The 70933-nt window shown below is 41.3% G+C and overlaps 2 protein-coding genes across 2 annotated transcripts; both read left to right on the forward strand.

The window, feature by feature from the left end:
- The first annotated feature begins 506 nt into the window (after window positions 1-506).
- Window positions 507-52073, forward strand: LOC104037878 (collagen alpha-4(VI) chain-like). The gene is given in 42 exon segments (XM_075705005.1): window positions 507-530; window positions 533-632; window positions 1260-1262; window positions 2603-3190; window positions 4436-4495; window positions 4498-5025; window positions 5708-6311; window positions 6653-6762; window positions 6765-6956; window positions 6959-7174; window positions 7626-7794; window positions 7796-8187; window positions 11947-12296; window positions 16457-16535; window positions 17129-17274; window positions 17368-17460; window positions 18919-18972; window positions 20868-20939; window positions 21416-21442; window positions 23869-23913; window positions 24144-24197; window positions 24443-24505; window positions 25531-25596; window positions 26732-26785; window positions 27722-27757; window positions 30709-30771; window positions 31088-31150; window positions 33311-33373; window positions 34981-35043; window positions 35489-35539; window positions 37579-37614; window positions 37740-37802; window positions 38121-38183; window positions 40405-40440; window positions 41320-41356; window positions 41925-41936; window positions 42049-42536; window positions 45217-45307; window positions 46410-47081; window positions 47970-48063; window positions 48266-48537; window positions 51901-52073. Coding segments are annotated over 42 exon segments (6465 nt in total).
- LOC142592938 (collagen alpha-1(XII) chain-like) lies at window positions 1558-2242 on the forward strand. Its single transcript, XM_075705633.1, is given in 2 exon segments — window positions 1558-1815; window positions 1817-2242. Coding segments are annotated over 2 exon segments (684 nt in total).
- Window positions 52074-70933: the final 18860 nt, after the last annotated feature.

Consider the following 70933-nt stretch of genomic DNA (forward strand, 5'->3'; position numbering starts at 1 on the left):
TACTTTTATATGGCAAGTGTTTTCATTACTGGCCAACTGGCATATTTAATTTGTAAATGAATGCTTGTTCTTATCTATGTCTATTGTATATAGATATCACCACCAAATTTTTCTTTTAAATAGATGTGTGGGTGAGGAATTTCAGGGCTAGAGAGGAATCTTAGAAGCATAACTGAATCTTAGAAGCATAATTCATATTAATCTTACATTGTGAATAACTTGCTTTTAGTTGAATTTTGGATCGTGGTAAATATAGCTGTGTGAATCAGAACAAAGCATGATTGTGTGAGAGCAGAGGAGTGAACAGTTCATTTCAGTTATGTGCTGTACATCAGTGTCAAACTCTAACAGCTCTGTGTTCAAAGCCTGTATGTTAAAAGCTGAGGGAAGAAAATATGAATTTAAAGTGCTGCTTTAAATTGCATACAGCTAGAAAGCCTCCATGTTGTTAATAAAATGCACTTACCGATTTCTCACACAATTAAAAATCTTTTTCTGAGGAAATTATGCTCTGTATTTCTTACTGTCTTTCTTTGTTTTTTCTAGGGAGGTTTTCAAAATGGATGACTGGAAACCACTTCTTGTTCTTCTCTTTGTTTCCAGCTTCTGCTCTATAGATGCACAGCAGACCGGTAATACACTAAAGAAATGACTCTTCTTCAAGTTGATAGCAAAATTAATTTTTTTCCATTTATACCCAATGCAAGAGAGAGATGAAAAATTGATTGCAGTTTATTCTTTGTATAACTAGGGATAACATGGTATGTTTTTATGAAAGATATAGTTAAACTAGGATAAGATAGTGTCCTAAAAATGCAAAATTAAAGGTAACAGCTCATTAAAATCTGGTTTTGTTCATGTGTGCTGAGGTTCTGTATTTTCAAAAGCAATGAAAAACTTACAATTATAAGACCACCAAGAACAAGATAAGTGATGGGATTTAGCATTTTTATTTTGGTAGTCAGGTCTTCTGGAAGGTCAGCTTGAGAAAGTGTTCTGTCCAGTTACAGAACATTTTCTGCATGACTGTTGGTTTAAGGAAATAATAACTGTTTCATCCATGCCCTACTAGTACCATATGCTTCTGAAAGGTCTGGAAACATGTGAGTTTAGTATTTACTACAAGTAAATGTGGTTAGTCCTGTTTAAGTTGCTGTGAATTTATTTTTTCCCTTCAGATAATAAATATTTAGTAATGTATGCTTGCAGAATGGAGCTCGAAGTGCATGAGTAACTTTTCCTTTGGGCTCACTTGACAGCAGGTCAATGCATTCTTATGGTTGTGGTTCACATACAGAAGTGTGTACAGCAATTACCATATGCATTTACTATATACGAGTTCTGAGCACGCTGTGTATGGAAATTGTGTTGGGAATTTCAGTATCTTTCCTTTGCCTAAGAATGGTGTTGCAGAAGGATGTTGCTTCTGACTGCCTGTATGATGAACAGGGGAAAAGAAGGAACTAGTGGGTGCTGAGGATTTACCAGGATAGATGGAAGTATTTTTCTGCAAAAGGCCAATAGGTCTTGGATTCTGAAAAGCGATCAGGAGGCAAAATGACTCTTCCATTAGATTACACATCCTGTAGGAAAACAGGAAAGTTACAAAATGTTTCTTCAGTCTGCAGGAAAGCTTCTATAGCAGACATTGTCTTCCTGGTAGATGGACCCTGGAGTATAGGGACAAAGAACTTCAAGGTCATGCAAGACTTCTTGTACACGATGGTCAATGGCTTTGATATTGGGCAAGACAAAATCTGTGTTAGCATGATTCAGTACAGTGATGTGCCATACACTGAGTTCTTGTTGAACACTTAACTATAACAAGAACGATATCTTACAGAAGATACAGAAATTACATTACAAAGGAGGAGGCACCAAAACTAGGCAGAGCCTCCAGTTGATGCTAGAGTATCACTTCATAGCAAGTGCTGGTAGCCAAAAGGAAGAAGGGGTTCCTCAAATCACTGTGGTGATAACAAATGGACAGGCTGAAGATAATGTTCAAAACCCAGCCACAGCAATCAAGGGTGCTGGCATCACATTGTACGCCATAGGTGTTAAAGGTTCTCCTTTGTCTAAGCTTCAAGAAATAGCTAGTGAGCTAGCTGATAAGCATGTCTATGAAGTAGAAGATTTTGCTTCTCTGCAGGGACTCTCTCACAGTATTCTACAGATGCTTTGTACTACGCTAGAGGAGATAGCTGGGCCAGTCACCCAGGTTGCCTATGGTATGTCCTGAAAGAGCTGTTTTCTTCCCAGCTTTATTTTTTTCTATGTATAGATGAAGTACATGGAATTGCATTGTGTTGCCAAAATACAGGTTTTAACTTCTTGCATCTTCCATATATTGCTAACGGGCTTTCAATAATATCAACTCATAACTGCGATAAATTTTGAGTACCTGTCTGCCTTTAAATTATTCAAAATAATGGTGGGAGAGGGGGAAGGTGAAGGGAGGAAGGGGACGGCAGAAGCACACAACACAGTTGTAATGTATTTCATGAATGATAAAATGTACAGTCAGTTCTTCCTTGCTCGTGAACAAAGCTAGAGAAGAAACTGCAGTAATTCATTCTTCTATGTGATCTTCCCTGGGCAGCTTGCAGAAAAGCCACATTGGCAGATCTTGTCTTTTTAGTGGATACTTCAACAAGTATTGTCCAGGAGAACTTCCAGAACGTGAAGAACTTCCTCTCCACCTTGGTTTTGTGTCTTGATGTTGGCCTTGATGCGATCCGAGTTGGGCTGGCACAATACAGTGATGAGATTTACCAAGAATTCTTGCTGAATCAGTATTTATTGAAAAGTGATGTTTTGGAGCAGATTGAGAATTTGCCATATAGGAGTGGAGAAGCTTACACAGGGAGAGCTCTGGATTTTGTCAGCAGAGTGTATTTCACTGAACCTGCTGGTAGCAAAGCTGAGGGCTATGTCCCGCAGGTAGCCATTCTAATCATGGGTGGAGAATCCAGTGATAAAGTTGAATTGCCTGCCAGGAAGCTGAGGAACAGAGGAATCTCCCCCTATGTTGTTGGAATTGGTGTCCAGAATACAGCGGAGCTTCAACAAATAGCCAGCAAACCTTTTGGTAAGTATCTGTACAGCACTGGCAGCTTTCATGACCTTCAAGACCTCTCCACAAGACTTTTGGGAAAGTTTTGCTTTGCAATTGAAAGTCAAATAGAAGGTAAGAAGTTGTCCTTACACTTGTGCCATTTCAGTTTCTCATACTGTGTAACTGTGAAAATAGGGTGCAAAGAAAGTGGTCCTGGTTTTGATGTTGTTTACATCAGTGTTACTGTCATGTAACATGATTGAAAACAATGGGGCTGATTTTGAGTTAGGTTGCAGTTCAGGATGATGTCCCTGTTCTTTTAAACACATTTCAGCGTCTATGTTGAAGCCAGCGAGGTTTAATTGTTAAAGTAGGAAAGTAAGCTTATGCTCAGTCCTCTCTGTAATCTGAGCCTTAATGTATTGAAAAGAAAATAAGGGTCAGATTCACAGGTTCTGTGAATTACACTCAATTTCATCTCATTGGAGCTGGTGGAGCTTTTTTTAGAAAACATTTTGTTTTGATGTCGTTGAACAGTTTAACAGAGAATTATTTCTTGATTAAGCTATGCTTTTGGTAACTCTCTTAATTGCTCCAAAAACCTAATTCTGAAGTTAAACATTCTAGGAGTGACAAAAATGAAGGAAAGCCATATTTTCCCATCTTTTCAATACATTTGCTGAACAGCAAGATTCACAGAAAATGTATTTTTCCTGTTTCTTCAAGGACTATTATTGTTGAATGGTGAAAGGGGGAGGGATATAAAAAAGGCATAGTAGCGAAACTAAAATTTAAAAAAAAATGGGGTTTAAAACAATGATGAATGTTTAAAATGTACTGTAGTTTTAATTTAAAAAGGAAACTTTTTTTCTGGTTTTGCTGAGGTCAGTGTGGCTATCCCCACTAGTTTTTCACTATGATGAGAAAAGGTTAGGGGTTACAGACTGTGCTGGTAGTTAGCCACTTGGCTTTAATCCCCTTCTCTGTCATAAAATGTTACACCGAAGGATAGATTTAGGTCCAGTTTCATTTGTCTTGCATCTGATGTGCCCTCCAGATATGCGTATCTCTTTTCACTGACTGTAAGTGAAGTTAGAATTTTTCTTAGGACTTTTTTTGCAGGGGTAACTTTGCTAGAATTCTTTGCTTAATTTGTCAAAATATAGCATAGCAATTAGAATCGCTATTAATATAGCGATTATATAGCATGCTTAATGGTATGCTGTAGACTTAAAACTTCAGTCTAAACTTAAAATTGTGGAGATCAATGGAAAGGTTGTAATTTTCGTTTAGCTTACATTGAAAGCCAGGTCTAGGTATAGATTAACAGTATTCCTTTCAGCAACTCATCTGTCACTTCTTTCCCCCTCTGTGCAGCATTTGCAAAACAATATGCTAATGTTATTTTCCTTATTGACTCCACTGAGAACATGAGGCCTTTGGGAAAGTAAAACAGTTCATCTCCCAAATAGTCAGACAGCTCGATGTTGGGTTTAACAAGTATAGGATTGGCCTAGCCCAGTTTAGTGGCATAGGACAGGTGGAGTTTTTACTGAACACACATGAAAATAAAGAAGAGGTGCTTGACCACATTCAGCACACCATTACATTCACTGGAGGCTCATCAAAGGCTGGAAGTGCTGTGGAGTTTTTGCAGGAAACCATTTTCATGGACAGTGCTGGAAGCCAGCTCAGTGAAGGCACTCCACAGGTTGTAGTGATCATCCCGCCCTCTGGATCCAGAGACAGTATCATGGAGGCAGCCTGGATGTTAGAAGAGGTGGGAGTAAAAGTTGTCTCAGCTGATGCTGGATACTTTGAGGATGAAGAAAAGGTGAGAGCCTCCTCTAGCATGACTTCTCAGACTTATGAAGGGGAGAGCATTGACCTTCTCCAGCAAAACATTGTCAGTGATATGGAAGCCTCACTTCAGAGGCTTTCTGACCTTGATCCAAGTGGGCCAGCCGGTATGGTGGATCACCAGAGCGAAAACAGCAGCCTGACTAGCTTCTAACTAGCTAGTAATCCAGAGCAACTTCTCAGGTGGCTGTGAGGGAAGAACAGAGTGCAAATGGCTGGCAGTTCTGCTTTTACAGAGGTGCTATATTGACAAAATATTTACCACCTTTGTCTGGGTGGTGGCAATACTTGCCTATGCACAGTTTGTTGTAATTACCTGTGTAAACCAAGGGGAACAGGGCAGTGGTCTAGAGGGGTTAGCTGCAGTGGAATTGCCTGTTTGACTGGCAGGACAATTTTGCTTGAATTTTGTTTGTAGAAAATTGCCATAAGGGAGTTTGTATTTAATCACAGAATAGCTTCCATAATATCCAGAGGTGTCCTGGTTAGCAGTCACTCTTCAGGGGAGTGAGAAAAGCATTTTTCTTGCAGACTTCCCTGTAGTGTGGGTAAGGGGCTGGTTAAGGCATGCTGTTTGTTTCAGGGATTTCTTTTACTGTGAAAAGCAATACATAAATCTCTGCTCTTCAGCACTGATAGGGATTTAGATTTCATGTTTTATTGTAGCACCATCTTGCATATTACCTTGAGATGATCCTTGTTGTAATAACCTATTCTGATTGTCCCACCAATTATCCCATGGTGTGACTTATATTAATCTTACCTTCCTTTTGTTTACTTTGCTTTAAGTGTGTTCCAGTGTGACTGTTGCAGACATTGTGTTTCTTGTGGATGAATCCAGCAAAATTGGGTCAAAAAACTTCCAGCTGATAAGGGCCTTTCTGTTAAAAATTGTTAATGCCCTAGATATTGGTCCAAGTAATGTAAGAGTTGGGCTAGTACTGTACAGTAATGAACCAAAGCTAGAGTTCACCCTGGACACATTCGAGGATAAATTGGAAATCCTGAACTACTTGAAGAATTTACCATATTGAGGGGGGCAAACATACACTGGAGCAGCCATTGAATTCCTGAGGAAGAAGGTTTTTACTCAAGAAGCAGGCAGCAGGAAGAAGCAAGGAGCACAGCAAATTGCTGTGGTTATCACCAATGGCCAGTCCTTGGATGATTACACTGAAGCAGCACCTAAACTAAGACATAAAGGTGTTAATGTCTATGCTGTGAGCATCCAGAATATCACACAGAGTAGCAATCTTGATAAAATTGCAACTTGTCCCCCAAGGAAACATGTCACCACCCTGAAGTTTTTTCTACAGCTGTCAAATATTGCATGGAAAATAAAGAAACAGCTTGGTAATGAGATTGTGACAGAAACGTCTGTAGTCCCATTACAGTTGCGAGAATGAAAAAAGGTAAGAAGTGCATAGATAATTGTCGTTTCAGAACTGCCAGGCTTGCTGTTGGTATGTGCACCATCTGCACTTAATGCAAGAGGAAATTAACATTCAGAAAGGTTTTAGTAAGGTTCATGAAGTTCTGGTCATGATTGACCCAAATATCACCAAGGTAAGAGCTGACCTGCTTAGAACCAGGCTCAGGGGCCAGGCTCAGGGGTCTGGGGTCAGGCTCAGGCATCGGAGGTCATGGTCAGGTGTCAAGCTCAGCGGTTGGGGGTCACAGTCAGGGGTCAGAGTTAGGAGTTAGGGCCAGGCTTAGGGGTTAGGGGCCCCATAGCCTTTATGTAGTGCATGGATCATCTGGTTTTACAGACCTGCAGTTCAAAAATGTGCACTGCCTCATAGAAGCAGTAGTTAATGACTCAGTGATTGGTGTGTGTAAATTTCAAGTTCCCACTCTCCTCTGAGTCTGAGTACAGAAGCAGTATTCAACTTGAAGCCTTTGTCAGGACAGCCCTTCACAGGAAGAGCTTTGAGCTTTGCCAGGCAGAGATTTGGTGTGAACTAGGGTGGGTGTGTACCTTTCCTTGCTGTCATGAGGATCCTTATTACTGATAAACCAACTGAAAAACCATTGGATGAGCCAACCTTCCCATGACCATAAAAGCTTTGAAGGGAGGTGAAATCAACTTAACTGCTGTTGGAGTGAACAAAGCAAGCAGAGCAGAACTTGAAGAGATTACTGAAGGTCAAGAAAGATGACTCTTTGCACAGAGCTATGATGCACTGCCAATAAAAATGTTAGGGAACTCTAGTTCTGCAATGAAAGTTACAGGCAAGAATTCTCTCCACTTCAGGGGTACCTACATGCTGTCTTCACAGCAGTCAAGTGGGGTTTTTCCTCACAGTGGCCCTTCAGGTAGCAAGAGGATGAGTATGGTGAGTGGTGTAGTTAATCTGACTTACTGGTAGGTAAAGTCTGACCTCCCTCAGCTGAGGGTCTGTCTTTGGTTACAAGCTCTGTCTTGTTACGACTCTCCCAGCTGATATTTTAGATGATACGTAAAGATCTGTGATTTCTTCTGCAAGTTAATAGTGGAAAAGGATGGATTTTATCTATGCATGGAAGATCTCTGGGTTGAAGTAGGATAGATGATGGGTTGGCTTTGCATGGCCTTGCTGTGAACAGCTTCTGTGACTAAAGGACTGCAGAGAACAAGAAAAAGATTAAACACTGCCAAGGTTATGTTCCTTACTAATTGTTTGGAGGGTTTTTTTTCTGTTTGTTTTCCCCTCTGCTTTTCCCTAAGTTTGCAGCAGTCAAGTGGCAGATCTGGTACTCCTGATAGAAAGCATATCAAAAAGTAACTTTTCTGTCATGAAGACCTTTATGTTGGAAGTTGTGGACAGCTTTGTTATTTCTAGGGAAAAAATACATGTTGGAGTAGTCCAGTACAGCCAAGAGCCCCAGACAGAATTTTAATGAGTTCTATACTGACACCATGATAAAGGAACAGATCAACAGAATAGAGCAATTGCAGTCCTCTGCGTTCATTGGCAAAGGGCTGAGGCTTGTCCAGAGCCTTTTTCAGCCTGCCAATGGGGGCCACAAGAGCCAAGGAGCCTCACAGAACCTTGTAGTGATTACAGGCGGGTACTCTGCTGACAGGGTGGAGCATGTAGCAATGGCTTTGAGAAGCGATGGGATCCATGTCTTTGCAGTTGGCATAGGGTTTATAAACTCCTTTGAGCTGCTTTTAATAGCTGGTGATGCAAAGAGAGTGTTCACAGTGGAAAACTTTGATGCACTGAAAACCATTGAGAGGAATATTGTTAATCAGGTCTGTGAATCCGAAGATGTTCCTAGCCAGGGTAAGTAACAAATGTTTTGTTGAGTGTACTATAGCGAATATCCACATGGCTACATGCAGTCCCTGATAAAAGTACCTGAGCTAGCTGGACAGCAATGCAACTGTTTTACCAAAGAATACTGCTCAGGTTACTCAGTCTTGCAACTTTCTAGACTTGCGCCTTGCTTCAGTCAAGAACCACTACACTCTTTGCTATGGTACATAGCTTCTGAGCTAAGACAGTGCTTCACATCTAGCGTTCATATTCATAGCTCCTCAGTATCTGAAAGGAGCCAGAGCAGATATGCCCAATATATCCTAATCAAAAGAGAGAAACAGACAATTCAGTGGTATTTAAAAAAGAGCCTTCCAAAAACCTTTGTCATCTACAACTGACCATACAGCTTCAGCATGACAGTCCCAGTCAGCAGCAACTGTTGACAAAACTTAAGTCTCATGGAGGCACCGTGGAGAGGAGGTGTGAGAAAATCCATCCTTGGATATGTGGGAGGTCTTGGCAACGTGTAAGCAGCAAATCCACATTAACACTGTGATGCTACCCAAAAGCTTTCCCTGTATACAAAACAGGAGGTGGTATCTTTTACTAAATCTTCTTGGTGGCAACAGAGCTTGGATGCCACACAGCCTGAGAAGCTCCCAACCCCAAAGAAAATAAGGGTTCAGTATTGCCTTTGATTAATATAGCAACTTTTATCAGATGTCAGATGCTGGTTTTGTATCTGAGTTTATTCTGACTTGGTGCTGCGGTATCAGTCACCTGTGATGTGGGAAGTCTGAAGCAGAAAACATACACAATTGCTCTTTAAAATTACATATTCATGCCAGTTATGTATTAAGATAATACTGTAGATGTGTTTGTTAAATTGCAAAAATAAAAATGTAGTGAATGACAAGTCAAAAAGCTGAGCTCTTCCTACTGAAGATGAGGGGGACCTACTGTGGTGTAAGGGGATAGCATTGATTGGGGGTAGCAGGAGGAGACAGTGCTGGAGCGGTTCTTCTCTCTGTACCCATCCTTACAGGGACTGTGACTGTCCTTTAGAGCTCCTTGTTGTCTTCCCTGTGTTTTCACCATATAGGTGATGTTTTACATGTGTTGGATACATGTTCTTTGTTCTCTTTGTTATACCATAAAACTGATCCTGCCCAGCTCTCCAGGTTTCATTCCCTCAGTGACCAGAAACTTACTGTGAGAAAGGAACACAGGGTTGATGACACTGCTTGTCTAAGGCTTTTTGTAACAGCAGCTGAACAAATAGATAACTTTGCCTCTCCTGCACCCTGGGCTTGTGAGATCTTAAACACAGCAAAACTGGCTGGTGTTTGCTGGGGTGTTGGGGGCCAAAATAAAGAGCTGAGCCTTCCCTCCTAAAGCTACTTTGTGTGAATTACATGGGTGGTTTTCAGAGAGGAGGAGAGCTGAGCCTGTTCCACTGTGAGCTCTGCACCCCAACTCCATCTTTTTCCCCATCGAGAGCTGAGCAAACCTCCAGCTGAAAAGGCATCCCCGGCTCCTGAAAGCAGAGAGAGAGAGGGCTGCTGTGGAAGGGGTGTGTGCTGCCATGGAACAGCGTGACTGTGGCTGATGCAGTAGCACCTCCTGGTGTTTCATGGCCAGGCAACAGGGAGATTTAATGGGACATGCAACAGTAAACTTGATATGTATATAGGCACACTTGTTTAGAGAGAGAGAAGTTTGGGAAAGCATATTGGCTTTGATCTCACCGATGCATGTATGTATTGTTCAGTTCTGCATAAATTTGTCTCATAAAACAACAATCAACTTCCTGTGAAGCCTGTTTTATCTTGTCCTGTCATCTGTTTTCCTATATTCACTGACCTTCTTTCCTGTAATAAATCTATTAATTCCCCTTTCTCCAGTCACCTTCTCTTATAAACTGCTAGATTTTTTCAAATTTAAAAAACTGAATTCAAGTATGGAAAATCAACAGGGGAAAAAGATACCTTTGCAGCAGTAAGATGGGGCAGTTTGACAATGTGGATGTGTGTGGGAGAACAAGTGGCTAGAAAAAGAGGTTAGGTACACAGAAGTGTTTAGTCCTGCAAATAAATACAGATTATCAACAGAGTGATACCTACCAGAAGCTGTTTTACACGTTCTCATGCACAACACAGTAGCACAAAAGTGAATGCTTTACTGCTGGTTTTGTATTATTGCTGGTACACTGGGGAGTTGGCAGGGAATGCTTTAAGAGCTAGGCAGTGTGGATGACCAATTGTCAGGGCTAAACTGCTGAGTCCATGGTGGCCCTTCACACTGCCTCTAAATTATGTGGTTAAAAATACCCAGATCTCAGAAAAATCTCATTATGAAAACATACTGTTTGTGTGCTGGACATGAACACATACTGGAAGAAATATCCAATAAATTTTGTGTTCATGGAAATGTTTAATCAGAAACATCCCTCACAATTAGAAAAATGCTGTTCCCTGAACTGATGATGGCCTTTGCATCACAGGTGTTCTGTGAACCTTGAAATCAGATGTGCAGCCTCATAACCTGGCTAAGCGACATGACTGAGGGATGTTGTATAGATATATTTAACTGTTTAAGATAAATTTTTTCTTGTGGACTAAACAGAAAAGCTGTATAGTTTTCTTATGTTGCTCTGAGGCCTGAATGTTGCCTTTTTAGCCATAAAAACTCATTCAAGATGACCTTTTACATTTAAAGATTTTCATGCTGCTTACCAGCAAATCATACCCTCTAGGGGGCAGTTTGTACCACAAGTGAAAATACTGAAACATAATGGTGGCTGCTCTGAGGTGAAATTATTTCTGGATTTATTTCATTAAAGAGCTTTTCATTCATTCATCTTTTTCATGAGTGAGGGAAAACCGAGAAAACTGTAAGGAAGCTTAGAAGGAATAATGGTCAATAGGAACTAGCCCAAACTAGCAAACATGGAAAACAACATTGTGTTGGGTAAGTGTTTCAGAGCCAGTGGGTGAAGAAGGAAAAAATTAAGGAGAGTGCTATTTTACAGATAAAACTGCATGCCTCTGACTTCCTTGCAGAGGTACAACAATGGATGATAATGCATCTAGGGGCACAGAATAAAATTCAGACTGACGCATGAAGAATCAAGGTATGAAAGAAATAAGCCAAGTGGTTTAGCTGCTTGATGAGGGCAAGATGATTGGTGAGGAGGGAGGAATTAACCACATCACAATATTTGCTGTTATCAGGAGCTATGCAAGCGATTCCATAACTGAGGTAGCCCTCATCTTACAGCAGCTGTTATTCACAGTGGAGATATGACATTGCATGTAGGCAATGCTGCCTCTTTCTCCCATGTTTGTTTCTTTGGCCTGTTGCTTACATTTGTATATATCATCTGGTCTTGTGACAAAGTGATAAAGCACAGGTGGCCATCAAGCTTCCCACTGCAATTGGAATGTGTGTTGCACATTCTCAGTTGGTAGCAAAGCTCACGGAAACATTTGCAAGATTAGGGCCTTTGAGGACGTTTGACAGCTGGAGAACAGTGACCTGTTTTGCAGTTTGGGTATGTACATATGTCCAGTAATGTAATCCTTAGTATCTGCAAGTTCATTAGCCCCACTGAAACTGGTGGGCTGACAGGTTTTTCATAAACATAAAACACCATCTCACTGATTCCGACTTCTGGTTTTAAATCTACCACATTGAATTTTGTTTCTCTCCCACGATTCTGACAAAAGACAGGATCACAAACAGTGTATGTTTATAGTTTCCCATTTCTTCTACTTTTTTCAGATTGTGACATAGATCTTTCTATAGCAATTGATATTTCAAGGCGCATGCAGCCAGCATCCACAGTGCTTCTGAAACAGAAATTGCAAGCATTCCTCCCCAAGCTTTTACTCCAGATGAAATCACTGCCAAATACCAGCTGTAATGCTGGCTCTCCAGTCAACATTAGATTCAAGTTCCAAGTATTGGCACAGACCAAACAATTCATCTTTGACTCTGATTTTGAAGACTATGATGAAGATATCATCCAGAAGTTCTTAGATGCACAGACCACTGTGGATACCTACCTGAATGCAGACTTCTTACAGGCACTGGAGGAGAAGTTCTTTAGCGTGACCTCTGCTAAAGTTAAGGTAACTTAATAGTGTGAATGTGTATGTTGGAAAAATTATGCAGTTTGACGTTTACAGAGTGATGCTGAGTACGCCAGGGAGACAAAAAGGTAGTTCAGGAATTGGTGAATCCAATAAACAGAATCACAGAATGGTTGAGGCTGGAAGTAACCTCTGGAGGTCACCTTGTCCAACCCCCCTGCTCAAGCACGGGCAACTAGAGCAGGCTGCCCAGGACTGTGTCCAGATGGCTTTTGAGTATCTCCAAGAATGGAGACTCCAGAACCTCTCTAGGCAACCTGTGCCAGTGCTCAGTCACCTTCACAGTAAAAAAGTGTTTCCTTATGTTTATATAGAATGACCTGTTCTTTCCTTTGCCCTGATATAACTGCATATATCAGTTCCGATTCCCTAGGCACTCCTGCAGTGAGACGGTACCCAGAACATTTGGTTTAATACATATGATCATGAGAATTCATAGAGAAACCCTTCTTTTACTATGGAATGTCTTTGTACTTCAAGTAGTGGAAACAGTTCTCTTTCAGAAACTCTAAATCCTGATCCTGAATCTCTGTCCAGAATAATGACAGCTCTAAGCAGAAGTCACAGAAAACATCATCCAAGAAATTTGTTGACATAAGTTTATTTCTGTAGTTAACTTGTTGAATAATTTCAAATGACAAAGCTGAGTTCTGCTCATGGATAACTGATGATCAGGAAAATCTACATAGATGCTGCAGTTAATTCATCTGTCTTGAAGTGAGGTGAAGGGAGAGCATAAGGCTTGATCTGATCTCTTCTGAAGTGAATGGGAAATCTTTCCACTTAGGTGAGAGAAAGTTAGATCTCATTGGAGAGTTTCAGGGTCATTGCCCAGACAGTTCATTCTTAATAAGGCACTGACTCAGTAAAGCACTGAGCATGTCCTGTTGTAGCTGTTTGAATATTATCACTTAGTAAGGTCTCCATGCAGGCAGACCTTCCTGCTGAGGAAGGACAGGTTAGCCCTTGCAAAATACATAAGGGATTTCCTCTATGAACCTTATTTTAACTTTTGTAAGATGTTAATTTTAATCTGATGTGGTGTGAGAAAGCCATATTGTTATGAATTCCCCTGTTTTCAGATGCAAGTTGGCATTCTATTTTTTTACAGCATTTGCATAGATATGGCTTACCAATTTAGGTTGTAATTTGGTACATATTTAATACTACTTTTTCCCAAAGATTTCTTAAAATGTCGTTTTATTGTGAATGGGGAACATGACCACATACGATTTTGCTTCTTTTGGGCCTCAGTAGAGAGAACTTGTTTGACATACAAGTGAAAGCAGTGCTTTTTTTCTCCTAGTTGCCAATGCTGTTAGATCTCTGTTGAAGAGTTAAGCAAAGCTTCTTTCTGTTTATGCATTATTACTAGCAATAAATATGCTGCATATCTTGGCACTTTACCAGTGGATTAATACTCCTTTCTGATGCTGTTTATGTGCAAATTGAAAATACAAGACTTTAGAATGCACATGAAACCACAATTTAATCTCCTGAGCAATAATGTGCTTGTTCTGTAAAGATTTAGTTATAAACCTCCTCAGGGATATTGATTCTCTGTGGTTTGCATTTCTTTTTTTCTCTATTATTTGTTTGTTTTTCACCAAAAGAGTTGGACCTAATTCCAGCATTTTTGACAAAGCAAGACTTGGATGTGTTCCAACAAGAGCTTTGTATAAATGAAAGCTTTGTAAACATATATAATGCCCACACTAACACCCCACATTCCACCCCCCTCCATGTTTTTAAAATGAAAAGATCACCAAAAAAAAGCATCAAGCCCAGGCCTACAGTTATGTGTATTGGGTGTGGCAAGGTTTTGGTAGCAGGGGAGCTACAGGGGTGGCTTGTATGAGAAGATAGAGCCAATATTCTGTCCAATAGAGCCAATGCCAGCCGGCTCCAAGATGGACCTGCTGCTGGCCAAGGCCAAGCCCATCAGCAGCAGTGGTAGCGCCTCTGTAATAACCTATTTAAGATGGGGAAAAAAACCAATGGGACAAAAAAAGAAAGCTGGAGTGAGGAGTGAGAATATGTGAGAGAAACAACCCTGCAGACACCAAGGTCAGTGAGAAGGAGGGGGAGGAGGTGCTCCAGGTGCCGGAGCAGAGATTCCCCTGCAGCCCCTGGTGCAGACCATGGTGAGGCAGCTGTGCCCCTGCAGCCCATGGGGGTTAACGGTGGAGCAGATATCCACCTGCAGCCTGGGGAGGACCCCACGCCGGAGCAGGTGGATGTGCCTGAAGGAGGCTGTGACCCTGTGGGAAGCCCACGCTGGAGCAGGCTCTTCACAGGACGTGTGGGCCCGTGGAGAGAGAGGAGCCCACGCTGGAGCAGGTTTGCTGGCAGGACTTGTGACCCCATGGGGGACCCACGCTGGAGCAGTCTGCTCCTGAAGGACTGCACCCCATGGAAGGGACCCACGCTGGAGCAGTTTGTGAAGAACTGCAGCCCATGGGAAGGACTGACATTGGAGAAGTTCATGGAGGACTGTCTCCTGTGGGAGGGACCCCATGCTGGAGCCAGAGAAGAGTGTGAGGAGTCCTCCCCTTGAGGAGGAAGGAGGGGCAGAGATGATGTGTGATGAACTGACTGCAACCCCCATTCCCCATCCCCCTGTCCCACTGCGGGGAGGAGGTATAGAAAATTGTGAGTGAAGTTGAGCCTGGGAAGAAGGGAGGGGTCGGGGGAAGGTGTTTTCAGATTTGGTTTTATTTCTCATTACCCTACTCTGTTTTGATTGGTAATAAATTAAACTGCTTTTCCCCAAGTCAAGTCTGTTTTGCCCATGATGGTAATTGCTGAGTGATCTCTCCCTGTCCTTATCTCAACCCACGAGCTTTTCATTACATTTTCTCTCCCCTGTCCAGTTGAGAAGGGGAGTGATAGAGCGGCTTTGGTGGGCACTTGGCATCCAGCCTGGGTCAACCCACCACACTGTGATGTGTTTACCCATCCATGGTCCAGCTCTCCACTGTATCACACTCTGCTTGAGCAAATGTAGACTCAGTACCAGTGCCTCTGTATTGGATGTTTGAGAACTTTCCATCACCAGAGTCAACTCTGCCTGCTCTTAAATCTGGTCTCCTTGCTGCTTTAGCACAGAAGTGGGATGTTTGGTGTGACAGTCACTTCATTTGCCTTTGTCACCTGTGGAAAAATCCACCTTAACAGAAGTAATTCTCTAGAGTTTGCACTGGCTGAAGCTGTGCATTTTATAGGGAATGTAAAATAAGAAGGATGGGAGGGAAGGAGCTCTAGCTGTGCTTGTCCAGGTGTTGGTCAGAGTTTAGGAGGACTTAAAGTCATGACCGTTGTGGGCAGGAGACAGTTTACCTGTGCAGTCTCTTTCTGGGAAACCTAATCCACTGGATGAGTGGGGCCTGAGAAGACTGCTGCTGGTTTGAAGGGGGAAGGTGAGGCGAGAAATGGGAAGAAACTGGTAGCTTGGAGGGGAACTGTAAGAAGTTGTGCTTTCCTCAGCCCTGAAAGAGGCTTAACTATAGCTTTTTGGCCTGAAAAGATTGGAATGTAACCAGTACAAAGGGTCAGGATTAGTGTCCTTATGTGAGCTAAGTCTTATCTCTTACCAAGGAAAAACATGGCAGAGAGTGGAGCCAGGGCGGTGCACTGCCTATGTGGAAAGTGCAAGGGGACATAAGCATCTGCGTGGAGGGAGGATTGGAGCCAGAGAGGATGGACTTCCTCAGGTGACAGCCAACTGGAGCTGCTCTTGCAGAAAGGGAAATTTGTGTTTGCTCCAAGTTCTTATCCACACTCACATATAGGAGAACTCTTCTGATGTCAGAGAAAGCTCTTCAGTGGATAAGTCACAGCAGAATTGGCCTTCCATCTAGCATGCTAAGAAGATCACAGATCTAATATAATTAATAGCAGTGCTATGAGCTGGTCAGCAAGACAAATCCCTCAAATGGGAGTGCTGTCAGGGAAGAGAGGCTTTTCTGTTCTGTTTTCCTTGCTCCTCAGCACTTTTTCCAGCACACATTTCGGATCTACCACAGTGTAGTGCAATTCGACCACCTCATAGCCAGTTTTCAATGCAAACTGTACTTTTTACAATGACTCAACTTTTAGTCTCTTCTCAGTTGACTTGGCATTACTCCCTTTACTGACAGGTTCTGTTAGTATTTTCAGATGGACTGGATGATTCGCTGGAAGATCTCAGAAAAGCAGCTGACTCGCTTCGCTTTAAAGGTATTACAGTACAGCATTGATGCTCCAGCCTCCTACTACCAATGGCCCAATGTATTGCTCCCCCACTGCAACTTTTCCACATAACATTACCTCTCCATGCTCATATGGCATTACTCAGGAGTCACTGGGAGAATGTTTGCTTCTCCATGTGAACGAGTGTATACGATGGCTTGTCACTGGTTGGCAGATGATGCCAGAAACATGCCTAGGGGTGCAGAGGGCCTGGGATGGTTCTGATTTCTGGAGTCCAGCTCCAGCAGCTGGGGCAATTCAGGGCGGCCCCTCTCACTGATGAGTGCAGCACCAGAGGTTAGACCCAACTCTGACTTCTGTAGGAGAAAAGAGTTTTACACTTCTGTTTGGGCACTGAGTAGCAGTCTGGTCTGACAACTGGGGAGAGAAGTTAATTGGAAAATTACTGGTTTGCATTTTTCCTTTGTACATTGTTCTCAATAGCTTGATTTCTTTTAACATACTGTGTTGAAGCCATGAAATGTCAGTCTTTTAGAGAACTGCTGTTATTCACAATGATATTGTTGGTTAAATAATATAGTTTAGGCATTCCCTAATTTAAATCTATGCTTACATTGAAGGTCTTGATGCACTTCTCTTGGTTGGTCTGGACAATACACAGCACTTGACTGAACTTCGGGAAATAGAGTTTGGCAGGGGGTTTGGATATAATGAACCTCTAAGTGTTGGGTTTGCAGAGATTGCAAACATCTTGCAGAGAAATCTTGTAAGTCCTTCTGTGATATAAACAAAAGGGGGGTAATTGGCCTGTGTTTTGTGATTAATGTACGTAAATGAAATGTTCCTTTTCATTTTTCAGGATACTGTTGCAGAAAGGAAATGCTGTAAGGTTGTCTGTAAATGCCTTGGAGAAAATGGTGATCATGGTGGCCAGGGAATCCCTGGAAGGAAGGTAGGAGAGCTAAGATAGACATTACTTAAGAATTGCTTTATTTTTCAAAGTGTTTTCATTTTTTATAGTATTTCAGAGCATGCATGCACTTGCCCATGACCTTTGCTGTTATGACAAATGAAGGAGAAACATGAAATATGATGATTTCTCTACTGTATGTTCCTATTGCAAAAATATTTTTGTAATGAAAATCATTCGTACATATAAAAATCATTAAGCACTCTCCTTCACCAGTTCAGCAGAAAATGGAGAGGGATTTAAAAAATTAAGTCTGATTAACCAAGAGGCTTATTAGCTGCTGTGAATAAGAAACTTCCAGCTGACAAACTGAGAGTAGAAAAGAATCCTTCTTCACTAGGTGTGAGCCTTATCTTTTTGTGCCTCTGTTTATTCCAAATAGCCTCTTCTCTAAGTGTCTTCTGATCCAATACAGTACTAATTTACATTGTTTTCTTTAAGAATTTATATGGTCTGTTTTGAGCCTTTTGAGTATTACAGATATCATCACTTCTACAGCATGCTAGTAGACTTCATTATTAAGGTTTCTAGTATATGTAGTCTGCATTTGACTACTATTCATTCCATTATTTCTACTTATTCCAGTAACATGCTAAGTAAATTATACCTGTAGTTCACACTCATCAGTTATGTGGTTGCAGTGAAATGAATTTTTGGTTATCTCGTAGCAAAAGTATAGTCTCCTAATATTTGTTCATAAACCAATTTACTGGTTTCTTCCATTACTCTTGTTGATTTTCTTACACCTTTCTGTTTTATTAAAATGTCTAGATTAATGTGCTTAGACAAAACAGTGTTCAGAATGTAGACATAGCTGTTTTGCAGGCAGACAGATATGATGCCTGGGTTGTACAGGCTACAATTGTAAAAGCATGTTTTTGCAGCACAAATTCATGTCTCGTTTTTGTTTGTTTTCATTCGTAGAAATTCCGTGTTCTAGTTTCTCTCTGTTCAAGTTTTTGCCCTTGAGGGTATGAGGTTTGCATCACTTCAAATACAAAGTTGCAATATTCCTAAAAGTCTTTGTAAGGTACTGCAACATCTTTGTCCTAAAAAGTTTTCAACTCCTTATGTTTTTCACTTCACCTTAGAATTTCATTACTGTATAATGCTTCCTTTTCCAAATCACCAAGGAAGATATTTAAGTTGACCAAATGTCCCAATGAGCTTTGTTAACCCATCAGGCAGTTTTCTGAAATAAGATACTGAAATTTTATATTGAACATTGTTGTTTTGTTTTGTTTTCACAGCCATGTCAAGCACATAGGACTGTGTGGAGAGTCTGTGTAAATGTAGTTGATGGAGCCTGTCCTCCTCAGCATAACCAGATATAATTTTCAGGAAATGTCTTCTGTCTCTATGTGCAGAGTAACCTGATAGAAACAAACCCAGTGTGCTTGGAGAATGGTGTTACTTATCTCTTAAGTTCCTGTTTTTCAGGGAAGTACAGGTTACAGAGGATCTCCTGGCCACCCTGGTGAGGAAGGTGGGATTGTAAGTAAACATTATTCCTTCCTGTTAAGATGTTCTTGGTTGGCACCTGAGCCTGTCTGCACTTACTCACTCAGTGCTCGTCAATGTTAACCTAAAATGTGTTTAAGCAACATGTGTCCGAAGGTGAATATACAGACTTGGTTCTCTGTGCATTTGCACCTCACCATAGTTAGTAACAACTAATAATGCAGAAAAAGAATCAGTTAGAAAGAATCACACAACAGCATCTTATGTGGCATATTTATGGCAAGCTCATATACTCATTTTTCATGACAGACTGTACCAGATTCTATGCTGATAGTTCTTATAGAAAAGGCCATCCTTTGTTCTTAGCATTAGTGAATTATCTTATGACTGGATAACAGACCTAAATTTTGTAGTGTCTTTTGGTGATTTCCAAATCCTTTGCAGTGTACTGTTCCTGACATAAAGTTCAGCATGTTGTGCATAAGCCAAATGCCAACCCAGTGGGAGTTTTTCTTCTTTTGCTGTCTAGAAATAAACAAGCAAAAATTCCACAAAGAATAAGACATAATTTCCTTAGCACCATAAGCACAGAACTAGGTTTACAACACTGCACCCGTGACATGAATATTACTCCTAACTACAGGTGACAAGCCTGCAAACCAAGAACCAGCCAAGGATTTCTCTCTGTACATAACTGTAAAATCCACGCTGGAGTAGTTCCCGTTCTCACAGTAGATTGGTCAGCCTGAATTTGCTTTTGGTGAGGCAGCCTGGGGCAAGGGGTGAAAACATTTTTGAATTTTTTTTTTGTGTATGAGATTGAATTTCTGGTTTTGACCTTCTGAGAATCCAGAGTAATCTTCTAGAACAGGTAAATGACAGAAGTCTTGTTTCTGAATTTTCTGGTCCCTTTGTTTTCCTTTCTTTACTGTGGAAGGATGAGAAGAAGTCATGTCTGCGCTTTCAGAAACTTTCTCTCCTATGTGTGAAGCCTACAAGTGACTTGCATGTTGTAAATTTTCCTTGCTAAAGGCTAAACTTTTTCCAGCCACAAGATAGGAATTTGAAGCAGCCAAAACAGTTGAATGTAGTAAGTATACAACAGAAAGCAAAATGCTGAGAATAGACTACAGAAGATGCCACAGGGAAAGGCAGTTGAGGAGATAATGCTGGACAGCTTTGGTTTATCATGGTGTAGTGCTCAGCTCGGGAATTAGTCTTAATGTTTCACATAGGCAATGGAGGCAGGCCGAAATGCTTGGTTTTGCATACTGTGCTGTGGTTCTGTGGCAGTTAATCAGCTCAGTCTAGAATGTGATTCATGTTGCTTTTTTGCTAGTTTAGAGAGAGGCCTTTCTTTAAAGAGGAGAAAAGAAAGAGAAGGGTCTTTGTTCTTCTGATCTTAGGCTCTTCAAGTTTGTCTTTTCTTTTGCATGGTAGTCCAAGAGCTCTCATGTGTACTGGGTGTTTGTTCTCATTTTGTTTATTGTTGTTTACCTTTTTAGACAGCAATTTTAAGGGGATCTGCTGGGAGGTGCTGCTCTCTTTCCAGTTTTTTTTAGAGCTTCTGTCTGAACAAGCCTGGAATAGAAGTCTTCAGACATCAGTAACTAGAGGAAATGCATACAATATTCAGTTAAAAAACAACCCACCAAAAGGCCTACCTTCAAGTACAGAGATCTCAGATGGAGGTTGATAGTACAGTCTAAAACATGGCATGATAGTGGGAGCAGAGAACCAGGGTGCAACTCAACCTCGTAATTGACTGTTCTCTTAACAGCCAGTATGAAAATTACCAGGTGACTTCCATTTATGCCCTTAGTGCAGTGAATGGTGATATAATTCAGTCTTGCTTTAATCTTATATGATGACTTAATGAGTAACTGTCATTGTATGGATGAGTTTGAACATTCTCTTTTGTTTCATAGGGGGAGAGAGGCCCAGCTGGTTTCAATGGGACTCAAGGGGACAGTGGGTGTCCAGGTGCCAGAGGCCAAAAGGCAAGTGTGTCACTTTGAAGCATTTCCTAATTTTGTTTCCCACAAACCTGTTTTCTGTACTGAGGACAAATCCCTGTGCTGTCTTCTTGAAGCATGAATGGGACAGTAAGACCCAGGTGTAAGAATTGCAGTCAATTTTTGCTGTTTCCTTTTGAGAGGTACTTTGTGTAACTGAAGCATGGTCAAACGGCTGAGTTTGCTGACTCAGCAACTTGCCCATGACTTTTCCACCACCAACTCCAGCCTGGCCTTAGGTAAAACTATAAAGCTTTACCGAACGGGAATGAAAACGAAGGCTGTGCTGTCTTCCCACAGGAAAGGGGTCAATCCCGTATGTGGCAGTAGGGGGTTTTACAGTAAGGGAGTACGAATACCAAGGCCAGCATGCCTCTGCACAGCAAGCTACTGTGCCCTGCTTCTCAAGCTCAGTAAAAATACTTTCACCAAATTTCATCTATGTTTATTTTCAATTTCAGGGGGGCAGAGGCTATAGAGGAAGTCAGGTACGTGTTTTAAAGTGTGATCAATTTTCTTTAAGAACAGTGTTCGGCTTCCTTTCAAGTTCACATTACCTTGTAAGATGAAAATATCAACAAGGAAGGAAAACAGTGCAAAAACTTTTTAATCCTTCTATGTGTTTTTCTTCCCTTTTCCATTTTCTGCTCTGTTTCCTGAAGTAATTTGTCCTCCTTTAAATATCTGAAATATCTGATTATAGAGGAGGGAGAGTGCTTGCTGACGATTTTGGCTTGTCCAAGTTGAATTGTACAGTAGGACTTACCAGGAGCACATACTCCACTGAAATCCAATGAATATGTAAATGTCTTCATTATATTGTGTCATTATATCCACCAATTTTATTTTAGCTAAACCCATGAAGCTTTCAGCACATAAAAACCCCGATTCAATACTGCTAACTTAGTAAGGTTGAGGCAGTTTATTGAAGTCTGCAAGGCATTTTAGTACAGCTATTTGGAGAAGAAAAGGCAATACTGAATATTTAATACTGTGAAGTTTAGCTCAGGTTTCCTGAGGTAAGAAATGAGTGAGGGAAAAATTAAGACTTGAATAAAAGTCATGATTGCTTACTTAGTGCTCAAAATTTTTCTGGAATACTTATTCACGAAATTCTTGTTTGTGACATTAATCTTACCAAAATGTACAGTCAGCTAATTCTCCCTGTCTTATATACAAAACTGTTATAAATTAATGAAAATTTTCCTCAGGAACTTGAACTAGGTGGTTTTGCAAAGTCAGCTTAGCATAAAAACCTACAAAGCAATTGTACCTGTAGTCTCTGTCAGAGTGAGACTCCTGTTGGTTTAACTAACATTTACAATATGCTCTTGTGCCACTTTTGGTGATTTGTTGAATATCCTTTCAGCTTTCAGGGTAGTGGTCTCTGCTAAGTTCATTTCTTACTACAAATAAAAACATCACAGTTAATTCCTTCATTTTCATCCTAGTAAAGAAAGACTGTTATGGTTTAGCCCAGTCGGCAACCAAGCACCATACAGCCGCTTGCTTACCCTTCCCGCGCCCCGGTGGGATGAGGGAGAGAATCTGAAGAGCAAAAGTAAGAAAACTTGTGGGTTGAGATAAGAACGGTTTAATATTTGAAATAAAATAAAATAAAAATAGTAATAAAAAACTGTAATGAAAAGGGAAACAACAAGAGAGAGAGGAACAAAACCCAGGAAAAACAAGTGATGCAACTGCTCACCACCCACTGACTGACGCCCAGCCAGTCCTCGAGCAGCAATCGTTACCCCCCAGCCAACTCCCCCCAGTTTATATACTGAGCATGTCATCGTATGGTATGGAATAGCCCTTTGGCCAGTTTGGGTCAGCTGTCCTGGCTGTGCCCCCTCCCAGCTTCTTGTGCACCTTGCAGCTCATGGGAAGCTGAAGAGTCCTTGATTAGTGTCAGCACTGCTTAGCAACAACTAAAACATCAGTGTGTTATCAGCATTATTCTCATACTAAATCCAAAACACCGCACTATGCCTGCTACTAGGAAGAAAATTAACTCTATCCGAGCCAAAACCAGGACAAAGATGGAAGAAGCACTTCAAAATATCCTTTAAAAATTGTGTGTGTTATTTGGCCAAGTCTGAAACGTTGTGGAGCATACAGAAGTGAAAGAAGGTTCTCACAGTTATAACTCTATTTGGAAGCCTCACTCTTCATTTGAACAACAAGTTAATATTACAAACTCCCTAAGGTTGCGATGGGTGTTTTGTGAGAAAATGGCTTCCAGAAATGGTTGCAATATGGTGATTTGTTTTTGCAGACAAAGTGAAGGGAAGAGCAGCGTGTGTTTGAATGGGAATGTGACTGCTTTTTATGTAGCAAGCATCACATTGCTGAAACAGTAATGAAGTTTCTTTAACAAGCCCTAAAGCCTAAGATCAGTCTTCTGGAATTGGTGTTTTATCATGGTTATTCTTTCTACCTTTTGAATACACCATTCACAGTATATAATTATGTAAAAAAAAACCCCAAAACCCACAATACAAACACATATGATGGTTGGCACCAGAATTATAAGATTATCAGAATGTTAGATCAGATACTAGTAGTTATATTTTGGAATATATCTAGATTTTGAAGGTGCTGCAGTTGGGAAAAATATTTGAAAACTAACAGATGGAAAAGCAGAATTTAAATCCTGAATGAAGATCTGTAGTTTTAATAACGACTGTTCTTATTATGTGTTCTTAAGTATGAATTCTTTTAAAAGTTAATAATTTGTTAAAAATCTGAATTATTATTTCCTATTTATAGTTATTATTCTCAATTATTCTTGCTAGCCATTGAAAACCACCGTTCCTATTCAGGTTGCCAAAAGTAGGGTGAACACTTCTTCCTTTGCTCAAAGAGGCAAGTAAACTGATGCTGATAGGGGTTTTTTTGCTTATTGCTACAGGGTGAACGTGGTGAGAATGGATTTGATGGCACTGATGGAGAGCAGGTAATCACTGCTTTAAATGTGCACTGCAATTAAAGACACCTACCTCAGGCTTCAAAAGTACACATTGTTGTGCCTTTGAATGGCCTTTAAACCTGAACAGAAATTCTGTTGTTTAATGTTTAGAGTTGCGTATCTGATTGATTTATCTGCCAGATAAAATTTGGGAACCACATTTATCAGAAAGAGCAACAATTAATGTTTTCTTCTTTCTTTGCCCTTTGTGAGTCTAGGGAGAACATGGATTTCCTGGACCTTCTGGAGAGAAAGGCAATACAGGGAAACAGGTGAAGTATCCTTTATAGTAATGTTTAGATTTTATGGAAACATCTTTCCAAAGTGTAATGCTATCTGTAATGCCTGTGAGTTGCTTTTAATAGCTGCCTCTTCTCTAATACGATGTGGCTCCTGCTATAAATTAGTGTAGGTCCATTGACTTAAACAGATCTGTGTTCTCTTATCTGGCCTTCCTCTACCACAGATGCTATTTCTACCTGTACCCGAATTGCTTGTGCTCTTTTTATGCATTTAGGGCAGAAAAGGCCCCAGAGGAGAACCCGGTGAACGAGGAGAATCTGGTCTAAGAGGAGATCATGTAAGTGTATTCCTTCATTTTTGCTAGGTTGCACTGATTTGTGCCTGGATTTTGTGATGGAGCTGCCTGAAGCATATGTGATTTGAAGAGTTTTTTTGCAATCCTAGATGGTGCAGCATTCTGCAAGAAGTATGGCATATTCCAGGAGTCCTGAACGCTTTAGATGGAGATGGACTGATGCGTTTTGATATGTTGCTTGAAAGCAGGTGTTTAAGCCTCAGGTCTCCTGATAGTTCCTTGCATTTTTGTTTTATGTATTTGTTTGTTTGTATTTACCATGGGCAACATAACTCCTTTTGGAGCTACTTAGTCCTCCCTGGTGGTTTCCACCCTACAGAGGAATTCGTGGATCACTTGAAAACCCTGTGCGCTGACTTTTGGTTAGCAATTTATAATGTTGCAAAGGCAAGTTACTTTTTCACGCTGACATTTTTTTCCTTGCGTGCTCCAGAGCCCTATATAAATGCAGTGCCTGAGGACTAAAATTTCAGTGGAGACACCACACTTCTTGTATCACAGCTTTAAGTCTTGTCACACGTATTTCAAAGACCTTTGTTCCAAACAGTCAAATATAGTGTTAACTCCCGTCTTCTAATGCTTACAGAAAAAAAATCAGATGTCATGGTAACTTGCCTCTTTGAGAGATCATGATTTCACCTGTGTCTAGCATTAAGTGGCTAAATGGAACTCCATTCTAGTGTAACCCCATCTGAAATTTACTAACTAGTTATGATCTTAGCTCAGTTAACTATACCCAAACAATCAGAAGAGCTTCACATTTTCAGGGTTTAATTTGTTGCCCATTAGTAATACTTCTTTTCATCTCTTTGCAAAAGAAACTTGTGGACTTTGCAGAACTGCCTAGATAGTGTTCTTACAAGCATCTTCCTTTAAAATAGCCTTTGTATTTCTTGTTGACTGCAATGACAAATCTCATTAATCCTATTTCCATATCCTGCCTCTGTAATCAGCGTAATAAAGGTGTGGTCACTGAAAATGCCAAGCTTTCTGCTTAACCTTTCCAGGGAGATCCTGGGACTAGCAATAATGTTCCTGGTCCTAAGGGTGAAAAGGGAAACCCAGCATGGCAGGTAAGCAAGTAGTTCTATATTACGGGGAGAGGATTTGCATAATTGCTAAGTTCTATTGGCTGTCCAGTGACTAAGCAGCTCTTTTCTTTTGTTTTGTGTTTTGCCTTTAGTGTATGTCTACAACACAGAAAGCTTTGAGAAGTGCTTGATACTGTAAAAAAGAAAAAAAAAGTTAAAAAGGTTAACAGAGACTATGGAAATATTCTCATAATGTAGAGCTAAGGGAAGGTATAGATTTAGTAAAAAATACGTTATTCTACCACGAATTTACATCACCAACCTGAGAGGCTTCTAGTAATGGATTGTAAGGATACTGTTAAAAAACGTGCTGGGAAAAATGTATTGGGTATCAACAGGCTGTACCCACTTTGCTATGTAACTGCTATTTCCTCAGGGTGGTGGATAAACTCCATTTTGACCTGTATCTAGAATATAAGAGCTGGGATATGTGCTTATATAGTGACATCTGAATTTTTATGAGGTGTTTGAGCAATACTGCGAGAAAAGAAACATAACAGAAAAGCACAGCCCACTCTACTGGCGCACTTTGTTTGGAAAGAATAAGCAAAGATGATAAGTAGTTGGACAGTAGTGTATAAGTGATGGTGGATGAAAGCTTAAGAGGGTGAGAACTAGCAACATCTGAGAAAAATCCACTATTTTTGAAGTTTGATTCTATCTGAACAAGTAGGGTTGTGTGCACATGTTCATATGCATGTGCATATAGGTCTGTGTAGAGTGTGCTGAAAGCAGTAGAAAAAGTGTGAGGGTCACTCTTCAGAGAATAATTGTGTTTTGATGACTTTTTGGAAACAAACCTCATCAAACTTTCTCATCTTAAGAAGTCCAGCTGAAAGACTGAAGTCAACAAAAATTATTTCACAAAAGCCTTGACCAAGTATCAGCTGTTAGTAACTGATGGACTGGAAATCCAAAGCAAGCATGATCTCTCTGGTTTATGATTTTTGATGGTAAATGATTTGTGGAAAACAAGAATCAGCATTTAACATGATACAACTGATTGCGATGAAATTCCTTAGGAGAAGAAACAAAGAAGGAACATAAAAAGAAGAATGTGTGAGTACCAGAAAAAGAAAGAGTATTTAAAGAGCTTGTTCATTACTTTGTTTTGCAGGGAGACCCAGGACCACACGGACTCCAAGGAGAGCAGGGTGACGCTGGCCCTGATGTAAGAATAGTAATCAATACAGGGTGGAAGTAATTGATACAAGATACAATGGGGTTCCCATTGAGAAAATGAAATTTTCACTTTTTCCTTTTATCCCACACTTAAAACTCCTGCAATGAGAGGGAACAAAAATATTCTAAAACTTTCATAGTGAAACATATTTGGCTTCAAATTTAGTAGCTTATGCATATTGCAGTGTGTTTTGGTTTTTTTTGCTGTCCCGTTAATTTCAGGTCTGATTCATGTGAAGTCACAAGCCTCACACTCAGTGCAACCTTTTCTGTGAACCTTAATTGCTTCATAATTTCACCATAGATAAATCTATCCCTTCTTCCTCCCTGTGACCGCAACTTCTGTATGCCTGTTCAAGCCTATATATAAACTTACTGTCAGCTGAGCTGCTCTTTTTAATCCCCTGGAGACTGGAACTTATGAAGGTACCTCTTATAGTCTGTCAGAAAGGTGCCTAAAGCCAAGGTCTAGAATGATGATCACTCCTTAGGCTGCAGAAGCATCCTAAAGGCCTCTAGTGATGCGAGGTTTAGCAGTAACATTCACTAGTGCTGCTGAGCAGTGTGCAGCGGGAAGCAGTGCAGACCTCTCAGCTCAGAGGGAGAGAAGAGGGCTCTTGTTCTCTTTATTTTAGCCAAGGGCCAGACTAGCAAGATGTTTTCCAGAATTTTCTTGAGATGCCTTCCCTCTGCGCTCACTAAGGGTCTAAAGCCTCCTCTTTTTGATAAGGCTTACTTGTGCAAGAATTTCTGTCCCAAATCCACTCTTTTCTCATTTTTACCTTAAACCTTTCTTTGGAAATAATCTCTGCTTTCTATAAGCTGTATTGGATTTGCTTGTATGTATAATGTATTTTATTATAAGCTGTTGTTTCACATATTGCTCAGTGTTCTGGATGTAATCTGTCATGCCACTCCTTCCTAGGGTGCAGTAGGTCGAAGAGGCCCTCCAGGTATAAAGGTGAGTGGCTGACACTGGTGCTACCTATCTAGATGCAGCTACGTGTCCAGCCTCAGTGTTTGCTCCTCTTAAGGGAGAAATTCCAGTGTCATCCAAGACACAAGTGTTTAACAATCAGAAGTGTATTTCAAGCCAAGGTATCCTTCGGATCTCAGGTGGATGTACCAGAGGCCCTCCTGACTTGAAAGATTTGGAATTGGAAAGGAACTTTCATTAAAATAAAAGGACAGTTGCTTTTATTATTAAGGCAAATGTGGGAACATAAATAGAGAAGAGGCCGTGCTAAAGATGACAGGAATTAAGTAGTCAGGCTGCATTCCTGCAGCATAAGGCCAAACGTCTGACATTTTTTTCCTCCTTTGCTGCATGCACACAGATACATGTATGACACGCATATGCAGCAGAGACAAAATTAAGGCAAGTTCTAAATGATGCTTTACTAAACCAGAAACATAACAGAGTGTTAACTACATCTCTGAAAATTGGCTCAAAGCATATAAAAGAATCAAGATTGTGAAAACAATTTAATTTCCCAAGTAGCTGTCTAAGAGAATGTAGTGTGGTTTGAATGCTTGTACAGGATGTAAGGAATAGGTGAACCCCAGTCGATGCTGACTGATCATTCCAGAAATATCCTCTGGTGGAAAATCCTCTCATGTCATTGGTAGGTGGTAGCCCTGGTTTTCCTAGACCTATACCCCATGGAGCCACCAGGAAAGGAAACCTTCCGGAGATGTAATTGGTAAAGACATCACTGTCGTTCTCTTAAATGAAGTTTTAGATAATGGTCTTGGAAAAGAAATTTTGTTTGTCCCAGGGTATAAATTACAAAGTCTAGTTATCAAAGCAAATCTAAAAGCAGCTATATTCAAGAGTGGACTAGTGCAAGTAAAAGTTAAATTCTAGACCTGAGAAGACTCAGATTTCTTTCTTTTTTTTTTTTCTTTTATTTTTCTTTTTTTCTTGGTTGTTTTTTTTTTTTTAGGAGAGGGTAAACAAACATTTTCCTTTGTCCATCATCCTGGCAGGAGTCTATAAGAACATCTAAAACCATGACTCCCATACATCTGCTTGCAAGATACATCCCTTATCTCTATCCTGTGGCTTGCTTTGTCAAGTATAGGTTATATGATCATTCCAGGAAACACATTGCTCTAGCACAAGTAGTTCACATTTGACTCAATCTCTCTGCAGAGTTGCTAACACAGATAAGGAAGATGGTATATGCCTTGGTATAGCATTTCCCCTTTATCTTAGTGCATATAAAGCCAGGGAAACATCACAATTTCGTGTATGACACTGTCAGTACCTGCAGGATGGAATACGTCTTGCAGTCCTGCCCTGTGTTGGAGTCTGGGGAATGCGCAGAGTTGTAGCTTCTGAATAAATGTGCAAACCAGTATTTTGAGTAGAGGTTGTTCTATGCAACTCCTCAAGTCACAGGCATAGTCAGGGCAAAATTCAGACCAGCTTTACCCTATCTCTTCTTTCCAAGTCATACTCATGCAATTCCAGTGCAGTCCTAGTATCAAAGAGGAGACAGGATGAAATACATACACTACTTTGTCTCAGTCCTGAAGTAGCAAATGTTTCAAAGTCTGTGCCAAAGCCCTGTTTCCTTTATCAAAGTTCACAATATGAAAGTGTTCGGCCAGTACAAAACATGCTGTTAGAGGATACCTGGTAACAGTTTGCTCAGTTTGATACGTTTGACAAGTTTCTCATGTTTTTAACTGTGGATGCAATATGTAAATTGAAGTATGGGTATTGTGTCCTCCTACCGAGATCTCTTGCATGGCAAGGTGTTGCAAAGCTGGCACGGGGCATAGCTCTGTCTGCACAAGGTATGAGAACTTCACTGTGTGGGCTTCCTGGTGTCGCTGGGCCAGGAAGCAGAACTGTGTAGTCCTAATGTTTGCAGGGCCTTCAAGGGCCCTTCTGCGGAACACAGGATCTGGCTCTGTAAGGAAATATGATGTGGCCAGTCCTTCTAGAAGAGGAAGGTTTTGTGCTGAAATGGAATGAAATGGAATGGAAATGAGTCCTTGTTTCAGATGAAGATAGATATTGGTGGTGACGTACTCAGGGACGAGTAACCAAATTACAGGCAGCGAGCCAGAATTCACCCAGCTAATGCTTAAGGACTTGTACTGGATTTAGCTGCTAATAAAAGGCACTGAACTAACACTGTCATCAACAAAGTTAACTTCCCTTGCAGTCAGCATGAACACACCACTTTTCACGATATCCTGAAAAGGACAGTTTTCCAGGATGTTCTGTGTTACATTATTGTTTCTCTGGCTACAAATAAGCTTGCTGGAACACCACCACCCCCCCTTGTAGGTTTTTGGGGGTTTTTTTGCTATTGTTATCTTTCATTTCAGTGGAAGTTCAGCCTTTTGAATGCAGTTTTCCTCAGGAGATTCTTTCCAGAACCATCTGGAAAATTCCAGAAACCTCCTCCCTTGCTGAGATGGGGAGTATAAAGACATCTAATTCTAGGCTGAATTGTGAAGTCATGTTTCCCCCTCAGAGTAGTTCTCCATGGATAAGGGTGAAGGGGGATCTGCCCTTGTGGCCCTGGCTTTATGACTTCTCATGGTCTCTGCAGTGGACAAGGACAAGGGTAATGCAGGAATGTTGCTGATACTGTGGTGTAAAATGCACTTGGCAAAATGCAAAGCCGATAGAATTGACCTCTTGCACTGCAGCTCTTATATTCATCATACACCCTAAACAATGACAAAAAGCTACTCAACTCTTTTGCTTTTTAATTGAGTTTTCTGCAACAGGAATTTGAAGCTGCTTGAAAGCTGCTTGGGAGCGTTGAAAATCATTCTGTCAACTGATACTCTGTGCAGATATGAAATTATCTGTTGATTTACACATGACAGGTGTTAATTTTGGTTTGGTTTGGTTTGGTTGCTTTTTTGTTGTTTTTGTTCTGGCAGGGTGAGCAAGGAGATCTGGGAGAAACAGGTTACCCAGGAGACTCTGGTCTTCCAGGCCCACAGGTAGCTAAAAGAGCTTCTGAATTGTTTTTATGTTAGCTATGGAGAAGATGAGTTGTCAGTCTTGATCTCTTGATTTTTTTTTTTTTCTTTTGGAATGCTTTGTTTGTTTCAACTAATGAATATTATGAGTAAGATTGTTCCCTAGCAAATCTCCTCTGTAACCCTGAGGAATAAAACGTGCCAAGTTTCTCTTTTGGTTTATGTGGTTGCAGCTTCTAGTGAAATCAAAAAAGGAAGGTCATTGCAGCAATCTAATCTTCATTGTAAGCCTATCAACACTGAACTGACTTTTTTTTCAATGCCTCTTTTACATCAGGGCCCAAGAGGACTACAGGGGATCAGAGGACCTCCAGGACCACAAGGCATGCCAGGCCCTCTGGTTAGCTTTAAATAATATATTCCTGCTGTACACATTAGGGCCTTTAATTCTCCATGTTGATATTATTCTTACAAAGAGCTTTTAAAAAACTTATAGAAAGAAGAGACTGCGGGTTTTTTCAGTGTAGTACTGAGGGAAACATATTTCCAGCCTCATATGATAAAATAGCAGCCTTGAAAATAAGTTTAGGTGGGTGAATAGGAAGTGAACTTCAGTGTTACCGAGCTTTTGCATGATTGCAATGAAAAGCCTTAGAATCATAGAATCATAGAATCGTTCAGGTTGGAAAAGACCTTTAAGATCATCCAGTCCAACCATTAACCCCTAAAACACTGCCAAGTCCAACACTAAACCAATTAAGGGTAGGGCAATAATTTCATGTTTCCTGGCTTGGTGGCTGGATTATTTCTCATGAAAGTAAAAACTAGGCATCACTAAGATTGGAAAGGATCTCTAAGATCATCAGTCCTACCATCAACCCAACATCACCATGCCCACTAAACCATGTCCCAAAGTGCCACGTCTACCCGTTTTTTGAACACCTCCAGGGATGGCAACTCCACCACCTCTCTGGGCAGCCTGTTCCAATGCTTGACTACCCTTTCCGTGAAGAAATTTTCCCTAAGATCCAATCTAAACCTCCCCTGATGCAGCTTGAGCCCTTTTCCTCTCATCCTATTGCTAACTACTTGGGAGAAGACACCAACACCCACCTCACTACAACCTCCTTTCAGGTAGTTGCAGAGAGCAATAAGGTCTCCCCTCAGACTCCTCTTCTCTAGGCTAAACAACCCCAGTTCCCTCAGCCGCTCCTCATAAGGCCTGTGCTCAAGACCTTTCACCAGCTTTGTTGCCCTTCTCTGGACATGCTCCTGCAACTCAATGTCTTTCTTGTATTGAGGGGCCCAAAACTGGACACAGTATTCCAGGTGCAGCCTCACCAGTACCGAGTACAGGGGCACAATCACCTCCCTGCTCCTGCTGGCCACACTATTCCTGATGCAAGCCAGGATGCTGTTGGCTTCCTTGGCCACCTGGGCACACTGCTGGCTCATATTCAGCCGGCTATCAACCAACACCCCCAGGTCCTGTTCTGCCCGGCAGCTTTCCAGCCACTCCTCTCCAAGCCTGTAGCGTTGCTTGGGGTTGTTGTGACCGAAGTGCAGGACCCGGCACTTGGCCTTGTTAAACCTCATACAGTTCACCTCAGCCCATCGATCCAGCCTGTCCAGGTCCCTCTGCAGGGCCATCCTACCCTCCAGCAGGTCGACACTCCCACCCAACTTGGTGTCGTCTGCAAACTTACTGAGGGTGCACTCAATTCCCTCATCCAGATCATCGATAAAGATATTAAACAAGGCTGGCCCCAAAACCGAGCCCTGGGGAACACGGCTTGTGACCGGTCACCAACTGGACTTAACTCCATTCATCACAACTCTCTGGGCTAGGCCACCCAACCAGTTTTTTACCCAGCAAAGACTACGCCCGTCCAAGCCATGAGCTGCCAGCTTCCCAAGGAGAAAATAGCTCTAGGTTCCACTCTCAGTTCTGTGGTATCAGGACTAACAGCATGACTTGCAGCATGTGTAAATACAGATGTACAGTGGTACAGTTGAGGGCAAAGTTCGATAATAGTCAGTGGTTTCATTAAAGCATGGCCTGTGAGATTTAATGCTAGGGTATGGTGAGGTTGTAGCTATTGAGCACTGCCTGCTGATCTTCTCACTTGTGTGATGCTGTTGACTTCGGGGGTTCTTATTCTGGAATTGTACCAGTGTAACTCAGGACTGGAATGTCCTACCGTGTCAGCTTTGGGCATTTGCTTCAGTCATGTAAAGACGCTCATGCTTACACACCCATTAGTGTGTGTGTGTGTGTATATATTCATATTGTTTGTGCATGTATGCATGTATTCACTAGGTATCTGTGTAGATAGAAGATAACATTCATGTCACACTTAGTAACATTTTGAGAATTCTAAGGCAGTCGTACAGATAATGACTGGAATGATAGCTTGACCAGTAACTCTTACTGTGGTCTTCAAAAGCCTGTTAATGTGCTAATACTGATTCTGTAATAATTTCAAGTGGCAATGAATCTGAGTGCAATGAGCCCTTCAGTCTCCATTGTGCACCTTTTAACTGATACTTCTGATTACAGGCTAGTCTGGGGGCCCCAGGTTCACCTGGCTCTGCTGGGAAGTTAGGTGCAAGAGGAGCAAAGGTAAAGATCTTGAAGGTACCTAATTGCAGCAATCTAACAGCATCATTCATTCAAGAATCTGACTGAAGAAGCGTGAACTAACACTTGTTCCTATGGAACATGTGAAGAATGTTAAGTTTTATAGACATTTTTAGATTGCATGGGAAGGCAAGTGATGCGTTCAAGGTAATCTTATGGGTGTCAGCTATACTAAGAAGTTTTTAGTGTTGCCATGACTGCTGTTCTAATTGCTGTTCTGGTCACGGTTCTCAGTGGGGCCCGGCTTCTCACAAAATGTAGTACGGATATGGCAGTGCTGACTTTTGAGCTTGTTTTATGATTCCTAGGATCTGTACAACCCGCTAAAATATGTACCAATTATTCACAGAATCATAGAATATCTCAAGTTGGAAGGGATCCATAAAGATCATTGAGTCCAACTCCCTGCTTCTGCAGGACCGCCTAAAACTAAACCATATGACTAAGAGCATTGTCCAGACACTCCTTGAACTCTGACAGGCTTGGTGCTGTGACTGCTTCCCTGTGGAGCCTGTTTCAGTGACCAGCCACCCTCTCAGTGAACAACCTTTTTGTAACGTCCGATTTGAACTTCTACGTTCAGTAAAGCATAGCTGCTTATTTTAACCTTTTTGCTCTAAAGATTGCTAACCAGTTCAAGGAACCTTGACTGTTATGATGTCTATTATACGGGAATGAATGTCTTGAGAACTGAGTCAACATGAAGTTAAACAGAAAGACTTCTACTAATAGGTGGTCCACATTATGGTTCACTTATTTATAATAAGTGTTGTCCCTTACTTTCCTTTCATTAATGAGCGTTGATATGGGAGACTTACTTTATTGAATAAAAATAACTCATTTTAGGTGTTGTTGCATCTCTGGATCTAAAAGGCATAAATAATACCAGTTATCTAAGCCTTTCAGTCTCTTTGAAAGGTTATTACAGTCAGTGTATTATTACATTCAGTGACAGAGGTATCAGAAGGTCAAAGTGCTGCTATGAGAAGAGTCACTGTGTGAAAACATACAGTGTAACAGTGACAAAAATTGTGAAGAAATATAGGAATTTAATCCATCATACATTCCATTTTCTCAGTCTGGTTTTGTGCTGTTTAATATTGGGGTTCTTGTTAGAAGAAAGTACATTAAGAAAGCGAGAACTAAAAAAGAAACTGAAGAAAAGAAAACTTGCAAGAGGACTAAGAGCATAGTGCAGACAGCCTGCCTGAGAAATACTGTCTGCTATCAACAGATGCTTCAGGCTGTTAGAATTCCAGGCTACGTCCTGCTACCATTAATATAACTTTTTCCAGAAAACACTCTTTTCACTGGTAATTCCATATAACAATGGGAGTTTTATTGAATGAAGGCCTTTGGGGTTTAGCTGCATGAATGCTCAGCATATTCTGATTTGCCAAGTACTTTCCAGTTCCACCCCAAGGAACCTTCCATGAAACATGGTCTGTAATGGTATGCTTTCAACCAGCAGCAAGTAGTTTATAAAATGTGTAAGCATGCTTCAGTCTAGCAGACAAGTTTACATTTCAGAAAGAAGAATTCTCCGGAACAAGCTAAACTGATGCCTTTTATGATTCTAATTATAACAGGGTGAACCTGGTGACCCTGGAGAGAAGGGCCCGGTGGGACCAGCTGGATGGAGAGGCATGCCTGTGAGTCTATCTGCCCTGGTTCAGAGTCCCTGTAGTTTAATACCGATCCTTCTGAATAAGTACAGTTAATTCCCTTCTATAGTCTCTGTTGGATACAGTTAAAGTTATTTCACATTTGGTTCTCAGTTTCTTTATTGACACCAGATTCCTTGCGAGCTAGAGAGAGTAAGTATCATTCCTCTCAAGTTCTTTAGGAGAGAGAGAATATGCTAGAGGTAGGGCACACAGTGGAGAGGAACTGTGGCCTTAATCCTTGTTTTCTCTCTACAGATTTTGCCACCATTTGCTACTGTTTTTAGACTGTGTTGTGATAGCTTGCCCTACTTCATCCGTCTTAACAGCCTGGGCACCTCATTGTAATGGGAGGTCTTTATTCCAAAATGGAATTGGATGTGAATCTAATCCTCTATTAAAAGCTAACTCATGATATATTCAACCTGTGCAGGGCATGGATGGCAGAGATGCCTATGGTCCTGAAGGAAGCAAAGGAGCAAAGGTGAGTGCTTAAGAGTCAGAATGTCTCACAGTCTCCATCCTTCAGTGCCAAATCAAACATGACCATCCATATTCGATTCAAATAAAATGTAAGTCACGGCCACAGTGCATTTCTGAGGTTCAGTAAGAGGCTCAGCCTTCCCACAACCAATTTTGTGAGAAATTCTGTAATAGAATATTCTTTTGAGAACCACTCTCTCTTACTCTTTCCCTTGACATGTGTATGTGTGTATATGGATATGGGGGATTGTACTTCTTGGAGTGCACAGTGCTTTCTCCCCACTTCAGTCTGCTTAACGAGCCACTCTTGTTGGCAAGTACTGGTGGGCCAGCCAGCTTGGACTCTTTTAATTTGACTTCTTTCAGAGGAGGGTTTCCGTGACTACCAAGGTGAGGGGTGATACTCTCCAAACATCCTCACTGTTTTAATATGAAATATTCTTCCTTGTGCTCCTATGGTCAGCAGTAAGATCTGAGGATTAACCTCTGGATTGCTGCATATTTAGAAATTCTTATCATTCCCTTCACAGCCCTGAAAAAATAGCAGTGAAATGCCTGCTTCTCTAAAACCATACAAGAATCCAGCTAACATAAAAAGTATACAGAAAGGATGAGGTCAGAATCATGGCAGCAGTGGCACCAACGGGTCAGTCCCTGAAGAAAATGTTCAGGATGTTGGAAACAGCTGCAGTTCCCCTTTCAAAGAGTTTGTATAGTGTTACAATGGTAGTCCTTTCCCATTGCTTGTGCAACAGAAGTGTTCCAATGGATCTCACTGGAGGTGCATCTGTTTCACTCTGCCTTTTTGTGGGAGAAGCAGAGTGCTGCAGAAGCTGCAGAAAAGTTGTGAAAGGCTTCCCAGGAGCCTCTCCAACTGATGAGCTCCTTTTTCTAAAATGGCTTTTTGTTAAAATGACTCTTGGTGCTTCTTATTACCCAATCTCTTTTCTTACCTTCTTAGCCCCAACCATTTCCTTTGATGGGAGAGTTTCACAGGTTACATATATGTTAGATGCAAGACTAGTTCTTTTAATCTCTTGGAATGTCCTGCTTGTTCATTTTGGGGAATGTCCTCCTTGTTACAAGAAATGAGGAAAAAAGGTTTCTGCTAAATCTTCTTGTCATTATTCATTGTTTTAAAGGATTGACTTAAAGCCCTTCTTGTACACTGATGTGTCTGCCCAAGGTTTGGCAGGGCCTGAATTAAGGCAATTAATAAAAACAAACAAAAACCCAATTTACCCCAGAATAGTGACCCAGAAAGAGTGGGTTTCCCCGATAGCTGAGAGAGCCTTTAGTATAGGTTTTACTTAAGGTTGCTATTAATTATACAGGTTCACAGTCACATTACACTCCCCTAGGTCTAAAGTGGGGCCTATGTGCATGTAATTTTCTAGAAATTGTAGGATAAAGTCATATGATGTTTGACAAGTACGTCCACTTTCATGGGAGGGAACTCTTAAAACAAGGACGTATGTAAGTAGCGTGAATTCTGATAATTACTCTCACGTCAAGGAAAGGTACACTTCAATTCTGATTGGTCTTTGTGAGAGTTCTCCTATTTCTCATATATGAGCAAAGAACACACTGGAAACTGGAGTAACTGAAAACAATTAATGAGGTGACTTCTAATATGCCAACAAAATGTTACGGTGTCACTGTTTAGTATAGAGGGTACAACATTTTGAAACTGCATTCAAACACTGAGTTCTGAATGTTATATTTACAATTGCTCAACATGAATTCCACTGTATCTTACTAGGAGGCCTAAGTAAGTTTTGATAAAATGCTTATTTGAGAAATGGAATACTCTTGAAAATTCAGAAACTGCTGGAAATTTTAAGAATGCTCTTCCTTTAGATGAACAAGGTATGTTAATCTCAAATGGTGTCATTTGAGACCAGAGTAGAAGCCACTGTTACTTGAATGGGGTGGAATGTTAAGAATAATTTTGACATTGTTTTTTGTTTAAGGACATCAAACACTAACAGATCACAAAGTTCTAGAGTCTTACGAAGTCTTTGTCCTTTCTTTTGGTAGGGAGAATCTGGATTCATAGGATATCCTGGTCCAGAGGTATAATGAAATGGGCATGTTTGCTTTCTTTATGTCTTTGTTTTACATGGTTCTTGTTTGGAAGTGGTTATCTGTCTGTCTGTCTTCTCCTTTCCTATAAAGTTCTGGATTTCATTAATTTTCAGGGAGAAGATGGAGACCCGGGCATTCCAGGAGCTGAAGGACCCAAAGGGGTTAGGGGTAGAAGAGTAAGAATGATAAATCTGCTAACTCTGTGAAGAGTTCTATGAGTAAAGCCCTTATGTCTTAAGTGTTTCCTCATCAAAAATGTTTGAAATTGGTTCGCATTCTGATCTTTTATTGCCATATCCTGGGTAAGAGGTCTTGAGAGAATGCAGGTTTAAGTCTTTAGAAATGTTTGTTGCTAATAATTCTTAGGGGTAGTAGTCTCTCTTTATGTAAATGCAGGATCGAACTCACAATATACTTATAGAGGTTTTTCTCTGCTGCAATTCTGCACCTGTGTGTGCAATTCTAAAGAATAAATCTTGTATTTCTGTTTTTAGGGTAATGCTGGCACACCAGGTTCCCTGGGAGACCCAGGGGACCAAGGGCCATCAGGACCTACGGTAATATATTTTTATTTTAAAAAATCACTCTTAGATTGCTCTTAAACTTGCTATTAGATTAATGGAATATTTAATAATGTTTCATCTGGTAAACTATGCTTAATCAGCCTGGCAGTTGTGTAGAGTTACATCTTGCCTATGCCTGTGTATGCACAAGAGCACCTGCTGTTGGGAACAGAACTGCAAAGATACAATGCAGGGCAGAATTTCTCCCACAGTATTTGGTATTGTCTTTAGGCTGGGTAAATATCTAACTAAAAAAAAAAGAGTACTAAAAGGTAGAACTGGACTGTTATGCTGAAAGCCAATCTATTTTTTCATTTAAAAAGGAAAGCCATTTAAAATCAGACTTGCAATTACAGGCACTTACTTAAAGCTTAAATGGACTGCACCCTGTTAATCCAAATAGATGCCTTGATGTACTTTTCTGGTGTCTGTGATCTGCATTTTATACGACAAAAAGTTTTGTTCTCTAGGTAGGGGAAAGCATCATGGATTTCAGTAGGATTTAGGACTAACATTGTAGGCAGTTAGAAAAATCCCTGTGTGTGTCTATCTTTATCTTGCAGCAGTTCTGCAAACCAGGTCCATGGTGACCAGAAACAATCCCTACTGTTAATTATTTTCTTGTTAAACTTTCTTAAGCTTATTGTTGTAGTTTAAATGTGGAACATTATTGATAACAGTATCTTTACCTGTATAACATGGCCCATGGGATACATGCAACTTAGAAAACATTTTTTTTTTTTTTTTTTTGTCATTGCACTGTGCTGGTCAATGAATGTACCTGGCCCACTTTATTTTATGATGCTGGGCACAAGAATGGCCAAGAGTGCCAGCTGGAATGCATTGCCCTCCCTGCTACTTGGCTGCTCACATAACGTTACAGACAGACAGATCTTGCGTACTGATGAGCCAGATAGCTGTTGGCCTTGCCAATCCATGGTCCAAGAAGTCTTCAGAGAAGTTTCAAGCTCAAGATCTCCTCTTCAGATGTAGAAATGAGAGCGGAGCTTAGGAGGTGTGGGCTTGGTGGGATTTTTGTAGTAGCAGTGCATCAGTGAAATGGGAAAGTGGGAATTCTGTGGGAAGTGGAAGAGATGGGGATGCAGGAAGGGGTACAGGTAGGGCCTGCCAAAACAGGCCCATTTTACCCATCCTTCCTAACTTGGTGGCATGATTATCCACATGGGTCAAGTCTGCACAGCTCGGTCACCACTAATAAGCTGCTGCAAGTAGCATTCATTAGGGCTCAGGCAATTCCCAGTTAACTCTTGCTGAACAGTATCAAAGAAGAGCTGGGACCTGCTGGGAAACATAAGATAAAAGTATGGAATGGCCGTGATGGTGCTAGCAGCAAGACAGCAGAGGAGATGAGGAAGGCAGCTCAGGCAGGAGATGGAGGAATGGAAGGTTAATTGGAGAGGGAAGCAACAGATATGGAGATGGTGTTGTAATTTGGGGATATAAAGTATATGGTTTTGGTAAACTGTAGTGTTGTGGTAGAGAGAGGCTAAGGTAAATGTGGGATGTGGAACTCAAATTTTTCTGGTGTATCTCACTGCAGCCCCCTGCGAGTAAGTGAAAATTTTCAGTAGTCTTGCTACACCTCTGAATTGCACACACGATGAAAACTTTCAAGCTGCCTTGGAAAAAAAGTCCTTTTCCCTGTATTTTATTCCTGTTGTGAAGATTAAACAATACTTTTATTTTGAAAAAAGATGCTTGGAATCCTGGCACTTGCCCACAGCTCCCGAGAAGGCTGCAGAGTAGCCAAAGCTAACTAGACTGGTTGAGCAGTCATGATGCGTGTATGGTCTTGCAGGATCTCTTGAAGTAGAACTGTGGGGATTGTACCCTGCAAGAGGAGAGGGCAAGCCTATCGCATGTCAGAGGTTGAAAAAGATGTAAGGTGCAGATAACTGAACCGCAGCACAGAAATTCTGTTTCGAAAGGAAATCCAATTCTGAATTATACTGGTCCTCAAGGGCAACGAGTATTGAACATTTATAAAACCAGGAAGGAAAACGGTCTGAGAAATAGGTCTGAGTAGTAGTCTACAACTCTGTTGGGAACAGGTCCACAGAAATCCGTGCTGGGAACTGATGTCTCCTCATATTTCAAAATCGCAAGTGGTTATCAGGGAACATGATACACAGTCACAGATGGAAATACGTTATCAGGGTCTGATTTTTCTGGACCTGTGTTTAATTTATTTCAGGGTGCCAAGGGACCAATGGGCACCATTTTAATGGAAGTAAGTAACTACCTTACAGCTAACTGCACACTGCATGGAACTAACAGGTTTAGTCATCTTCTATTTTTAAGCACTGACTGCAATGAGCACAATTAGCTGTTAGAAAACCGTATCCTTTTCAAATACTTGTCAGAGTGCAGTGAGTTCTTCTGTTTTGCAAATAATCAAGGACTGAGGAACAGTTATGCATATAGATTAACACTGTGTCCAAACTTTTACAAACTGTTGGGCATTAATATTCCTTTATCTGTTTCTTCATTCACATCAGTTTACCCACCAGCTCAGGTTAGGGTTACTTTTCATCCTCTTGTAAAGGAGGGCATTTCCTTGGCAACAGCTATTTTCGCTGGGAATAGCAGGGCAGGATTTCTCCAGAATCATAATCCTGTGTAAAATGAACACTTCTGAGTAAAGGCTCCATCTAACCCTTGCATGGACAACTACCTGCAGGCGGTACTATTGCAGGTGTGTTCTATGTCCAAAGTGGGTCCTCTCCTTCTTTGTGGACCTCTCTTTTCCTGTGTGAGTTGGTATTGAAATGCCCATTCTCCTATGGAAGTGCCATTGCCTGGTGACCTCCTAGATCAGATTATTACACAAAATAAAGAATGAATAAATGGTTGTTTAATACTCCAGAGCACGATTAATTGCCAACAGAGCATGTCTAAAAACCCAATTAGTTTCTCCAGCAGGGGCAGAGCCCCTGTGGTGTTTGAAATGGAGAGGAACTGGAATGTGTGATTCTGGATTTACTGTAGTGAGTGAGAGTTAGTTCAGGAGCTGGGATATGACCTTCAGCTCAAACCGACAGTAAGATTCCCAGAACATTGGGATGGTCTGGGATTTGCCATTGATTGCTTTTTTGTTTTGCTCCTGCAGCCTTGTGAACTTGTGAATTTTACACGAAAAAACTGCCGTAAGTAGGGAGCATCTTCTTTTACCTCTGATGCCACCTAGTCACTCTTCAATGGAATAGCCTCCATTGGAAACCCTGCAGACTGGTAGTGTGTATCTGGGTTCAGTCTGATGATGACCAGTAGTTGTTAACTATGAGGGGTTTTCAGCAGGTGTATGAAACAGGCTTATGCTTTTTGCTCATTTTTCCTCTCTCTTAATTACAAAAACTGTAACAAATGTCTCTTGTCCTCTTTTAAGATTAAATTAATTCTTTGGCAACCCTCTTTGGGGAATTCTCTGAGAAAAGACATTATTTGTGTATCACCTGTCCTCCAGATTTGGAGTGTTCATTCTCTCTCAGACTTGTGTGCTCAGCAGAACCTGGAACAATTTCTTTAATTCTCATCCAGTAAAATTGCACTATTTTGAGTATTTGATTGTGGAAGAGGAGTGTTGTCTCTCACTGACAGATTCTGCCGTTGCCTGAGGTTTGGATGAGGCTCTTTAGTGAAAGCAAGTGAATATGTCGCTATTTTAGTGAATATGAGTCCAAAATAATTTGTTTGCTCTCCACCTCCTCATTCCAGCTTGCTCATCAGGTAAGCCCATCTGGCCTCTGCATGTCCATTCTTTTATAGACTTGAAGAAAACACTAAACAATGTTTGAGTTGTGGAAAGGTTCTCACACAATTTTTTTATTTCAATATACAGACACATGTCCGGTTTATCCAACTGAAGTGGTGTTTGCCTTCGATATGTCTGAAGATGTTACACCAGCTGCATTTGAAAGAATGAGGAACATTGTTATGTTATTGCTGAAGACTATTAAGATCAGTGAAAGCAATTGCCCAACAGGCGCTCGTGTCTCCATTGTTTCTTTCAATACCAATACACGCTATCTCATCCGATTCTCAGAATTCCAAAGAAACAACTTGCTGCTACAAGCAATCCAGAGAATACCATTAGAGAGATCCACTGGAAAACGTAATGTTGGGGCAGCCATGAGATTTGTTGCAAGAAATGTCTTCAAACGTGTTCGTCAGGGCATCCTCACAAGAAAAGTTGCCCTGTTTTTTGCCAATGGTCCATCGCAGGATGATGTTGCCATCAGCACAGCTGTTCTTGAGTTGAGTGCCTTGGATATCACTCCAGTGGTTATTGCCTTCAGTGAAGTGCCAAATGTCAGACGTGCCTTCTCAGTAAGTAGATAGGCTATAGAAAATTGAGTCAGTCATCTGTTTGCTTAGTATCTACTAGTATTTGAATAAAGCATGCTCTGAAGCCGGTAAGTCCTACAGGAACTGTCCGATCCTGTATTAGAAAGGGGTATATTCAAGCTTACTATTTTAACAAAGAAACACCAATTCACTTGACCATAATGATCACTGTCTGGCCTCTTTCTGCACATGAATTATTTATGACTTGTGCTTTTAGGCCAAATCACTGAATTTCAATAACATTGTGTTAATTTCTCTTGGTTACGTATGCCATTTCTCTTCTGGAGTCGTGACATGGAGTAACCATTTAATTAACAAACTGTGGCCCTAGTTTCTAGAAGTAGTAGTAGTAGAAGGCTTCAAGTACACCAGTTTTTTTTTCAAAAGAAAATGAAATTAAGCAAACCCCCTTTTGATAGCTGTATTGCCATTAGTACAGGACAAAATCAACAACTTTTGTTCTAAAATATGACTTCATATAAAAAGATAGTAAACAAAAATAAGCAATCCATTTTACCAGGTACCAAAGGAAGACAATTCTAAGTTTCTTTAAGGTTTCGTAATATGGATTCCATGTTCTTTCTCTTTTCAGTTTATTTTTGTATCAGTTTGCTCAGTTTTAACTTTTTCAAAATGAAATTCCTTCCAGCTGCTGTTTCTTCGAAATTATCCATACAGGAGGAAACTATATTTACTTACATGTGACAAAAAGTGCAAAACTTGAAGTCTGAGTTCTGATCAAGTAGCATCTAGTCAGCTCTTCAATCTTCGTATTATATTGATTCTCGTGCAGCCTTGTATCTATTAGTCAATTCACCTATTTGGCTTAATGTTAATTTAGCAGAATGAAAAAATTCTGCTGGCATATGAGAAGGAAGCTTATAGTTTATTCACTGGATTGCTCCACAGGATAAACAGGAGCAAGCATCAGAATTTTGTTTACTTAGTATAAGCAAATTACGAATCTGAATGCATATGACAACATCTGGCATTTACAAAGGTGCCAACTTTCCGTAAATCAGTTTTCAGAGTAGGAAAGTTTTAAAAAGCCGCTTAGCAGGGGGGAGAGCAAAAAATGCACTGCCCAGCTCTCCTTTATGGTTACAGCGATGGGAAGGCAACCAGCCTCACCACCACCGCCCAAGAAAATACAATCTCCCTTTTTCTTTCAGATGGACTTCTGCCCTTGCAGTTGAGAGGTGGTTTAATCTTCATGACCCTACCAGCCTGTAGCCGCAGATACTTACTGGTTTCGGTTAGTTGCTTTAGGAGCCTTAGTTTGGAGATCACTTAAACAGTCACTGCTAATTCTAATTCCTCTGAAGAGGCCTATCTATAACATCCTTTACAGACATCAATCAGAAGTTAATTGTGTTGTGTTGTGTGTAACACACAGAAAGCTTAAGTTTAATGCAAAGAAGCAATTATTTTTTTTCTGCACGGTTTTAGCTTATTCATATGTATGGTTCATTTCCTGCAATATTATGATATTTTACAGCCATTTTTATTTATCTCAGTCCACGAGAAAATGTTTTTCCCTTGAAACATATTTGGATGGGGTTGGGAGGTCAGTGAAATTGTAGGATGTTGTTGGAGCTTCTTCAGGATTTCTCAAGCATTTCTGTGGTCAAATCTTCTGGGGAAGATTGTCTTCAGCTGATCACAGGCAACACATAGGTTGTTCCAATGCTAGAATTTTCTAATGTTAGAATTTTCTCTCCCAAGAAAACATCTTCCCTGTGGAGGGTTTCTCTTTGTCCCAGAAAGAGCTGAGAGAGGAGATCCTACCCTTTGCTCTGTAGCACCCTACTAGGAAAACAAAAAAGTGATAGCCCTTCACTGGAGAGGAAAAAAAAAAAAAAAGCCTTAATATCTTAATATCTTTACTGTCTTTTACCTGTGCTGAGATTTCCATTCATACCTATAAAGCTGTCCCTGCATTTTTTTAAAAGAAAGTATTTTTCAAGCCAGAACATAGTGCTCTGCGTTGTCAAGGGCAGAATATGGTGACCTTTGCAGAAAAGGTCTTGATATATGAATGTAAACCATGAGGGTTTTCTTTCATTTGCATTCAATTGCAATCCCACAATGACTCATTTTTCCCCTCATTTGTATTATAGTAGTACACAGCCGCCCCAGTCAAGACCTGAATAACCATATGCATAAAAACAGAGGATAAAAATTGAGCCCCTACCTAATCTAGGATCTCGGAAGAGCAGAAAGACAATGTATAAAATGAATATGAACAGAGGGCCTAAGTTCAACACCTTGCATAAATATCTGAGCTAGCTTTCAATAGTCTGTCATGACTGTCTTAATGCAATACTCTTAGGTGATAAGCCGTGCTAACACCAATTAATTGTCCTTAGCAGCTACACTAACCTGGCAATCTCCGTATGGCACAGCATGGAGTTAAACCATCAGGCACAAAGCGGTTTCCTTGTAATGCTCCAGGGCAATCAGAATGCTCCAGAATGGCAACTGAAAAAAGTTGTCTGTGTACCTGTTCAATATTACAATAGCAGTGAAACCACCCCATTAGGGATAGTATCTATTTTAACAGAGAAATAGTAATGAAGTTGAGTATTAAGAGCAAAGAGCAAATATCTGTATGCCATGTATATCTTTTTAATGTTACTCTTCTGTCTGCTTTAAAACATAGATTGATGATACTAGAAGATTTCAATTATTTGTTTGGGAAAGACAGGAGGAGCAAAGTTTGGAGAGCATCACATCTTGTACACTTTGCTTCGGTAAGACATTTTACAAATTCCAGCTATTGTATTGGTCTTTTTACCCTTTCAGTAGCAAATCCTATAGATTTTATTTTGCAGTGTGGTGTTGGGGAATTTTTATGGTACGTGTTAAACATGTTTGTGCTTAAATATAAAAAAAAAAAAATTTAATGAACAATGCATTGGGCAGAGTCCTACTGCCATAAGTGCTTCTACAGAGAGTCTGCAGAGATGTGTAAAGAGCTGATTCATTAGATGCACTTGCACCAGCACCAGTCCCATGTGTGGTCGCACGGGGTGGCTCAGCCCAGCTCTGCTGCCCAAAGGTGACCCCTGAGTGCTTGCATGCCAGGATGGCTACAAGACAATGCTGTGGCTGTTTCTTGTCATCACCAAGAGAAACTTCACTCCCTTACTGGGAGTTATTCTGTCTCTGGCATTCCTGCTTCCAGCCAGTTTAACCCCTTCTGCAGCTGGACCTTCTTGCCCTCCTTGCCAGATCATTCCTTGGTTACAGATTACCACTGCCGAGACATTACAGTTTTAATTTCCCTTTCAGTGGATGGTAAGAATTAGAATCTCAAAACCACAAAAGCTGTTTAATTAGTTGCCACCTCAGTCATGTGAAATAAACTGTTGTTTGACATTTCCTTTTTAACAGAATTGCACTTAAAATAACATTGTGATTCTGGGAAACCAGGCTCATTTACTGTCAATTCTATATTGTGAGGGGGGGAGAAGCTACTAAATGATAATATTTCAGAATGCTGAACAGTGGTCAGAGGTGGAAAAATAGAGTTTGTTCCAGTGTCCTTTACAATGTTTAGATTTTGACAAAAGAAAATTTCTGAAGGGAACTCTTATCTGTTAAGTTTTACCTTATGAAAACTTTTTTGCTCTCATGCCTGAATAATTTCTGATGGTATCTCAAAACATTGTTCAGCAAGGCTCATCCATTGTTCCGTACTAGAACAAGATTTCAAGTTGCCAAATTGATTTTTTTAAATCAAAATTTATGAAAAATAAAACAGATAAATAGGACTGTGTGAATTTTTTTTCTGAACTATTGTGTTTGTTGTATTGCTGAATAGTTTGCTGCCTATTGGCTCCTCATCTCTAGATAAATGCAAACCAAATACCAACTGCGAGGTGCCCTTTTCTTCCCCTGTTCTGATGGATATGGATATCACTTACATCATGGACAGCTCTCGCAGCGTCAGCAGTGAAGAGTTTCAGAGAGCCAAAGACTTTGTGAGCAACATGCTAGATCAGTTCGTCGTTTCCTCACAGCCAAACGAATCATATGGAGGCATCAGAGTGGCACTGGTGCAGCAGGCTCCCAGGGGCTTCCTGCCTGACAGAAACCAGACCCCTGTGGCCTTGGAGTTTGATCTAGTCACGTACAGCAATAAAGATTTGATGAAGAAACATATCCAAGAGTCTGTTCACCAGCTGGAAGGGACATCAGCCATTGCTTCTGCCCTACAGTGGACGGTTGAAAATGTATTCTTTAAAGCTCCCAGACAAAGAAAACACAGGGTCATATTTGCAATAGTTGGCAGCAAAACAAGCATGTGGGACAGAGAGAAGCTGAGAGAGATTTCACTTGGAGCCAAGTGTCAAGGATTCACTTTGTTCACTCTTGCGCTTGGCAATGATGTGAGTGACAATCAGCTGATGGAGTTGTCAAGCTCCCCCACAGACCAGCACTTACTGACATTGGGCAGGGTTTCAATGTCTGAGATGGTATACGCTCAGAGGTTTAGCCGGGCATTTCTAAATCTTCTGCAACGTAAGTAGCACGCAATGGCATTTGCTTAAGTTATGGGAAGAAAGAGAAATGCTGTGTAGAAAAAGGTAGTCAGTGTATATGTGCTATTGTTTGGTTTCTAGTCATAATTAAACTAGCCAATCTTTCATCTTTAATTTGCCATAGATGCTGGACACTAATGGAAGTGCCAGTAATGACAGAACAGCATTATATTGTAATGGTGCCTTAGGCCAGAGTCTTAAGCAGTTTTTTTCCCCTTAAGTTTGTATTTAATGTGTAGCTTTGTTGACTCCACTTTCACTAGAGAAAGACCATTCTTCAGCTAAGAGGACACAGTTATTTTCCTGATTTAGGCCTATGTTTCTCATCTGACCATTGGCAGGTCCAGATTTACTGAGCTGTTTATGCCTATTTAAGCTTTGGGGCAGATACAAGTTTAAACATTTAGCTGATTTGGCATTGACCTCTCTTTGCTGCAGTTATTCTTCCTCTGCAGAGCAGAGAAAGAACTTCTTCAATTTTCAAGACAGGTTCATGCAGATTAGCAGGTCTTAGGTGCTTTGAAATACAAACAAGGGAATATCAAGAAGGAAGCTGTCACTGATTTAAAATCCTCATCAGAATCATGTGCTTAGAGATGTCGACATTTTGGTGGAAGGATAGATAGTGTATTACAGAACAAGAGAAAAGTGTAAAAGGTTGGTTCAGGAGTCATTCTCATCTAGCTGATATCTAACTTAATTTTCATTTTTCTGGACATAGCGCCAGTCACTCTAGATCCAGTGTGTTACTTATTGAAAAGTGCAAACTCCAGTTCACAACAAAAAAATCATGTAGTGCCTTTTATTAAACATACTGGAGTTTGGAGGACTTTAAAACTCACTCATGGTATCTGTGCTTTCCCCACAGAAGAAATGAACAGTTATCCTTCACCTGAACTTCAAGAAGAGTGTGAAAACTTAGATCAGGGAGACACACAACAGCAAGTGTCTGTGACTGAAAGGTTTGGAATTGCCTATTAAACTTTTTGAGTGTGTATCTCTGAACATAAGATTTCTCCCTTTAGGTTAGTAGTTATATTCAAAGTAGCTTTAACAGAAACAGGATCAAAAATGTTTTTCACAGTATTCAGAAGGAGTGAACCAGATGTGTTTTCAAGGCCATACTGGTGCTTAAATACTTAATCCCCACCCCCGCCTTGGAAGGATGCCTTTTCCTGGAACTGATGAAACTAATTATGGTCATGGTTTAGAAGACATTGAAAGAATTCAAAATAGAGTTCTGGAGAATACTAGAGAGACCACCACAGAACCTGTATATCAGATGCCAAAACCAAGATATGATTATGAGAATAATGAGTATTTCACAGAGGAAGATGCTGAAGGAGAAAAGCCACAAGAGTATGGAGAAACTCAGGAGGAGAACAAGGAAAACTTAGAGGCAACAGTAGAAACTAGAGCTGCCTATAGTGATTATGGTATGATTTTAGAATATGAAAATCCTTTTTGATTTAGTGAAGAGACTCTAAATTGTGAAGGGCTCACTTGAATATTTATGCATTATGAAGCATTTCCATTAATTAAATTTTCCAAAGCGTTTTGCCACCATATGTTTGTATTCAGTCCAAATCTGTACTGTAGAGTTTGTAATTAAAGGCTGAATTGCATGTGTCATCATGACTTTAGCTTTGATTTGTAACTTTTTGTAATAATATAACATAAAATTCTAATCCCCTGTACTAAAACAGCTGATCATTTTAAATCCCCAAGTTGCACTATAATTACTGAGTTACTCCTGCTGCTGGCTTAGCTCAACATGGAGGAACTAAATACGTCTCTGCTACGGCCTGTTCCTGTAGGAAGAACAGGGTCCCTCAGCAGACATATCTTATCGAAATATATACTCTTCATGTTTTTCATTTTGCTTCCTAATTATGTATTTTTCTTTGCAGATTTTCCATTTGATACAATAGGTATGGGAAGCTGATTGTGAGATAATTTGTCACCAACAATCTTTTAACACTATTGAATGTTTTTATTGGTTAGACTACAGTTGGAGAGAATTTCTGTGGGAAAAGTGCAATGGGGTCTGCATAGATTTGGGTGTAGTAGCTCATTGCTACAGCTGCCATCCCTTTGTTTTTCATCCCTCTCCGCTCAGAAATGATTCTGGGAATGTCTAGTAGCCCCATCCCTGATGAGAGAGGACCAGTGCTTTTTTTAAAACAGTTTTAATATTGGATCTTTAATGGAGAGCTAATGTACCTCTGGGAATGCCATACATCCACAGTGCATGACAGACTTGCTGAACACAGATGGAGTTGGTCCCACTGCCTAACTGCATGTGTACAATCTTGAATCAGTGCTCCCATTAACCAATGCATGAACAGTGTGGTCATACAGAAAGTTCGGTAGCATGAAGATATGTTACTGTTTATACTTTACAAATAAAATATTTCCTGTGAGGAAGTAGCCAGGGTCATTGCACTGATGTTGCGAGCAGTGCCTGAAGCCGCTTACGGGAGATGTATGAATTGTTGTTCCCAATCCTGAGTTGTAATTAGCGACCCAACAGTTTGCTTCTAAAAACATGTAGCACAGCTCTGGAACTTGCCTTTTGAGAGATGTACTTTGTACTGATGTATTGCTTGAGATTATTGTTTTTCAGTTGATTAGGAGGAGAAGGTTATGTCATTTTAAATCTTTAGGTTGGGTAGTTTTGTCAGGCATATGCAGGTCAACCAGGGGATCAGGCCCAGCCAGCATGGGTTCATGAAAGGCAGGTCCTGCTTGACCAACCTGATCTCCTTCTATGACCTGGTGACCTGCCTAGTGGGTGAGGGAAAGGCTGTGGACGTCATCTACCTGGACTTCAGTAAAGCCTTTGACACCGTCTCCCACAGCATTCTCCTAAGGAAGCTGGCAGCTCATGGCTTGGACGGGCGTAGTCTTCACTGGGTAAAAAACTGGCTGGGTGGCCGAGCCCAGAGAGTTGTGGTAAATGGAGTTAAGTCCAGCTGGTGACCAGTCACAAGCTGTGTTCCCCAGGGCTCAGTTTTGGGGCCATTCTTGTTTAATATCTTTATCAACAATCTGGATGAAGGGATTGAGTGCGCCCTCAGTAAGTTTGCAGATGACACCAAGTTGGGTGGGAGTGTCGATCCGCTCGAAGGAAGGGAGCAGAGGGATCTGGACAGGCTAGATCGATGCGCCAAGGCCAATTGTATGCGGTTCAACAAGGCTAAGTGCCAGGTCCTGCACTTGGATCACAACAACCCCATGCAATGCTACAGGCTTGGGGAGGAGTGGCTGGAAAGCTGCCTGGCGGAACAGGACCTGGGGGTGTTGGTTGATAGCCGGCTGAACATGAGCCAGCAGTGTGCCCAGGTGGCCAAGAAGGACAACAGTATCCTGGTTTGTGTCAGGAACAGTGTGGCCAGCAGGAGCAGGGAAGTGATTGTCCCCCTGTATTCGGCGCTGGTGAGGCTGCACCTGGAATACTGTGTCCAGTTTTGGGCCCCTCAATACAAGAAAGACATTGAGGTGCTGGAGCATGTCCAGAGAAGGGCAGCAAAGCTGGTGAAGGGTCTAGAGCACAGGTCTTATGAGGAACGGCTGAGAGAACTGGGGTTGTTTAGCCTAGAGAAGGGGAGGCTGAGGGGAAACCTTATTGCTCTCTGCAACTACCTGAAAGGAGGTTGTAGTGAGGTGGGTGTTGGTGTCTTCTCCCAAGTAGTTAGCAATAGGATGAGAGGAAAAGGGCTCAAGCTGCATCAGGGGAGGTTTAGATTGGATCTTAGGGAAAATTTCTTCACGGAAAGGGTAGTCAAGCATTGGAACAGGCTGCCCAGAGAGGTGGTGGAGTCACCATCCCTGGAGGTGTTCAAAAAACGGGTAGACATGGCACTTTGGGACATGGTTTAGTGGGCATGGTGGTGTTGGGTTGATGGTAGGACTGATGATCTTAGAGATCCTTTCCAATCTTAGTGATGCCTAGTTTTTACTTTCATGAGAAATAATCCAGCCACCAAGCCAGGAAACATGAAATTATTGCCCTACCCTTAATTGGTTTAGTGTTGGACTTGGCAGTGTTTTAGGGGTTAATGGTTGGACTGGATGATCTTAAAGGTCTTTTCCAACCTGAACGATTCTATGATTCTACGAGTATTTTGCTTTACTTCTCAGTGCTTCCCGTTCGATGTCATACAGATACCAAAGTCTAGAGCTGCTCTTCTTACTTCGAGTAACTCTGAATTTACATTGGTAGAAGCTGATTAGATCTGTACTTACTGAATACCAGATTGCTACAAAGTATGCTAGTCTCACCTCCTTTTGGGCTAATTTATGCAATTTAAATCCATATTACTCTGGGGTTTGGCTAAGAGACTGTCATGGATAATTTAACCATCTGTGTATGTTTATTTATGAAATTTTACTGGTAGATACCAGTGTAACAAGTTGGACTAAAGAAGAGGGACATTATGAAAAGCTTTATTTACCTAGTGCCTATAGACCAAGTATAATAATTTTACAATAATTTTAGTAAAAAGCCTATGTTAGAAGACTAAACACCTTTTAGCATTCCTTCTGTTTAAGCCACTGAAAAGCTAGTTGTTTCAGACATTCTTCCTGGTTAAATCAATCATAAGAAGAGGGACTTCAGGCCATTCCAGCACTGTGGGTTTGTGGATGAATACTTAGTGAATCTTTGTAAGACCTTGAACACTGGCTACCTCCTTCATCTGCCAGTTTGCACTGAATGTTACTTTTCCCTGAAATTACAGTGCTGAGAAGGGTAACTCTTTCTTTCATTCAATCTGTCTCTTACTTGCCTTTTCCAGATGGATGTGACCTTGTTCAAGATAGTGGAGAATGTCAGACTTACATTCTGAAGTGGTACTACGACAAAGGGCAGAAAATGTGTGGTCAGTTCTGGTACAGGGGCTGTGGAGGCAATAAAAATAGATCTGAAACACAAGAAGAATGTGGATTCTTGTGTGTAGAGTCTTCCTAGTGCAGAGACATTCAAATTACTTTAATTCTTCAGTTAGACTACCAGGGCGATGAGGAAAAGGGATTGAGAGATAAAGCTTTACATAGCCACTTGGCTCCCACATTTCAGATGAAGGAAATACTAGATTATGAAGTTATTATCTAGTAACTTAATAGTGAAAATAAAACTATTTCTCAGTTGATCTGATACAACATGTTGAGTACTGAGAAACTTCTGTTAGCCAACAGTGTATTGTTTAAAAGGGATAAAAGTATCGAAACTTGACTTTGTTCCATAAACACCAAAATGTGCACTTTTCAAGTGTACTGAATGAAATAAAACAATACCTCAGAGATTTTAGTGAAATAACATTGGTCAAAATACTTTGATGCATTTGCTTGCATTTATTCTGCTTATAGAAAATACCAAAAAGCACTTAGCTCTCAAAGGATGTAGACTTACTAGAACTTACTTTACTTTGATTTAGAGGATTTTATACCATTTCTTTTATTTTTCTACCCTTTTTTTCCTGAATTGTCCAACATGTGAATAAAATCGATCATTCTCAAGTATTTCACTTCTGCGGTTAGTTCTTGAAACAGATGTAAGCATATTCTCATAGTGTGGCTTCTCATATGTAAATAAGCATTGGTGCCTTTCCCTTGTTGCCAAAGGTTAGACAAGTGCATTCATTTTAGAACATTAGATTTTCATGGTTGCTCTTGAGGGAAAGAAAAACTCCTGAGGACATCTTCTGATTACAGGTAATAAACACAATACCCTGCAGACAGGTAGGACTTAGCTGAGCTTTCAGACTGCTGACTTAACCAAACTCTGCTGTTGCCCATTTTATGTCTGTAGAAGTCATGGTACATTTAACTTTGTCACCTTAGGCTGCTCTGTAGAGGTGGCTGTACTCACCTGGAATTTTGTTCTTCTCTGTATTTGTCTACAACAAGATAGATATCTTGTTAGATTTGCATGGACTACTGGCCAAGAGTTCCTCAACAAACTTTTAAGGAACGTACGTGAACTTGGATTTCCAGAGCCCGGTGCTTTTGGCTGTTACCCAGAGGTCACCCAGGATGAGTCTATTGTGAACAGTGACTTTGAACAGAGTGGACTCCTGTGAGGCTCTGCCAGCCTCAGGGCTATAATAATGCTGAGCAACTCAATGCTAAAGGTGACAGTACCACCCTTAGCTCAGCTGAGGAAGGCTCAAAATGTCTCATGGGTTACTGTTACCAACTCAAACTCTGAGTGGGGATGGGTGAGTTGATGAAGCCATTGGTCCTTCACCTGTGGGTTTTCTTGCATTTGACAGAGTGGGACTGCCGAGGAGTGGGAGATACTCTACTGTCTGTTTCTGTTCTTCTTCTACATTTGTGACTGGGAAATGGTTCTTAAGGAGGACACCTTACCTGTGTGTTTGTGGGTGTCCTGGTTTCGGCTGGGATAGAGTTAATTTTCTTCCTAGTAGCAGGCATAGTGCTGTGTTTTGGATTTAGTAGGAGAAGAATGTTGATAACACGCTGATGTTTTTAGTTGTTGCTAAGTACTGCTTATGCTAGTCAAGGACTTTTCAGCTTCCCATGCTCTGCCAGGTGCACAAGAAACTGGGAGGGGGCACAGCCAGAATAGTTGATCCAAACTGACCAAAGGGCTATTCCATACCATATGACGTCATGCTCAGTATATAAACTGGGGGGGGTTGGCCGGGGAGCAGTGATCGCTGCTCGGGAACTGTCTGGGTATCGGTTGGTGGGTGGTGAGCAATTGCATTGTGCATCACTTGCTTTGTACATTATTATTGTTATTATCATTATTATATTGTTATTATTATCATTACTATTTTACTTTATTTCAATTATTAAACTGTTCTTATCTCAACCCAGGAGTGTTTCTCACTCTTACTCCTCCAATTCTCTCCCCCATCCCATTGGGGTAGGGGGAGTGAGCGAGCGGCTGCGTGGTGCTTAGTTGCTGGCTGGGGCTAAACCACAACAGTGGGCTAGAGCTGTTCTATTTATTTTGTGAAGCAATAAGTGGAACTTGGGTTTGCTTTTTACTACAAGATGTACAGTGCTTTTAATTCTGACGGGTTTAATACAAAGATTTCCAAAATGCTGTTCTCTATGTCTAATAGCTGTTTCTCCACAGACGCTGCAGTTGGCAGTAGATTCCCTCCTCTTTCAAAATCAATGACTCCCTCCTCTTAAGTCAGGTGTACATGAGGAGCGAGTTTGTCTTTTTTGCAGAACTAGGTTGTTTTTTACACGAGACTCAGAAATCTTGTCTCTAAGACAGGACAGCTTGGCAGTTTGATCTCCTATTCTCTTTAGAATGTTCTCTTTAATGTTCTCATTTTGTTCAGATAAGTAAATAATTCTTTTGCTTGGAAGGGAGAAGTAAAAAATCAAACATCTCTGTTCTTGTACCAGAAGCAATTTTTGATATCTTGGGTTCTCTTTGGCCCAGGAGACATGGAGTCCCCTGATGGATCTCAGCTGCCTGCAACTCATCTCTTACTTTCAGTTGGGTCTTGTTATCTGGGGCTGGTCTTGCTGCTGGCTCAAAATTCTTGTTTGTCAGTGAGGGAAGAGTCCCACTGTGTGGGATCCTCTCTCCTTGGTAAGGAGAAATTTATATGTCAGTGTGGACTGACCGGCTCATGCTTTCTACACACACGTCTTCCAACTCATTATTACCTCAGACAGGCTGGTTGATCCTCTTTCTGGAGCAATGCAAGATAAGACCAACCAGCTGCCTTCCCTTGAAAAATGACTTTCAAAGCCTCCTAATCTGTTTTGCCTTCTTCTTTCGTCCCTGGCATAAACCTCCTGGGCTCTTTTCAAAAGGGAGGAATATGCTAGCTACCACAGGATGCTTAGGGTTCTATTGTCTAACCCCTCTCTGACCCTTCTGGCTGTGTCAGATGGTCCAGCAGGCAGCATCTGGAGGCTTTCCCCTCTGCACCACCCCTTTTCAGACATATGAAATAGTGTAGGAATTCGGATCAGTTACACAAGGTAACATATGAAAAGAATTATTTCGCAGGCAACTGACCAGACTTCTCTGACTGCTGCATTTCACTGAGTTGTGAAACAGCAGTGTTGAGCAGATGGTAAAATGTTGTTGTGAAATACGAAGTTCTAATGCCAGTGAAATATTCTGGTGTTGCTGCTTCTAGGCACTTACCAGGCTTTTGTGAGACATCTAGATGCTGAATTTTTGTCTGAGTTGATACAGTACTGCTGGTGCTGTGGGTGCTTAAACTTCAGAACATTGCTCTAGGTAATGGAGTACCTAGCACTTTTTTTGAACCCTTGGCATTCTTTTGAATGGCTGTGGTGTAAATGGATGGTGGAACTGTAAAAGGATCTCTAGTGTACAGCGTGGCACATAGTGATCTCCTTGGGTCAGGGCATGCCCTTCCTCCCACCCTGTCCCCCAGGTGCCTCTGTGCAGCTATGCTTACATAGCCCATGCAGCATACGTCTTCTCCTGCAGCTGGCTCCAGTTTTAAAGCAGTTTAAACACTGTAGCTCCAGGCCTTTGTGCCAATGCTAACAAACCCTGTTTTTTAAAGACAAATTAATTAATATAGGAATAGCTGTCCATTAACAGAGTATAAACTGGGGTATGACTATTTGTACTGGTATATGACTGTGTGCCATGAAATAACACCTCTCCTCCAATGAAAACAGACTTCTGAAGATGTATCCGCTGCTCAGCTGAGTGAATTAAGAGCAACCTCTCCTTGCTCAATCCCAAATTCCTCCCAAACTATAAAAGAAACAGAAACCTCTCAGAAGTGACAAGGAAGCGCCTTCTTTATGGATGTTGTCGGAGGCTGTATTTAGAGAGTCAAGCCACACGCTTATAAATCTGTTTATGGAGCAATTTAGTTTTGCCACAGTAAACCTGTGAGTGATGTTTATGCTGGTGAGGGTGTTAAGATAATCTGTAGTTTAAAAAGTGCAAGAAGGTAGATCTACTAAACCTGATGCTACTACTATCGTATGTCAACCCAAATGCATATATTCTATCTGAGTTTTGTAATCCAGAGTAGCTGAATTCTGAGGCCCAATCGTCTGAAAAGGAAGGTGATCAACAAAGAACAGATGTCCCTGGGACCAAAACACTGAATGAAAGTGAGATTTATTGCCCTTGCTTATTTGGTTATTTTTTGTTATAAGAGTTATAATGATGTGGAAATGCTCATAATCTAGTGCTAATTTGTAAAAGGTTTCAGATTGCATCTTATATTAATTAGACTTAGTGATACATTTCTTAAATTAGTTTAAGAGAGAAAAAATCAGAAGCACATTTGAGGGAAACCACCCAGCTTTCTGGCTTTTTATTCTTTTCTAGCTCCTATTGCAGAATTTGGCTGCATATCTGACAGGTGAATTGACCAGCTTTTCTAATGAGAAAGGAGCCCAGTTCATCTGAAACATGTAAGGGGTAAATCTTACCTTTTGTAACAAGGCTGGTACATGATCTGGCCATAATTTGAATGCAGTGTGAATGGAATGCAAGTCTTACGTTCTTCTTTGAGACACGAGGTGAATGCCATCGCGCCTTGGCAAGGTGCAATGCATGTGCAGAATCTGAATGGGATTGGCAGTTATCAATGCATAAGAAGTCAGTGTTGCTCTTTTCACTGACCCATAGAGACTTGGCCCTTGCAGGGTTGCTGGTAGTGGCCTGATGCTGTTTCCCAGCATGTGACAGGCCTTCAAGAATCCCAGGTCCTGGAGACCAGGGGGATAATCTGGAGCAAGGAGGAACTACCTTTGGTGGAAGAGGATCAGGTCAGGGAACGCTTAAGCAAACTGGACATACGTAAGTCCATGGGCCCTGGTGGGATGCACCCATGAGGCAGCTGAAAGATTTAATTGCGAGGCCACTCTTGATAATCTTTGATCAATTATGGCTATTGGGAGAAGTGCCCAAAGACTGAAGGAAAGTAGATGTCACTCCTGTCTTCAAGAAGGGCAAGAAGGAGGACCCAGGGAACTACAGGCCAGTCAGCCTCACCTTGATCCCTGGGAAGATGACAGAGCAGCTAATCCTGGAATTAGCCAGCTAATTCCAGGCACATGAAAGACAAGAAAATCATCAGGAGTAATCAGCATGGATTAACCAAGGGGGAAGTCATGCTTGACCAACTCGACAGACTTCTGTGATGAAATGACTGGCCTAGTAGATGAGGAGAGAGCAGTGGATATTGTCTACCTGCACTTCAGTAAGACCTTTGACAATGTCTCCCATAAGATCCTCATAGACAAGCTATTGATGCATGGGCTGGATGAGCAGTGAGGTGGATTGAAAACTGGCAGAATGGTTGGGCCCAGAGGATGGTAGTCAGTGGTGCAAAGTCTAGTTGGAGGCCAGTAACTAGCAGTGTACCACAGGGGTCAATACTGGGTCCAGTCCAGTTTAACATCTTCATTAATGATCTGGATGATAGGGCAAAGCATACCCTCAGCAAGTCTGCAGATGACACAAAACCGGAAGAAGTGACTGATATGCCAGAGGGTCATGCTTCCATCCAGAGAGACCTGAACAGGTGGGAGAAATGGGCTGAGAGGAACCTCGTGAAATTCAACAAGTGCAACTTCAAGAACGCCTTTCTCATTTTTTGTTCAACATTAGATCAACAAAGGGAAGTGCAGAGTCCTGCACTTGTGGAGTAACAACCCCCTGCACCAATATATGCTGGGGGCCACCCAGCTGGAAAGCAGCTTCGCAGAAAAAGACCTGGGGGTCCTGGTGGACACAGAGTTGAACATGAGCCAGCAATGCACCCTTGTTGCAAAGGCTAATTGTAACCTGGGCTGCATTAGTTAAACTATTGCTAGCAGAAGGGGGCGGGTGATCTTTCCCTTCTACTCAGCACTGGTGAGGCCACACCTGGAGTACTGTGTCCAGTTCTGGGCTCCTCAGTACAAGAACAACATGGACATACTGGAGAGAGACCAGCAAAGGGCCACAAGGATGATGAAGAGACTGGAGCACCTCACATATAAGGGAAGGTTGAGAGAGCTGGGACTGTTTAGCCTAGAGAAGTGAAGGCTCAGGGGTGGATCTTGGGCATGGTGCTGTGGGGTTGATGGTTGGACTGATGATCTTAGAGATCATTTCCAACCTTCATGATTCCTAATTTTTACTTTCATTAAAAAATAATCCAGCCACTAAGCCAGGAAACATGAAATTATTACTCTACCCTTAACTGGTTTAGTGGTGGACTTGGTAGTGTTAGGTTAATGGTTGGACTGGATGATCTTCAAGGTCTTTTCCAACCTAAACAATTCTATGATTCTATCTTATCAATATGTATAAATACTTGAAGGGAGAGTGCAAAGAAGACAGAGCCAAGCTCTTTTCAAAGGTGTCCAGTGACACGACAAGAGGCAATGGGCACCAGCTGAAACACAGGAGGTTCCCTCTGAGCATCAGGAAACACTTTTTTACTGGGAGGGTGACTGAGCACTGGCACAGGTTGCCCAGAGAGGCTGTGGAGTCTCCCTCCCTGGGGATATTCAAAAGTCATCTGGACATGGTCCTGGGCAACTGGCTCTAGGTGCCCTGCTTGAGCAGGGAGGTTGGACCATGTGACCTCTGGAGATCCCTTTCAGCCTCAGCCATGCTGTGACGCTATGGTTCTGTGACCGTGTAGCTACTGCTTCTGTGGGAGCTCTGCTAACTGCCAAAATATACAGCAATTTCTCTCTTCTTGAGACAGGGTGAAACAGTTTGCCATGAGAGAAAACCAGCTATTGTGATTAGAAATGTTTGCACAAAAAAATTGCGCAAAAAACATTAGCAGGGGTTTGTGCAGTTAATTGGACACAGAGCATTTACCAGTGTGTGGCAGTCAGGAAGCCCTTTTCTCTTTATCACAAGCGCTCTCAATATTTTCCTATGTCTTGTTTTTCCATTCCCTTACCCTATTAGCCATTCCTGTTGCTACCTCTTTCACTGGGGCTTAAGCTAAAATGTTTTACTTAATGACTAACCCCGCATGTCCACAACGGAGCAAAATAGCCTCATTTGTCATTTTGGGACACTCAAGTAAAATTGTCCCATAAGATGTGCAAGTACATGGAATCATGGCTGAACAAGGTGGTGTCATCCAAAGGCTGCTTGGAATGAACTACTCGGACCTTTAAAGCAAACTGAGGTGTTGGAGGGAGCTGTGTTTGCTTTAAAGTTATTTTGTTGTGCTAAATAGGATGTGCAACACAGCCATCCACCCTTGCTTTTTAACAGGTCATATACATACATATAATACATGTACAAATATATGTAAGCTCTGAACATCAGCTTTCCTAGCCAACACTGCTTTGGTTGCTCCAGAATACCTCTGCTGCCTGCAATTGGGTTGCATGAGTGAATCCATCTGGAAAACACACTTCCAGCAGCATGTTCCAGTATCCAGGCACTGTTATAAGAGACATAAAACTTTTGTTTACAAAACAAATAAAAACTTCTAATGACAAACAGCAAAACATTTACATTACTTGCTTTCTCTTCACTCAGAAAGTGCTTTGTGTATCTTGCCAAAAGCAACCAGTTTTAGCAGGGTTTTCTGTAACTCTGAACATGGGACAGCTGGACACATCATGCTTTATCGGTGCATGATAAGCCAAAATCAAAGAGTCCAGTGAAGGGACGTGACTGACTCCATACTGAGATCTCCTGCAAAGAAGGCAGATTTCCCTGTGATTCACCTCTGTGCTTAGTAGCTTTGCCTTCCAGTGGAAGGGCTGTAGTGCCCTGGGCCAGCCCCACTGCCTGCTTCCACCTTTGCAAGGGCCAGCGTAAAGCTTCCTTTACTACAATTAAATTGTTGCATAGTGCCTGAGTTACCTTAACCTTTGTATTGCTGAGGGCCTGCCATTTGCACACCTATGGGTAGCAGTACTAACTGGGAGGTCACTGCCTCTCCTTTGCTGTCTTTTCACCCTCTCAGATCTGCTGATGTAGCTGCTGGTGTTAAGGCTCCCTAACCCACTTCTGACAAAATAATCCTGGTTTGGGGAAAAACAAAACAAAAGTTTTACAAGTCTCAGGGTTAAGCCTGAACATTGTACCTGATAGGATCTGGGAGCTCTCCTAAAAAGTTTAGCTGGCAGATCTGCAGGGTGAGACACTTCTTTGGAGTGGAAGGGAGACACTGATCACAGAGGCTGATCTCTTCCTACAGTTTGTTGGTGGCCAAAACAAAGTCTTTGTGACTTTAGCAGTGCAGCTGTTACAGTCTGTACTTGTTGAGAGAATGCCACTAGCACCATGGCAAATCTTAGCTTTCCCTTAAGGCATCAAGAATCCCTTGGGAACGTGCTGGGTTATTGACTGTGTGGTGGCAGTGGCAGAAGTGAAGAGTATTTAACATGCACTGAGGCTGATTCCATTTTCATAATTGTGTGCTGATAAACCTGATAACCTGGCACAGTAGAGCAGTGTTACAAGTGGTATGCCACTGAGGAAAAGAGGAGAAGAAATAAGAACAAACTAGTAATAGGCATCTCCAAAAGGACATTTAAGAACACTTTTGTTCTGGATTTGTTTAATTTTCAGAAATGAAGGCACTGATTCTTTCTTCTTCGGAAAACTTGCTTTCAAAGTATAATGCCAAAAGGATTAGTAGGCTTGCCCTCGTTGATTTCCTGGAAATTACAAGAATGGATCTAGCAGCAGCTTGCTTTATGCTTCCTTGAAAAAGATGAAACTGGAAGAAGAGCCGTAAAAATTATACACAAAATGTTTCTTACTGAAGAAATAAAGTGAAATAATGACACATCTTCTATACACAAAGATGACTGCCAGTGAATACAGAAAAATATGTCATCTCCCCTTAAAATAAAATTTAAGATTTCCCTTTAAAAATATAGGCTTTCCTCTGATTCGAAGGAATCATCCGCACAATAACGAGCCCTTCCTAGCAAGTTTTACTTCAAATATTTTGTTACTAAGAAATTAGATTTTTTTTTTTCTTCTATTTCTAGACCAGAGAGTCTCTGTGCCCTTTTTATAGCCTTACATAAAACTGCACTTCTGGAGATGGAGTATGTTATAGTGGTCATCAGCCATTCTTTCCTGTCTCTCCTCTTCCCCTCAGCTAGGCCAAATCTCCGAGCAAAGCCTGTGTTACTGTGGAAACCTGGTAGCAGTCTGTAAAAGAGTTTTGCAAAGGCTGATAATTTAATGCTTGGATATTCTCATAGTCCAGATCTTTGTCAGGTCTGTCAGGTGAAGGCACTGTCCCAGCCCCTGGAGATGGTGCTAATGTTGTATCAGGCTGTCCATCAATGACAAATCCAGGAGTTTTCATGAACTGAGAAGCTGATTTGACAGAGTAACACCATGCTGGAGTCTTCAGTCAAAGGAGGTTTCTCTGCAGATGCAAATTCATCCAGGTGCCACCTTCTGTTCATTGGTATCACCTCTGATTTGTGCAAGGTCCATGTCCGCTAACTGTCTGTTTTGTCTTCCCAGAGCAATCTTTGTGCCCTTTTGTACATGGTATGCGCTCTGCTCCTGGGACTTTCCTGCTCTTTCTTGTGAAATGAAAGAAAAGAGAAGGAAACGTCTGGGCACTCTCTGAACCTCTGTAGCAAGTTTCTTGGCACCCCTGTAGCAGCGCGCCTCTCCCAACAGCTCTGCAGGTCAGTCTGTTAGCAGATGTACGTCACTCTGTCTCTCACTTGAAGCCGAAGAAAAGATCCCAAAGACTTTAGAGGCAGCTGGCATAAGTCCAACTCACATCAAACCGGAATGCACCTGCTGGACAAGAGATACTTTCGCCGTGTACATCCACTGTTTTTCTAGAGTCAACTAGTGTTGTGAAGCATCTTGTATGACCCATTTCTGCCCAGACTGCTTTCTTTCTGGTTGAATGCATGTTTCATGCTCCAGGGATGTCTGTCAGTGGTTTTCAAAACCTTAGGGAAAATGGAGGATTACTTACTTCCAAATCCCATCCCCCCTTTTGAAAAAAAATCTTATTGCTAGCTCCAAAGTGTGTCTAATAGAAGATCATTCCATTTGAGAAATATCGTGTTTGATTGTGAAAATCACGGACTGTTTGATGTCTTTATTGAATTAAAACATCTGTTAGGTAGAAGCTATGTATTACATCTTTCCAGATATTTATTGCAAGCCTGTACAAGTAGCTGAGAACACATGAACAACCAGTTAACTTAGATCTACAGCAAGGGAGGGCAAGGGTTTACTGTAACAGTGATGTGAAGAAAAAGATTAAGTGTTCTTTTGGGGAACCTAAGGGAGAAATAACATATGGTTCCTCTTTTTTAAATATTTTTCTTGGCTAATTTAAACCACAGCTTTAAGCTCTGAAAGGTTTTCTTTTCTTTACACTTTCAGTGACAAGAAGTCTCTGAGTAGTCACAGAATTCCCAAGGCAAGGCAGTGCTAGCAGCTGTGGCCCCAAGAAAGGGCATGTCTGAAGGGCCATCGGGAGCCAACTCTTCAGATAATTACTGTTGAAATGCAGGACTGCCAGGGCTGGCAAAGATGTTCTAGTAGTGAAAGACCATGTTGCAATTACCCTATCCCTGTTATGGCCCTGTCTCCCCATCTCAGCTGTGCCTAACTTAACCACAGTATCTGTGATGGAGTGCAGCAGACTCTGCCAGACTTAGATTAGTAGAGCCTGAGCTCCTAAGGAAACAAAGTGCTTCACTGTAACTGTGCTGGAGTTTTAAAAGAGCTACTGGCTTTATGCCCACAAATATTGCATTGCTGTAGTTTACACCTAGAGTTTGTGCAAAGCTGACCGGCTCAGAGCAGAGTCTCCTAGCCAAGCAGTGGTGAAAGAAACCATTACTAGCAAATGCTGTTATATCAAAAGTTATTGCTGATAAGGAAGACTCACAAAATATTCCTAAACTGCATTGGAAAAACAAGGGTGAGCGCAGCCAATCTAAGAAGACTAAATCATGGCTACTGATTCTTCCAGATAACCTTCCTCTCCCATCCACATCATTTGTGGCCTGTTCAGGCACAGCTTCTGCCAGGGGATTTACATCCACCAGCTGATCTTGCTGGAGGCCTGTGGTGGGTAACCGAGTTGTAGGAAACAACAGCGACTCTGGCTCCCACTGGGCAGTTGCTGTCTCGGATTCTGGCATCACTCACTATCGCTATTATAATCTCTCTCATTAGTTCAAATGTCTCAGGAGTGAGTGTCCTAGAGGTGTCCAAGGCAAACACCAGTTCTGTTGGATATACTGGGCATTTCAGTTTTCCTAGGAAAAAAAGAACAAAAACCACCCCCAAATCATTTTGTTCCCTTGCATCTCAGACCCGGAAAGTAATGTGCATAAAAGGCATACATAAAATGAGATATTGCTAAACGACATCCTGCACTTGATACATGCACAAAGAAAAAGAGGGAGCCAGACAAAAATCTGCCCAACTTACACTGAAGTGAGGCATAGAAGAGTACAAATTGCTCGTTCTTATGAAGAGGTTTTACAAAGATCTTTGAAAAATAGTGCTAACTGATATCAGCACTATTTTACAGGTGGAGAAGCTGCAGCACAGAGAGTAAAAGTGGCTTTTCCAGCATCACCCAAGCAGGACGACAAGAGGGCCCGGAGTAGAAATGATCTTGGGTTTTGCCCAAATTCTGACAGGCTCCCCATTCACCCGCACCCTGAACCAGTGGGATGCAAGTCTGCTGCAGTCTGTCCCCGCCTTGCTGGGTGTGCCTGCGTAAGGCAGACCTTACGCTACCAACCTCAGAGCGGGCTTGCAACAGTCTGCATTGGGTTGCGTAGAAGTATCCTGTATTTCCAGTGCACAGTATTCCCTTTTAAAGCTCCTCTTGGGCACAGCGTGGGCCTACACTAACTCAGGTACTGCCGTGCGGCACAGATACTGATTAGATGCTATTATTACTACATTATTCTTAGGAGCACTGTTAAGATTTGATAATGCATGGTGACACTGCTGGAGTAAAACACATTTCATCTTGCAATGACAGCAGCCATGATATTACATCTAAAAGCAGAAAATGTGCTAAAGAAAACAAGCTGCTGCAGCATAAAGAAAAATGCAATTCATACCCCACAGGCTATAGCAGGTACCATAACTACAGTAATAACAAGACCATTTATCTAGCAGTCATGAAGGGAGGAGATGACTGACTCACTAGTCCAGCCAACTTTGGTGTAGGACAAAAATTCCACTACCATTTCCTATACATAACTGGTATCAGAAACATTTGGGCATGGAACGCACCAAGCACTGAGGGACGTTGAGCCTAATGGAAAGAGGCTAGCGAGGAAGAAAAAAACCCAAAGCAAACCAAAGGAGAGCAGTAGTGAAATCCGAACAAGTAAAGAGAAGAAAGTTTTAAACTAATAGGTGTGATAAAACTATGTGGCAGCTCAGTGTAAAGCAGTGGAGGAACTGGTGGGAGTGAAGTTAAGAACAGAAAAGAAGGTCAGAGAAGGGACGCGGAAGAAAATTATTCTGCAGTGCTGAAGCTGCAAGATAATTAGAATTATGAAGGGTCAGAGAAGGATAACGCTAGCTATATCTCTCAGGGACAAGTAGAAAGAAACAACAAAAAAGAACATGCACAGGAACTGAACACCACCACATAGATAAGAGGGGAAAATTACAAAGGAGGAACTCATGCTAGTTTGCTATTGCAAACAATACTCTTACCAATGGGGGTTAAATCAAATACTGCTGAAACAAAATGATACGAGGCACTAAGGCGGCCTGTGAACCTTTACTGCAAATAGAAGTCTGTGATATAGAAAAGATTTGAAGGAACTGCATTGAGTTTAAAATGCTCTTTTCCAGTTCAGTTTCTCCTACCTCCCTTCACATGAACAGTTCACAGCACATTGTACCATCCAAATGCATGCCAGCACATGCACTGGGTATAAAGCAGGGGCAGGGACGTCAAGCACCATGTTACTGTGGGGAGAATCTTCAGCTGCTTAGTATCACACCTACTGTTCAGGGAATGGAAATGCGGGTCATACATGCAGTAGTGGTTAAGATAATCACCACTATTGGCGTTAAACAAGAGGGGTATGCCTTGATTTTGCAACGCAGAGCAGTCAGGCATATCCAGGAGAAATTTACCACAAGTAAACAAATCTGAGCTTTTGAGCAGTTTTACAGAACAGCAACGTAAGGGGATAGGAAAATGTTGAAAATGTCAAAAAGTAGAAGGTAAGTAAGAGAAGTAAAAAACATTTCTTTTCCGAGGAAGGAAGAAGCAGATGTGCTAGATGGCTCAGCAGATCTGTTCTAGGGCTTCCGAGAGTGTAACTCTGCTCTCCGCAGACTTCCTAGGCTTAGCATTTCTATGCCATGCTGCTCCACCTGCAGAATGGGAGTAGAACTTCTGTACATGGCAAGAGCATGTGTGCATGCTAGGAGAAATGTCTGTGTTACAGCGTGCATACCTCAGAGCTAGATAGAAACTACGAAGCCCCAGTTCGCTCAGGCTCGGTAGAGCCAATCACAGACACGTGACACTTGAAACTGAGCTAGTGATGGCCAAATACTATCTGATGGTTTTAATTAAGAACACCTACCACAGCTATGAATATTGACATGTTTAGTCTCATGGAGTCGTTAGTGGAGAGAGACAAACTGCAGAGGAAGCATCTGGTGACTAAACACTTGCATTTTAGATAGCTCAGTTAAGAGGGGATATATCCCATCCTAAACATGGATTAACAAACTAAAGCTCCAGTTCAGTAAACATCTGACTCTCCACGTCAGATTTAACCCCTATGAAGGGAACTCACAGCTCGGAAGGTTTGGTTGAGTGGAGCCTAAGACTACAAAGGCAAAGTAGTTCACAGCTTATATGAGACCTCTGCTAGGTCAGTTTGACAAATGAACACCACCATTCTGCCTGTCTAGTAACAGTAACATAGGAGTAAGCAGTACTCACCATCCCAGCAGGCTGAAGAAAGAGAAAAAGAAAGTTTAATTGAAACATTTTGCATCTCAAGAGTTTTAAAAATAAAAGCTGAAATCACTGGTGGAACGTACACTGAATTTAGTTTCCATAGTTGTACAGATTTTAAGACTCTCAGCGACTTACGACGCATGCGTTACTGTCTTCTGCTGCTAGGTATGCTTGCAAAACTCCCTTTGGTTTTACTGGAGAATGGAGTAAAAGGACAAGTAGGACCTGGCCCTGCTCAAGACCAAATATTCTCATGGAGGGGTTTCCACCAGAGTTTAGAGATATAAATGTGCCATCAGCTGTAGAAACTCCCACTACTTGGCACGGTCACTTTCGAAGGAATTAGGACAGACAGACTAGAGAAAACTGATGCAAACTTACTTCATGGTAACTGGAACCACTGGATACCAAGACACTTAACATTTCTAAGAAATTGTATTACAGTAACTTTGGCAATAGAAATTATTCTAAACAACCAAAGAAAAATTTTTGCATTCTGAGCCCTAACTTCATTTTTCGAGCACCTGCCTGCTAAGACCATAAGTCCACAGGCACGCTGAACACAGAACTAACGTGATATTAATAAGACAGGGAAGAAAGCAAGTGGTGATACTCAGGCTTACAATATCAAACCAAGATTGAACACTTACGGCTGTGTTTGCGGACGTAGTCGATGAGTCCACATGGCTGTGGACAAGAACAGAAAAGACATACATGGGCACCTGACTACCCAATGAGATGTGCATTGTGTGTGGTTGTAACGTGGAGTGTGCTAGAGATACGTACGGAAAATAAGGCTTGTCCGTTTGGTCCTTTACTCCCCTAAAAAAAAAAAAAAAAAAAAAAAAGATTACAGTAGTGTTATCTTCATCTCAACTAATCGCTCATATATTTTACTAGCCACAGGGAAAAAAAAAAACAAACCAAACCAATGAAAGCCAAGGGCTGATTGCATTACACATTTTTATACTTTTTATTTAATGTCTGCCATGACTTGGGGATATTGAAAGTCTACAGTAGAATGGAAGGTTTCTACTGCCTGTCATCTGTGTACATTTTTATTTCAGTAAGGGTGAGAAAAGATCAGTATTTTTGTTTGCAAGGCCAGACCTCTAGTACTTTGAGGAATTTGTGTACATGGCTGTTGGAACTAATTTCAGCTATGATCCTATTTTGAAGCGATAAGAAAGTCACAGTATATCATTTCATACTGACAAAGATGTACAGGGAAACTATCAGCTTAGCATGAGCTGCAGACTTCTTAGCAGCGGTAACAGTTAATGAGAGAAAACCAAACCCAATCTCTCTTTTATACCATGTTGAATTTGCCAAGCTGAAAGTCAAAGGGGAAATAAATATTTCTAAAGTGAGCCTCTTTCATTTGAGACTTAAGATACACACCACTGAACTCCCACAATGGTACTTCTAAAGGGAGGCAGAAATTTGTAGCACCTGATCGCTGAGTCCCAGAGACTCTAGTCTGTGTTAGACTGACTCATTCAGCAGAGGTCGAACAAAGACAACTTTAAAGGTCTTTTCCAACCTAAACGATTCTATGATTCTATGATTCTTTGCAAGCATCTCATGAGATTGCTATAGTTACCCCTCTCTAAAAAAAAACCAAAAAAAAAAGCCCAAAATACTCCTGTGATTTTGAAGGGACCTGAAGTAGGCCCTGTGAAGGTGAAACACAGCTGTGGGAGAACATGCATCTCCTCCATAAATATCTTGGAGAATATTTCCATGGTTTTCCCTTTGTGAGGTGAGGTCTGTGGGTGAACATGATGTGGCTTGTTTACTTGTACCCTGGCTGCCCCTGGATCCAGAAAGCATGTCAGGACTTTGGTAAATCAAGGCTTTAATCTAGTATCAAACTCTTATCATGGTGAAATTTCCTTTGAAATCAATGGAGATAAATAAGTAGTGCTTTCAGGCCTATCACTCTATGGGATTATCTTAAAGATTTCCTATGTCCTACAGTATTGTCCACTAGCAACCTGAAGTGGAAATAAATGTGAGAACAGCAAATTGCAGTAAAAAAATTTCCAGTTGCCTGCAAATGCTCTATGACTCTACAAATATTTTCAGATAGCCACAAAGGCTCTGGATAGATTTCTAAGGCTTTAAATAGATTTTTTTCTTACAGCACCTAATTTTAGGCTTCAAATCAACAGGTTTCTGTATGTTACATAGGCACAGAGCAACTTCAGCTTTTGGCTAAGTGTTCATCATCTATACAGAAAATCTGTTTTTTAAATTCCAAGAAGTCCCTGTGATATTACAGATGTATTGAATTTTCAGAAAAGAAAAAATAAAAGTGCAATCGAAGAAGGCAGGATAGGAAGGCCAGAAATACCATAGTGTTAATGAGGCAGGCATTCAGAGCCAGTGAATCTCTCTAGCAGCCTATTTATTTTGCCTGATATATTCCAACGAGACCGTGCCAATGCCCCATCCCCGACCAGTTTGCTCAAGACTTGAAAAATGGTGACTGGGAGAGTCAAGATGTTAGTCCCAACTGGGGAAGAGAGCACCAGCAACCTTGAAGACCCTGAAGGCGCTGCTGGCCACTGTCTCACTGCTATGGATGTCCAGGGCTGCGGGATGCCATGGGTGACTGCACTGCCAAAATCCCAGAAGAGGGATATGTCATGGAGGAGCCAGATGTGAATTCCAGCGCTGTGCTCCTGATGTCTGAAGCAGCTCAGCCCTCGAGGTCAGCTAGGCACTCGGTCCAGAGAAAAAGGGGTGGGAGGTGAAGAAGGGAAAAGGGAAAAAGTAGGAGGAGGGGAAGATAACAACTGTTTTTCTTAGAGGCTTCCAAACCACCAGAATGTATCTATTTAATACCGTTGGGGGAGGATTTTCCGTGGCCAATTAATAATAAACCCTATAAAAGGATATCAGTCTCCATAAGCCATTTAGGGATCCTGATGGTCTGAAATGTTCCATTCATACACCTTTCCCTTTGTCTGGTAAGTGTTATAAATTGTCTCTTCTGCTTATCAGAAAAGGTTTTCTTTAAAAAACCAGCAATAACAAAAAATTTCTCCTTGTGAGAAATTTGTCTCTTTGTATTCATTTGCTAATATTTGACTCTGCAAAAGCTTTGATTTGAGTTTCTGAAATTGCTACTGATTTTCCCTAAAAGCTACTGGACTTGTTGTTTTGTTTTGTTTTGTTTTGTTCCCCCTCCCCCCTTTCTCCCTCTGTACTATGCATATATATTCATGTTTAATTGTGAACACATACACATTCAGGCTAACACTAGGCACTCAGGGTTTTGAAAGGGTGGTGACTTAAGGAAAGTAAATGAAGTCTTTCAGATTATATCTGTTGTACACACTGATGTAGTTATGTGTGAATGGTGGTAAAATCTTACAGAGCTCCAACACTTAATAAAAGCAATGTTATTATAGGAGATGAATGATATCCACTGGTATTAATCATGTTTGCTGTAACGGCCTATCCATGAGGACAATGCTGGGTGATCCTTTTCTCAAAAATGTAAATAGCCAAAATGTAACCGAAAGCGAATTCGATTTGATTTGATAAATAGAAAAAAATTAGTTCTGTGAGTAGGAGGAACAAGGAATAGTCTATGTAATGACAATGCATACAAATCAGTAGTGCGTATCACTTTCCAGGACACCTGGCTGAAAAAATGTGAAAGAACAAATATAAATGTAGCAATGAACAATGAACCTTAGACTTAAAATTCTTACTCGATTATATAGGGAGAATCTGGAAAAAATACCACTTCCAAGGGGCACTGAACCTCATGATTTCTAAACCTTGGGAGCATGTGTGTGCCTTCACACTTCTCTTTCTTTGGGCTTACTCTTCTTATGAGTAACCCTTAAGAAACAAACCTCCCTTTCTTCATGCAAGTTTGCTTTGTACCTAAAAACATTGCTCAGTAATATGAAATTTCTCCTTCAAGAAGCTTTTAAAAGAAGAGTAGAATTAACACTATTTCTGTGTCCATTCAGACGGCAGGCACCCTCTCTGCTTGAGAGCAGAATTTCAATTCAGATATTTAACAAGTAAGCTTATTATTTTTGATGAAATAGATGGAACACTTATGACTTGTCAGATAAAATGAAAACAAACACAGTTTATACTCATTATTTCAACTATTACTTCAGTTTTCATTGATACTAAAACATTCTTAGAGCAAGCATGGGCCAAACAATATTCTTGGTTATACTGTAAATCAAGAGCAGATCTATGGAGGATGATGAAGAATCACTGGAATTTTGCCACCTGTGAAATAGCAGTAAAAGTCAAGAATAAGAAGTTGTACAAACACAATATCCTATTTCAGCTATCTGAAGTGACAGCAAAGATTTCCTACAGAGCCACTTGCCAAAACTTTCAGCACTGGGCACCCAAAGATGCCCATTTTCCTTTGGTACTGGGCAAGGACTTCTCCCACCAATGTTAGAGATTTGTCAACATCCATTTTTTTTCAGTGTTCCTCCATAGAAGACAGGGATTGAGAGCTAGCTCTCCTATACTGTCCTGCAAGAGACTGTGCTTTATCAATGCCGTCAGAAAAAGGAGGAAAAGTGGCCTTCCAGGAATTTTTAGGGGAAAGTATCAAACTACTTAGAGCAGCACCTCAAGTCCCTGGTGATGAGGCTAGTCTAAGGCTGAGCCGGGCAGTGGTGTCCTGGGCTGGGGTCCCGGTGAGGAAGAAGCCGGGCTGTTGCATGCCTGCAGCGCAGTACTGGGATGGACTGAGGGTGAGGGGCCAACCTGCAGTGCAGCCCCCGGAGGCAAAGGGCAGAGGGTCCAGGCGGGGGTCCTCCAGGACCTTTCTTATTTGGCTCTTCCTTGCAGGTGAGTGGTTTTCCCAGGAGCCTGGCCCAGCCTACAGAGCTGCGGGCAGCAGCTCTGG

The sequence above is a fragment of the Pelecanus crispus genome, chromosome 2 (genome assembly GCF_030463565.1).
Source record: "Pelecanus crispus isolate bPelCri1 chromosome 2, bPelCri1.pri, whole genome shotgun sequence".
In the NCBI taxonomy this organism is placed as follows: Eukaryota; Metazoa; Chordata; class Aves; order Pelecaniformes; family Pelecanidae; genus Pelecanus; species Pelecanus crispus.